Genomic DNA, 72089 nt, shown 5'->3' with positions numbered 1-72089 from the left:
TCAAGTGCCTTTATCTTTGTGCTTGAGTGCTTCGGTGTGAGAGAAGTATAAAACGATATATATGCTATGGTAAGATGTCTTGGATATGATATCGGACCCACTCTCCCTAACGTATCCTGAGTCCGTCACCCACGCATTTTGATCGGGAGCGCATCCAAACCTAACCAGGTTGCGGCCCCATCCTGTTCGACCGCTATAAACCTAGATAACAGGGGAGTATGGCTTGGTTGGTTGATGTGAGCTCTAGCCGCCTCCCTCAAACTCTAACTGATCCTAAGGGCGTCTCTACAGGGTGAAGACCGTTGTCATCACCATCGCCACCAGCAGCTCCTGCACGGTCAACAACATCTTCATCAACACGACTAACGACCTCACGTCGGGGATGCTCTAAACAGATCATCTTCACTGACGCAACCACACCCTTCATCTTCGTTTAATGGCATCACCGAACAACGGTATGCCCACACACTTCCGCTCTAATGATGGGTGTCTATTTCTAGGGCTATTGTCATGCAAATGATCTAACAAGATGATAGTGCTGATAATTGTGGCGCCAATGGAGGGGGCCGATCATGATGATGGTTTTGGTGGTGCTGGTGATGGTAGGTCCATCTGAGAGAACAGAGGAGGAGCAGCTGTGCAGTTGCTATTTCCAGGCAAAGAAGAAGGCTGAGGCACTTAAGGACAATCCGAATTATTCATTTCTACTCTGAGATGATGCTGACTTATTTGAGTATATATGATTGTTGTAATCGACTTATTTGAGTACCTATGATAATTGTAATTGACATATTTGAGTATTTATAAACTATATAATATTTCTAATCACTTATATTTCATTATTATAATCTCCGAGAAAAATAATAATTTCCTATTTTAAAAACACTCACAAAAATTATATGTATCGTGTTTAGTACAATTAAACAATCATAAATACTTATATATCAAAAACACTATACATGTAACAATAGAAGGGTACCATTGATAATTCCAAAAAATCTCTCATTCTTGGATGTGGAGTCACCGTGTAGCCAAACAACTTTACTGATAGCTCAGCTTCATAATAGATCTACTCACAAAACTTAGAGCGAAGCTGTGTGAAACACGCCCTTAGTGTCAAGTTCCGGCTTCGCCTCTGGTTAGTGCCAAATGTGAAATGAGCACATGTTTTAGGGGAGAAAGCTGCTCAAGGCCAATCACGTACCCTGGCTAGTCTATTACTCTAGTTGATCACATTGACAATTATAGCTGCATGGGCATTCGTCAACCAGTGAAGGAATTTTAAAACATGCAGGATTTTGTGAAGCTACCATGATGCGACAACCAGCTGCCAACTTCAGACTTCACGTTGGTATCCATCAATCCACATCGAGCCGTCCAAGTCCGCAAGGTGGACCGCCTGTTCGTGAGACTGTCGGCCGTGGCGTGACGAAACCCGCATGAATCTCGTTCACAAATCACAAGCTCCAAGACGTGCTTGCAGCCGTTGTGGTTGGACGTGTGATGTTTTGCTGCAACTCGGAGACAGTGCATAATTTTCTCAAATTGATCTTAGGACTTTTTCCTGATAGTTGCGAAGACTATTAGGAGCTAAGCCTAGCTTAGTAGTACACTGTCACTACTCAGGCTTGAGTCATCTTTAATTCAAAATTGAATACCTAAATCTTTTTATAGAAAAACAATATAGCTGTACACCCTCACCACTCAGGCTCTCATTTATAATTGAAGACTATCACCAAGAACAGACTGTAGAGTGAAAAGCAGAAACAACACAAAGCGATGTTTTCTGCATCAGAAAAAACTTTGCTGAAAGGTGGTGCCGCAGGAAAACATTCGCAAAACCTGGTGCAGTATGAAAATCGGGGCAAGTTTTGCCTTGTGCAAAATGTGATTGGTTCATTCTCTCCCTTTTTTTCAATACGTTTGAACGACCTGAACCAGGTTGGGTCAGCTGGGAACGAACACTGTCATTAACCAGTAAATATTTCAGTATTTGGCCGACATGCTTCTCCGTTAATGTCTCATGAAGGAATTGAAAAACATGCAGGTTGAACTCGCAATCTATCCATGTTCAGACTCAAGCTGCCACTTTCTCCACAATCAATGCAGGAAGACAGAATTTTTTTTTTCCAACGAAGTAATGGTAATGTATCGCAATCAAGTCTGTGCTTGGAAATTAAGGTGGTGATCGCCTGACCGGTGACCACCCGAGAGCTGTTCTTGGGTCAACCTGCTGTCAAGTTCCAGAATCTGACTGCATCCATGCAGGGGGCCATGAACTCTCAACTAGAATACTGGATCAGACCTAAGCGTCTTAAATGCATCAGGAGAGCCAACCGACGCACCTGATCTTGGTTTAGCTTAGTGTCTTGCTGTTCCTGTATGTGATCTGGACTATGGAAGCTTCTGTGTATGATTGTTCAGAAGATGGAAGCTCTCTTCTCTTGTTTTGTTTTTCCCGTCACCGCTATCACATGTTGTAATTTTGCTTTCGCCACAAGGGCTGTTCGATCTTGTGTCAGAACTAAGAAAAAGTCAGGAGTGCGATTCAAATTTTGGCAATTTTGACGACATTTCTTAGAGAATTTGGTAAGGCTCCATCTTATTAAACAATATTTAACATACATGTGCGCATACACAAGAAAAGAAAATGCTAAGCAAACCAACCCAGAACGCGTTGGTTAAAAAAAGATTGACAATTATAACCTCTCATCTTTCTTTACGTTCCTCAAATACTATTGGAACATCCTTACCTGAAATTGACAATCTGTATGCATGCAGGAAGTGAAGAAGCTATTGGGTAACATATAGGCTATGATAGCATAAAACAAAAATTTCTACCATGTTTAACTAAGAAATAATACGAGTAAGAGATTATAGATCGTTACCATTAGACACGTAATAGAAGAAGAGTTGGAGCAGACCGGTGTAGAAGAAGTAGCCGAACTCAGCATGTTGATCATCTCTTTCATGCTATTTCCTCCTCGAGTAAATGTAGGCGATCGACTCCCTAGTCGGGTGTGTTCTAACATTCTACTTGGAACAAAAGTTGAATCAGCAGTCATCGAGTTCAAGTCGTCAAGCCGATCAACGTCGTAGTTGCAACAGTGCCTCTACGGTATCCACACCTCTTAGGGTGGAACACCAAGCACCAGTGTGCTAGCACCGCACGCATGACTAGAGTTTTAGGAGGTCGGGTGGAGGAGGCGTGGCTATAATTTGGAGTGGCAGAATCGTGTGTGCCCTCACACCACAGGATGTAGCGTATTACTCCAATCGAAGACCCGAACCTGTATACATCGATTGTCCTGTCTCGTGATTAATCCATGCACTCGAAGGTACCTAGTCTATTTACGGACACATTGTCAGAAATTAATCTTCGACAGTTGGCGCACCAGGTAGGGGCCTTCTTCTGCTCTGCAGGATTAATCATGTCTTGGCTCACGTTTACGTCAGATTCTCCAACGATGGCTTCTACGACCACTTCGAGTCGACGGTGGACAGCTTCAAGTCCCCTCTCATCAATTTCGGAGATCATCTTTGGAACCATGGTTTTCCGTTGGGACGGCCAAGGTGGACTAATCCATACCGGTACCCTCGAATCCAGACTAGTGGATGCATATTGTGAGGTGGGACATCTCGAGTGGGATCCTGCGGAGCCTAATGTTCTCCACTGCATAAACACCGACATCGACGAGGGTGACGACGGTGATTCTAACACTAGCCAGAGCAGCCGAACAGATCGATTCATGTATATGGCTAGAAGCAATGACCCCCCATCAATTGACCCAATGGCGATAGATTCAGAGGCTGTAGTCGACCACAGCACGGAAATTCCTAAAGATCTAGCGATAGTTGTTGCCCCCAACGGTACCGGCGTTGAGTTACCACCAGAAACATCCGCAGCTGGAGCCTTGCGTGCACCCGACACGGCCCTTCACTGGCAGACCACGTGAGAATAGATGTCTCCTGGCCTCCCCCGGTGACTTCCGGTGGGAACGCCTTTTCCTGTGACGACTCACGGCTCGAGGGAGAAGCTCCCTCCGAACAGTCACCATGAAGCCTCATCAGCTCTACCACCATCGAGCCTTGGTAACGACGTGTTCAATACTCCGGATGCTAACATACGAGGAGCGCATCTGATCCTTTGATCCCTTCCAAAGTTAGATCCGGTGAATCCGCTAACCCCTATGGTCAATCAAGTCAAGACCCTACTCGATGCAGCTCAGATCCAAGTTGCTCGAGCAAATAATCCCAGCAATTCCAGGCCCCCCAGTCAGTATGGTCCCGGCTCGAGGAGCCACGAGCGGGAATGCTCTCGAGTAGGGAAATCTCAGACAGGAAGCTCAGGTGGTCAAGCCCGAACACGACAATGTGGACCAAACTGTAACTGCCCCGTCCATAGTCGCGGAAATCAGGAAGACCTGAGGAATCGTATTCCTCGCAATTGGCATGATCTACGGATGGTGATCGAAAACCACCGTGAAGAATGTCGTGAAGATGATTGCCGCTACTATGACCGCGGATCTACGGGACGGGATGGTCGACTTGACTCCCCTGCTCGAAGAGGCAGGCGTGAAAGTCCCCCCCCCCCCACCTCCTCCTGATGAGTTTGACGGAGGCTGCGAGGCTTTCATACATGAACTTCGGTCAATTCGATGGCCCGAGAAGTTCAAAGCGGGCCCAATCCAGAAATATGATGGGAAAATCAAAGCCAATGAGTGGTTGCAGATCTACACCACTGTTATTCGAGCAGCCGGTGGTGACAATCGAGTAATGGCCAATTACCTATTAACCGCCCTCGATGGACCTGCAAGGTCCTGGTTGCTAAACTTGCCGCTCAACTCGATTAGTTCATGGGCGGAACTCAAGGCTTAGTTCATAGCCAATTTCCAAGGCATATTCGAGCTACCAGAAATAGAGAACGATCTCCACCAGCTACACCAAGGCGACAGTGAATCTCTTCGAGATTTTATCCGCTGGTTCAGCGACAAGCGTAACATGATCACGGACATCTCTGATGATTCGGTAATCATCGCCTTCAAACGAGGTGTTCAGGACACAGATTTACGTAGAAAGATGGCTACTCAGAAGATTCGTACAGTCAAAGAGCTTTTCGAGTTAGACGACAAGTGCACAAAATAAGCAGAAGTGCAGGTGCACGCTATAAACCTTCAATCTAGCAAGGACAAACCCGAGTCCTCGAAGAGTGGAGGAAAGAAAACCAAACCCGGTGACAAGCGCAAGGGACCCGATACGACTATAGCTGTAGTCGATAGGAACAAATTGCGCAACACCGGGGACAACGAAGGCCTCAGTCGAGGTGACGGGAAGTGGTGTCCCATCCATCAGAGAAACCAGCACGACTTCGATGAGTGCTATGTGTTCAAGAAAAAGCTTGGTGAAAAGATCAAGGTGAACGCTGAGCATGGCAATAAGCAGGCTAAGCCGAATGTTGAGGGCAGTGAGCCCCAGTTCCATGATGCAGACCATAGCTTGATGCACATCTTTGGAGGATCTGCCACGTACGAGTCCAAAAGGTAGTACAAGGCGGTCGAGCAAGAAGTCAACTTGGCCCTAACTGGGCCCACTCAGTATCTCAGATGGTCGGAACAGTCGATCACCTTTGGTCAAACCGATTGATCTAGTCGCAATACCACATCTTGGTCGATACCCGGTTGTGGTTCAGCCGACCATACTCAACGTCAAAGTTTCCATAACTCTGGTTGATGATGGTAGTTCACTCAACCTCATTTTCTCCAAAACCTTGGTCAAGATGGGGATTCAGAGATCATAGCTTCAAACATGAGTTGAGCCTTTCCACGGCATAACTCCTAACTCATCGACCATGCCTCTCGACCGGATCGACCTGCCGGTCACGTTTGGCACGCCCGACAATTTCCGCACAAAAAAGCTAACCTTTCATATCATGGACTTCGAGACGACGTACAATGTGATTCTAGGCCGCCCAATACTGGGCAAGTTCATGGTGGTGGTTCACTATGCTTACCAAATTCTAAAGATCCCGGATCCTAAGGGGGCCATTATAGTTAAAGGGGATCAGCGCGTAGCGCTCAAATGCGACAAGCAAAGCCTGGATATGGTCGAACACTTCGGTCGAGTGGCTATCATCCCCAAGGATGCAAATTCTAAGCGTTAAAGGCACCAAGATGTCATCAAGGCCAAAAACTCCAGGCTCGTAAGTCTTGCTAGCACCTCTGAGTCCGACGACGTCGAAGGCAAGATCAACGATGGCGTCAATGATAAGAAGACCGGTGGTTGCGTTAAGGCAGTGCCCCTCGACCCATCTAAACCATCTAAGACAGTTAAGGTCGGGGCCAATCTTGACCCCAAATAGGAACTCGAGCTCGTCACCTTCCTCTAGGCAAAGCAAGACGTGTTTGCATGGCAATCGTCTGATATGCCCGGAGTCCCCAGGGAGGTGATCGAGCATCGACTAGCTGTTAAAACCGGCGCCGAACCTGTGGTGCAGAAGTAGTGAAGATTTGCGGAAGATAAGAAGCGGGCCATCCAGGAGGAGGTCGATAAACTCCTAAAGGCGGGCTTCATTCGAGAAGTGTGTCATCCTACGTGGCTCGCAAACCCCGTCCTCGTCAAGAAGGCCAATGGAAGATGGAGAATGTGTGTCACCTTCACCAACCTCAACAAAGGTTGCCCTAAGGATCCTTTTCCTCTCTCGCGCATCGACTAGATCGTTGACTCTACAGCAGGCTACGAATTGCTATGTTTTCTAGATGCATATTCAGGGTATCACCAAATTAGCATGGGATTAGAGAATGCAGAGAAAAAAAATTTTACTACTCCCTTCAATGTAGTTATGTAAAGATGCCTTTCGGTTTAAAAGATGCTTGTGCTACATATTAAAGGTGTATTCAAAACTATCTACAACCCCAAATCGGGCGCAATGTAGAGGCATACGTCGATGATGTTGTAGTCAAGTCAGAAACCAGAAATGCATTGGTTAACGATCTCGCGGAACCATTCAACAACCTTAGGAAGTATCGCATGATGCTCAATGCTGAAAAGTGCACATTTAGTGTGCCATCATCCGGCACTCGGCTTCTTGGTGTCAAGTCAAGGCATTGAGGCCAACCCGTGTAAAATTGAGCTCTTGACCAGATGCGGTCACCTCGAACACTGAAGGAGGTTCAGAAACTGACAGGTTGCATCGCTGCTCTTAGTCGGTTCATCTCTAGATTGGATGAGCGACGAATGCCTTTCTTCAGGTTGTTGAAGAAACAAGACCGATTCGAGTGGACTGAGGAAGCGGAATGTGCCTTCCAGGACTTAAAAAGTTACTTATCTTCCACATTGATTCTTACACCACCTAACGAGAAAAAGGAGCTCTTTTTTTATATTCCAGCTACCCCACAAGTCGTAAGCATGGTATTGGCGATCAAATGGGAATGCCTCAAGAAAAAGTCCAAGGTTCAAAAACCTGTTTATTATGTGAGCGAGGTTCTACACGATGCTAAGCTATGATACCCATAAGTACAGAAGCTCATATATGCAGTCTTGATGTCTTCCCAAAAATTACGGCACTACTTCCAAGCGCACAAGATCATGGTCTTAACGATGTATCCGCTGAAGGATATAATACACAATCGGGAAGCTACTGGATGAATTGTGCAATGGGCGGTAGAACTAAATGAGTTCGATGTAAGCTACGCACCACACACAAGCGTGAAATCCGGATTGTTAGCAGATTTCATCGCCGAATGGACAAGTGTTGAGAAAAAAGGCCAAACATGGTCGAAGATCACTGGACGCTCTTTTTTGATGGATCGCTCATGCTCCAGGGCTTGGGGGCTGGCATTGTGCTCAAATCTCCAACAAGCGACAAATTCAGGTACGTTGTTCAGTTAGACTTTAAAGCCTCTAATAACGTTACAGAATATGAAGGACTGGTAAACAGGCTCTGCATAGCTGCATCGCTTGGGATCAAATGACTTCTTATGAAAGGGGACTCACAGCTAGTCGTAAACCAAGTTCAAAAGGAGTACCAGTGCTTAGACGACAACATGGCGGCTTACTTACTCAAGGTGCGAAAGCTCGAGCAAAAGTTTGAAAGGCTAGAAGTGACGCACATCAGAAGGAGTGATAACTCTGGTGCGGATAAACTTGCTAGACGCGCTTGTTCTCAAGCACGGGTACCCATAGTAGTCTTCGTTGAGAAACTCCTTAAACCATCTATCCTGACAGTTCGGCGAACGGATGCTGCCCAACCCAATCAGCAGTCTGGTCAGGTCAACGAGGCAGAACCCAAAGACATAGATGCTGCACTACTCGAACGCAACCCGACTTGGAGGACTTTGTACCAAGCCTATCTCGAGGGTCGAGACATCCATAATGATGATGCGTCTACAAAAAAAATTGCTCGTAAATCCAAGCTCTACATTTTGGTAGACGGGAAGCTCTACCGAAAGGGGAGTAACAGAATCTTGATGAAGTGCATCACTTAGGAAGAGGGCAATAAAATATTGCTCAATATCCATGGAGGCACGTGTGGTAATCATGCGTCTTCTCGCACCTTGGTTGGAAAAATTTTCCGCCAGGGATTCGTTTGGCCGACTGCCCTTCAGGATGCTTCCGAGCTGGTCAAAAAGTGCGAAAGCTGCCAATTTTTTGGAAAGTAGACCACTCAACCAGCCCAAGTTCTTCAAACAATCCCTCTTTCTTGGCCTTTCTCTATCTGGGGCTTGGATATCCTTGGACCATTCCCAATGACCCAAGGTGGTTACAAGTTCCTATTTGTGGCTATCGACACGTTCACCAAGTGGATAGAGGCGGAACCCGTAGGAAAAATAACCGCAGAAGCGGCCAAGAAATTCATGAGGAGCATAATTACTCGATTCGGTATTTTGCATCGGATAATTACGGATAATGGTAGCCAGTTCAGAAGTGAACCTTTATTGCGTTCTGCGAAGAATTCGACATTAAGACTTGTTTCACCTCAGTAGCTCACCCGTAGAGTAATGGTCAAGTTGAGCGTGCTAATGGTATAGTCTTGCAGGGTATCAAAACTTGGGTCTTCGACAGGCTAAAGGCTTACTCAAAACACTGGGTAAAAGAGCTTCCCTTGGTACTATAGGTCGTTCGTACATCGACTAATAGGGCCACCAGTGAAACTCATTTCTTCTTGGTTTATGGAGCGGAAGCGGTGCTCCCAACTGAGTTGTAGTTCAGATCACCTCGAGTGGAAAATTACTCTGAAGAAGGGCAGGAGCACTTATGAGCGGATGACATAAATCTACTCGAGGAGTACTGAGATCGAGGGTCTATTCAAGCGGCCAAGTATCAGCACGTGTTGTGTACATATCAAGGCCAGAAATTCAACCCAGACAACTCGCTGCTAGGGATCTCGTCCTACAAAATGTGCAGAAATAGGCCCAGCGCCACAAGTTATCGCCTAAGTGGGAAGGATCTTACATAGTAGTCGAGGTCACTCGACCTGGGTCGGTAAGGCTGTCTACTCCAAATAGTGAGATACTCGAGCACTCGTGGAACATCGACCAACTTCGAAAGTTTTATTCATAGAAAAGATAGGTTACAGATAAGTCAATTACATTCGATTTGGGTGGGTACTCATTCAATAGTTTTTCTCGTTCACGCTAATCCGTGTGGTTAGTGCAAAATTGACAGAAAGGATTAGCTTAGGTCTTTCAAAAAAACCTTATTCGCCCTTGAACGAGTCAAGGAACCTTTTATACTCCTCCCTCGGGCGGCAGCTGATCACCCCAAGAATCGGCCGCTGACCAGCATAAGGGCCAGGAAAAGTGGTCGAGGCGAAGGCCCTGGTGGAGCTGATGACTGACGCCGGTGATACCGAGTGGTCTTTTGCCTGGTGCGAGGGCGATCTGACAGTTGTTGACGGAGAAGACGATCGCGCCTCTCTAGCCGGTGATGACCTGAAGGCTCCACCGCCGAAGACCTCAATGGCGGCTTGGTCGATGATCTGGTCGAGATCACCACCATCCTCAATCCTCCCCCGTGCGGAGCGCTGCACCGTCTGGCTTGAAGTGTAGGCCTTGATGTAGTGGCAAACACGCTGAATGGGGGGATGACGATTATCTGCAGTGGGTGCTTCTTCCCTTTTTTTCTTAGGCATACCACTCGAGTCCTCGTCGTCGGAGGAAACGATGATGACTTCAGGAGGGACCATGGCGAGAGGCCTAGGGGAAAGGACTTCTAGGATTAGTTCACGAGGAGGAGATTGAGTGGAGGCCATGGCTTCAAGCTCTACAAATTCTAGAAGGCAATGGACAAAGGAACAAAAGGGAGCGATATGAAAGACAGACAGCTTCAAGTCCCCTCTATTTATAGCGGGGGAAACGGGTCTTACTATATAAACATAGTCGTCAGGATCTGAAATGATGGCGTCGCCTTGGGTGCGTAGCACGTTCGGTGAAGTTAAGACATCTTTATGGTTTGTCTCATCTCTACAAAGAGGGATGGGCGGTCATTATGGTGCGTCAAATCAAGATTGCTGTGAAAACGAGCACAAACGAGAGTGGGTTTTTAATGCCGATCTGCCCAACGGGTTTGAGCTCACTCGATATTCACATCGCAGTTAAACAATAGTACTTGGGGGCTTGCACTCTCGAGTATTCAGTCGAGGATGGTGTGTCGATGCATATGCTCTACTCTCTGTCTTGATTGCTACAACAAACAGAGAGTCAGGGGCTACATCGCATACCTTCGATGTTGAAACTTTACTCTTTGTTTGACTATATTATCGACCAACGGTACAGGTTTTTTCTTTTTTACTCTCCGATCGAGTAATTTCTTCCTCAACCATAGAGTCAGGGGCTACATCATAATACCATGTTTTTTGCAAAATTTTATCTGACTTTGTGTCGATCACATTGAATAGAACCAACAGAGACATGTGTTGGGCCGATGACGGACGATTATACTGTAGGAGGCATAACGGCACAGAGATTGTCAGACATCTCATGCCTAACGGCCAAAAAGGTTCTAAAGTCCTAGTCTACCTCGCGTGTTCTCTCTATCGAGTTCATGTTTATGTACTGATTGAACGCGCAAGTTGATAAAAGTTCGCAGAAAATCCAATATGCTCTAAGCTCTGCATTAGTCTTTTTCCTTACTATTACGGTCTTCTCGAGTACTCGAGGGCTGCGCATCTAATGACCTGTCTAGCTATGATTTCAGGTATCACAGATATACCATGGATCGATCTCGAGAATAATGATAGCACACTCTGATCGGTTTTTGCATCTATTCGTGCTAAACTCTATTTCATAGACAAGGAAATAGTAGTGGTAGCATATTAGACAAGCAAAATATCAGCAGCGCCTCCAATACAATTGTCATACAAGAAGAAGCCTATTACATATTTAAGGAAAAAGTTTCTGTGATATCCATTTACAAGAACGCCACTTGAAATTTCCTTCAAGGGACTTTACAATTCTGGACACTCCGTTGTAGGAAACTTCAAGCACGTTATAATCGTCTCGGTCATAAGCTGAGTTCATCCGCCGGAAGCTCAGAATTTGATTAGGATTGGTAATCCTGGGTACTAGAGAGACGACTTCAGACGTCAGGCCCAGCAGGATTGTTCTTTCCTTCGACCACGGGACAGCTTCCCATTCTAGCGGCTGCCATATGTTATCACCAAATGTGTGAAGGGAAATCGACGTTAGTGCACTGTGCTCGGATGGATCATCAATCTGCTCTCCAACTTTCAAGAAAAATGCATAAGCGTTGACCAGAAGTAGTCGAGAACCTCTTAGACTAGGTTGCCAGATCTTGAACTCAAGGGTTGATTGTTCTAATGATGCTACCGCGCTTGATGGATCTCCTGAAGCCACTCTATACAAGAAATCCGCAATACACCACCAAAACTTAATACTGGAAACTCGGAACCATCGCAATGGCCTGTCAACAAGGTATACGTGCACTCCCTCTGTCATCTGAAGGTGAAAGCAAGGCATCCTCGGGACAATGATGATGAACAATTTTCGTTCCTCCGCACTGCGCATCCTTCTAGACTGACCCAAAATGCATCGTACAAAAGTGGAGGAAGGTCAAAAAACCATCCTGTTACCGGGTTGATCGCCCTACCTTTGACTTGACGCCCTCGTTCGATGACGATTAGGAGCCTGTTTGAAGCCCCGATTATCTCCCAACTGTCGTCGACCAAGCCTCGGAAACGAAGGTCGATAACTGCTTCTCTCCCTAGACGATGCACCTCCACCAAGCCGTCCTCATGTATGAACGGCCCTTTCAAGATCCATGGAGAAAATTCCGCCGTTCTATACACTTCTTGCCACGCGGTGCAGACACATCGAAAGAAGGTGGAATCCTCTAGATGAAACAGCTTGTTGGAGATGATGTCAAGCACTCCCAAGGGAAGAGCTGCTCAATCAAAAGTCTCTGCCATGAGAATTAAAGGGAAAAGATGAAGTTCTCCGAGTAGAATACGAACAATGGTGGACGAGATCGAAGGGCACGGTTGCAATGGATGTCACAAGAGTAGGACGATAGAGTTTTCTACTCAGATAAATAGGCACTACCTCAAGGTATGACACGAAAGACGTTTCCGCTTCAGAAAAGGACGATTTACCGGCTCTTCGACAAAACGCCCGTTTTTACCATGCTTCGGTATGATGACGACGTGCGAATCTCTGCACGCCCTTATTCCCGTATTAAATGCACCTACACCAGTCGTTTCAAATTTTGAAAGGTTTTTTTAACTCTACTCGGAGTTAGGTGTCGATCAATTGAGTTCTTTAATCTTTTCCCTCAAGCCTCGAGTGCGGTTAGCCGCAGGGCGCTCGACCCGACTGAGCTTCCACTCGATACTCAAGGAAGGACCCGCCTATGCTCGATTCCTTCGACCATGAGATTGATTCACTTTACTCAACCAAGCTTAAACTTGACGGTACTCGAGTGAGCACTTATGGAAACCTCTCCTCCTAAGTAGAGTTATGGGGCTACTGTCGAATATCTAACTATGGGGTATATGCGCATAAGGAATATATCATATACGAATAGGATATGTACAACACATATTAAGAAGTTTTAGATATCACGAAACTGAATCAGCGGTACCTGATACACCTGGAATCACGGAAGTACATATTAGGAAGGTTTTGATTAGTTACCTAACTCGATATGGTTAGTACTCAAAACATATCCATCTTCTTGGATGTCAAGGAAGACAACTCCCAATCGACCATGGATGGACAGGAGTCGATACTCCCACCCTTATATATGGCGAAAAGGCTGAAGGGTGGGGAGAGGGAGAGAGGAGACACGAGAACAACACATAAGGGAAACATAGGAAGAGAGAACTCGAGGCAAGCATCAAGACCCTAGCAGAGAAGGTACTCGGCGACCTTAGCTTTAGGTTATATCAGATCTGATATACTCTCTGTAATAGATTTAGCCCCAATGCTTGTACTCGAGATCATCAATATACGGCAGCAATACCCACACAGGACGTAGGATATTACTTCAATCGGAGGCCCGAACCTGTATACATCGATTGTCCCATCTCGTGATTAATCCCTGCACTCGAAGGTACCCAATCTATTTACTGACACATTGTCAGGAATTAATCTTCAACAGAATGTTTAGAAAAAAACTAGACCATAGGAAAAAGACGTCTCACTGGTTTTGTCTTAAGAGAGTAGAGCATTGAACCCTTATGGTGGTTTGAGATAGTGTTTTAAGAAACCATGTCAATGTTCAATGTGATCTTGTAATGTGAGTGGAGCGAGAGTAGGTATGGATGGGAAGCACGTGGATGTATAATTATTGATTCTGCTAGTACCAACGTGATAATGAAATTAAGATGGCCAAATATTGGAGCTAAGGAATGAGCCTCAAGTCGAATCAAGGCATCAAGCTCCTCCTTCGTGTTGGTTTTCACATAATAGTGTGGATATGGTCAAGTTCAGAGAAAAGATAATTGGATTCAGATTTGAAAAATGTGTCATGATTTGCTGCTCTGAATATCTTCACCACCATTGGAAACAAAGAAACCTATTCACCACCATTGATATAAAAACTATAGTACTTATATTGAAAACAAAGAAACATGTTCAGAGAGAATGTGTGGTTGACTAGACTACTGATTTTTTTCTAGAACGTGCCATGTGCATGTTTCATCGAGGAAAAGAATAGAAAGTGGCATTACATGATGCCAAAAGCCGAGTGCCTTGGCGAAAAATGACCCAACGCCCTGAGGAATCTATCGAGGCGCAACCTTGTTGAGCCGGTCCCATACTCGTAGGCAGTAAAGGAGCACAGGAATGGTCAGGCGCAATGATGGAGGACGCTCTGCACCATTCGAGAACGAGCAGTTCTTGGGTGCACTACGTTAAAGAACCCCAACGTATTTGCATGGGAATTCCGATACAATACAAGCAAACATGGAGGCAATCAAGTCCAATTCTTGTTGCTCGTAGCGGATTGGTGTGATCTAGCATTTGCTCAAATTTGTGCATAGCCTTAGACCCGTGGCCCCTTCAAAGCAATGTCAGATTGACTAGAACATAGACAGGTCCTTCTTGATCAGTGATAGGAACATGACAACATCATCCGCATAAAAGTGCAGCCTGGTGGGGGGATGGAGCGAGGGCTGATAGGCGTGAACAGCTACATCGCCTCAGCTTTTGTGATCGTCGCATTATGGCAATCCGTGATCATGAGGAACAACATAGGTGAGAGGTGGAGCGTCAGGTGGTCTGCTATTAGCATGGATAGGTGCTTGTTTTGTCGGAAATGTCATTTTTTTCTATCACTTTTGCTTTGAATGTGGATTTCACCTCTATCTTTAATGGAGATAATTGATTTTTGATGAATGTCTATGGACCTTGTTCTGGCCCTTAGAGAGATGAGTTTCTCAACTGTCTGAATGACCTTAATATAGATGAAGAAGAGAATTGGCTAATTATTGGTGACTTTAATTTCTATAGATCTTTAGAATATTGAAACAAGCCACGAGGAAATCTAAATGACATTGAAGTCTTTAATGAAGTAATTGGCAACCAGGGCTTTCTAGAAATTCTGCTAAAGGACAAGTAATTCACATACAGAAACATGCAACAAGATCCCCTCCTAAAATAACTTGACTGGTGCTTCACTTGCACAAACTGGATTGTGGACTTCCCAAACACCCTTCTTCTTCCTCTATCCAAGCCTATCTCAGGCCACATTCATTGCTTTGTTCAAATTGGTACAAGCATCTCAATAGCCCAAATCTTCAGGTTTGAAAGCTTCTGGGCTGAGCAACAAGGCTTTATAGATGTAGTGAGTGTTGCCTGGCATACCTCCATTAGAGAAAGTGACAGCGCAAAAAGAGTGTCAGTTAAGTTCAAAATTCTTAGAAGAGTGCTTAAGAGATGGAGTAAAAATCTCTCGCAGCTAAATGCCCTGATCAGCATGTGTAATGAGGCCCTTCAATTCTTGGACAACATCGAAGAACTTAGAGCTCTTTTCACTCAAGAGAAGAACTTCAGAGTCATTCTTAAGAAACAAATATTAAACTTGCTTCACTACAAGAAAGAATACTGGAAAAAAAGGTGTACCATTAGATGGGTAAAGTTTGGAGATGAAAGCACCAAGTTCTTTCATGCTGTAGCTACTGAAAGATTAAGGAAAAATACCATCTCGTTTCTTGAATCTTAGGAAGGAGGACTGATCAGCAACCATGATGAGAAGGCTGCACTGCTTTATGGTACCTTCAAGACCATAATGGGCTTCTCTGGAAGTCCTAGAATGTGGTTTGAACTTGATAGATTTGTCCAAACTTTTGACCATCTGGTGAGCCATTTTGATCCTTTCTTCAGACAAGAAATTGATATGGTTGTCAAAGACATGCCTTTGAATAAATCACCAACCCAAATGGCTTTAATGGTCTGTTCTTCAATAAATGCTAGTCTATCATCAAAACTGATTTTTACTCTCTTTGTGAAGATTTTTATCACGGTTCTTTAGACCTCCAAGCGATCAACAACTCCTTCATCACCCTGATTCCTAAAAACAATAACCCAGTGGCTGTTAAGGACTACAAACCAATTTCTCTCCTAAACATCAGTCTCAAACTAATCACAAAGCCTCTGGCCAATAGATTGTAGAGGATGATCAATCCTATTATTCATAGGAACCAATATGGTTTTATCAAATCAAGAACAATCCAAGATTATCTTGCATGGGCTTATGAATATTTGTATTAGTGCCATCATTTGAAGAAAGAATTGGTGATCTTGAAGTTAGACTTTTAAAATGCTTTTGACACAGTAGAACACAATGCTATTCTCCTCATGCTCACCCAGCTTGGTTTCAGTCAGAGGTGGATTGGATGGATGGACGCCACCTTAGGTACCGCTTCTTCAGCTATCCTGCTGAATGGCATCCTAAGAAAAAATTTTAGATGCAGAAGAGGAGTTAGACAAGGAGACCCCCTCTCTCCCCTTCTTTTTGTGCTTGCAACTGATCTTTACAATGCATTATCAATAAGGCTCATATGAATGGCATCTTATCTATGCCATTTCAAACATCAGAGGACCAAGACTTTTCAATCATCCAATATGCTGATGAGACCTTATTGTTCTTGAATGGCTCTCAAAGGAACTTTTTGGTTTGAAAGCAATTCTGAATTCTTTCTCTGTTTCTATTGGCCTTAAAAGTTAATTTTGACAAATTTTGCTTAATTCCTATCAACATGGATGATGAAAAGGCTACTCTTTGGCTATTCTATTGGGAAGTTTCTTTTCACTTATCTACGTCTGCCTTTAGTCACCACTCGACCTAAAATTGAGGATCATACACCTCTTATGAACAATGTGAAAAGAAGGTTATTTGTTGTCTCAAACTTTCTTACAATGGCAGGAAGGTTGGAAATAGTTAACTCGGTGTTGTCTGCCTTGCCCACTTATGCTATGTGCACTGTAAAGCTAACTTCTGGGGTTATTTAGAGTATTGCTAGAGCTAGAACGTAATGCTTATGGCGTGGCTCGGATTTAAATGCCTCCAAGAAGCCCATGGTGGCATGGGAGAAAGTTTGCAGTCCAAAAAGGAATGGGGGCTTGGGGGTGATCAATCTTCAATTTTAGAATGAAGCCCTTCTGTTGAAGAAGCTCCACAAATTTAGAACAAACATGACCTTCCCTAGGTGCACTTAATCTGGAACTCTTATTATGGTACCAACCATCTAGTGCCCCCATGTCTTCAACAACACATGCTCTTTTTGGTGAAGAGACATTCTCAAGTTTGTGGACCATTTTCGAGGCATATCACTTTGTCAGATTAGTAAGGGTCACACTATTTTGCCTTGGAATGATCTTTGGGAAGGTTCCTTACTTAAAGATCAGTTGCCTAGGCTTTTCTCCTTTTCCAAAAACAAAAATATCATAGTGGCTACTTTCAAGAAGAAATATGCATTCCAAGACCTCACAGTGTTACATGTAAAATTAAATGACATTCAAAGTTGTTCTGGTATGGCTGATGAATGGCATTACATATGGGGCTCTAGTACCTACACAGCAAAGAAGTTCTACAACCTCCCTTTCAGAAATATTTAGCCACCTCCTCCTCTACGATGGATCTAGAAATCCAAATGTAGCAAGAAGCTTAAAGTTTTTGCATGGCTGCTCCTAATGGACATACTTAATACAAGAAACATCCATAAAAGGAAGGGAAGAGATTGAAGATTGAAAGAAATAATTATAACTGTATTCTATGTTCTAATAGCACTGAAGAAATATCTTTTCATCTCTTCTTCTCTTGCCCTTATGCTATCAGCTGCTATTACTTCATTCAGATATATTAGGATCAAAATCTCCTCTTCACAATGATACATAAGGCTGCATTGAACTTACATAAGCCCTTCTTTATTGACATCTTCATAATAGTCGCTTGGAGTATCTGCAAGCAGAGAAATAATTTTATTTTTAGAGGCATTAATCCAACCTTCCTTAACTGAAAAAATTGCTTTGTTTCTACAGTTTCCTTACAGCTGCATAGGGTTTCTAAACCTTAGAGGACGCTGGTTTCCTCTTGGCTCTCCTCGCTTGTATAGCTCTTCTTCCTCTTCCTCTAAGTCTTGGCCTCCTTTTACATAACTTGTTCCTCTTTCTTCCTTTTATTTTATAATATATTTACTATAGTGGGGGTTTCCTTTACTATTTTCCTTTAAAAAAAATATTGTGAGAAAGGATCACCTTAACGAAGACCCCGACTGTAGCAAATTATATTGCATTGCGACCTGTTCATAAGCACTCTAGTACTCGCTGAAGATAGGGATAAAAGAAATCCAATTCGTCCAAAATTTGGGGGAAGCCGAGGAACTACGTAAACTCGATAAGGAATAGCCAAGAGACTGAGTTGAAGGCCTTAGCAATGTCCACTTTCAGCAGGAGGCGGGAGATTTCTCGTGAAAAATATTTTCATAATATAGTAATTTTTAACTTTTGATTACTATTTTCACGTAGAAAGTAGCAGTCAAAGTTGCATAAAAAAGACTTTCGATACCAAATTGTAATATATTTACGAACATAGTGAGTAACGATTTAATAGAAAGAACAGGATGTCCCTACAGCTGCAAGCCAACGATAAGCATGCTTTTGGATACAGCTGCAGAGACTCATTTCTCCACCAGCATACTCCACCTGGATGAAGCATTAATCACCGGTTTCGGTCATGCCCTTGATACTGACAATGAAAGCACTCTTTCTTGAAGCTCCGATGGTTGGAAGCAGACTTGGTTAGTCAAGCCTACTCACCTACCACATAATCATATGAATGAACAAACTAATTCCTACCCTGCGAAGATCGGGCCGACAATGCAAACAGTCTCTTTCAAGCACAGTTTTCACCTTAGAAGCCATTATGAGATACAATTGAGGAAAAACATGTTTACACACATTCTCATTACCTAACATCTGTTACAACTTCCAACGGTATATCTGTTGTTCATCACAGTCTTGCCATCATCATCCTAATCATTGACCAACCACAGCACATTAACACCACCCTGTTCCTGCACTACAGATAGGTTGCTCATAGCTGATAAGAAACTAATGGGTTGTTTGGTTTGAGGAGTGAAATGGCGATGAATCATCCGATCATAACTCCGAACCTATTCCATTACCACCTCATCATTCACCAGCATGCTTAGTTTATATATGAGGGATAGGGTCATCCCACTAAAATTCAACCAAACACCCCCATAAAATTATAATGCTGTGTTCTTTTATCATATAGTTGTTGTGGATGCATCCACAGAAATGACTTAATTCATTCACTAACGGAGAAGGTGATCAGATGTACGCTTTCGGCGGGTAGGTCTCCACGCTGTCCACCCACGGGTTGCATCCGCCGCGGTCGCCGTTGCCGTCGGCGCGCACTGGCGGCACGTCGTGGAGCGCGCGCCAGACTGCGCTGTTACACTTGAACCCGGAGCCGAAGCCGATCTGCCACACGCGGTGGCCGCGCCGGATGCGGCCCTTGGCCTCTGCGTAGGCGAGCTCGTACCAGAGCGAGCTGCTGCTGGTGTTTCCGAACCGGTGCAGGGTGCACTTGCTAGGCTCCATGTCGGCGTCGCCGAGGCCCAGACTGCGCTGCACTTCCCCCAGCACGGCGCGTCCGCCGGCGTGCACGCAGAAGTGCTCGAACGCGCGCCGGAAGTCTGGGATGTACGGCCTGGTGCCTCGGGCGCGGAGCACGCGCCGGACCACCAGAGACTTCAGGAACTTGAGCTGCTCCGATAGCGGGAGCACGAGCGGGCCCATGGTGGTGATGTTCGTCTTCAGCGCGTCGCCGGCGACGGCCATGAGCTCGCGCGCCAGAGACACGCCGACCTTGCCGCGGTTATCCTCGCGCTGGTACACGCAACCGAAGCACTCGTCGGCCGCGCCCTTGTGGGTACGCACCGTGTGCAGGAGCTGGTACTTGGCGCGCCCGGCATCGGCGCGGCGGTTGGACAGCATTGCCGCGGCGCCGCCCATGCGGAAGATGCAGTTAGGCAACAGCATGGAGCGGTCGTTGCCGAAGTACCAGTTGAGCGTGATGTTCTCGGTGCTGACCACGACGGCGTAGCACCCGGGGTTCGCCTGCAGCATGTCCCTGGCGAGGTCGACGGCGATGAGCCCCGCGCTGCAGCCCATGCCGCCGAGGTTGAACGACTTAACGTCCTCGCGCATCTTGTAGCGGTGCACGACCATGGACGCCAGCGACGGCGTCGGGTTGAAGAGGCTGCAGTTCACGATGAGCACGCGCACGTCGCGGCGCGGGTCGATCCCCGTGGCGGCGAACAGCGCATCTAGGCAGCCGAACATGACGGCCTCGGCTTCTGCGCGCGCCTCCCCCATGGACAGCCGCGGCGGCTGAGCCTGGATGCCCGGCGGAAGGTACGTCCGGTCGCCGAGCCCGGAGCTCTTCGTGATCTTGGTCTGGAACTCGAGCGCCTCGGCGTCGAAGAAGCCTGTGCTCTCGTTCATGTCCAGAATGTTAGAACCGGCGGCTCGCCGGACCTAGGATTCCACCGCCACCGGCGTTGCCCGGAGCGCGGTCACCAGGAGCTGGAACGCGAGAGCTTGTAACTGAACACGCGAGAAGACACACTTTTTCCACTGCAATACACAGCTTCTATTGATGCACTGATTCAATACTTAACTGGCCTTGATCCGCATTCCCCGCCACGACTCGCTGCTGCACGGTGTGCCGTTTTACTCGGTCACCCGCGCGACATGCACGGTGAGCGCGCCATGGCGGAGATAGGCCTTAGGACGCGGTCATGACGCAGCGCATGCATATCTCTACGCTGCCCACAATTCTACGCGCTAACTAAACATGCTATTACATGATTGTAACAAACATCTAATGCACCTACATGAGTACAATGATACTGTCACGATTACAAGTATGAACATCAACAATTCACCCCCTTAATCGTGACTTAGCTTGCTGACACCCAGCTGCTGTCGCATCTCCACGAATTTGATCCTTCCCAAGGGCTTTGTCAGGATGTCTGCTAGCTGCCTGTCAGTGCTTACATGCTCTACCTCAGCAATGCCATTCACAACACACTCTCTTATGTAATGGTATCGAGTGTCTATGTGTTTGGTTCTTTCATGATACACTGGATTTTTGCACAGCTCGAGTGCCGACTTGCTGTCCATTAGAAGCCTGAATTTCTGCAGTTTCTGACTAATCAGATCTGCAATGAGCCTACTCAACCACACCCCTTGGCAAGCTGCTGATGCTGCTGCAATATACTCAGCCTCACAGCTGGACAGTGACACAACTCGTTGTTTCTGTGAAGTCCATGTCACCACATTGCCATTCAGGAAGAACACAACTCCAGATGTGCTCTTTCTCTTCTCCAGGTCACCTGCATGATCACTGTCAGAGTAACCCAACAGTTTCAGGTTTTCAGTAGGTTTGTTCAGGTACTTGCATCCATATTCAGAAGTTCCTGCTATGTATCTGACAATCCTCTTTATAGCAGCCCAATGTTCATTGGTAGGGGACTCCATGAATCTACTAACCATGCCCACAGAATAGGCTATGTCAGGTCTAGTATTCACCAAATACCTCAGACTACCAACTATGCTTCTGTACCTGGTTATGTCTCTTGCCATATCAGGTCTGCCAGGTAGGAGTTTGCTATTCTGATCCATGGGGGTGTCTACTGGATTACAACCAGTCATGCCACATTGCTCTACAATTTTCTCAGCATATGCTCTCTGGCAAATAGTGATTTCACCAGGTTTCTGTTTGACTTCCATTCCCAAGTAGTAGCTCAACAATCCCAAGTCACTCATACTGAAAGTTCTGCTCATCTGCTGCTTGAACTCTGAGATTTTTTCACTGTCAGGCCCACAGATGACAAGATCATCTACATACACTCCAAGCAGTAGCAGTGAGCTGCCACTGCCTCTTTTGTAGACTGCATGTTCTTCTTCACTTCTGCAGAACCCCAGCTTGACAAGTTCATGATCTAATTTTGCATTCCATGCTCTGGGTGCCTGTTTCAGGCCATACAGAGCCTTTTTCAGCTTCAGCACCTTCCCTGGGAATTTTGGATTTTGAAAACCTGGAGGCTGATGAACATATACTTCCTCCTGTAATTCACCATTCAAGAAAGCAGATTTGACATCCATATGATGCACTTGTCACTTCCCTTGAGCTGCTAGTGCTAGTATCAGCTTCACCGTTTCCAGCCTAGCTACAGGAGCAAATACCTCCTCATAATCCACTCCATACTTTTGAGCATATCCCTTTGCTACAAGCCTTGCTTTATATTTTATTATATTCCCCTCTGGATCTCTTTTCTCCTTAAAAACCCACTTCAAGCCAATTGCCTTGTGACCCTTTGGTAAATCAGTATAATACCAAGTGTTATTTTCTTTGATTGATTTCAGCTCACTATTCATTGCTTCTAACCAGCATTTCTCCTCTAGTGCTTGTTCCACTCCAGATGGCTCATCTGCTGCAAGGAAACATACACCACTGTATTCATAATCTTGAATCTCATCAGTGGACCCAAACAAGTCATCAAGTGTTCTGAATCTTAGAGGTCCTCCAAATGTTTCTTCAGAGTGTGCACTAGGTGGTGTTGCCCATTGTGCAGCTGGCCCTTGATCTGATCCTGGAGCATTCTGGGGACTTGGTGTTGCAAACCCAGGTTGCATATCACCATCTGGCTCAACAGCCCCACCCCCTTGATTCTCTGCAGCTTGCTCTACTACATTTCCAGCTGTTGTTAGATCTTCATCAGTCGACTCATAATTGACAACAAAGGTGTCTGTCAACTGGTGCTCACTGTTTACTACATTGGCCCAATCAAAAGGATGCTTTTCATCAAAAATCACATCTCTGCTGACAACCAGTTTCTTGGTAGCAGGATCAAAAAATCTGTAACCCTTTGTACCAGATTCATATCCTATGAAGGCCATTTTTCTTGATCTGTCAGAGAGCTTGTTTACACCTGGACCAACAATTTTCACATGAGCCAGACAGCCAAAGGTCCTGAGATGATTCACCCTGGGTTTCTTGCCATGCCATGCCTCAAAGGGTGTTATATTGTTCAGGCTTTTTGTAGGCGACCTGTTCAATATATAAACTGCAGTACACACTGCCTCACCCCACAGCTCATATGGAACCTGCATGGTTTTCAACATACACCTAGCCATTTCTATGACAGTTTGGTTTCTTCTCTCTACCACCCCATTCTGCTGAGGAGAATAAGGAGTGGTGGTGTAATGTTTGATTCCACCTTCACTACAGAAAACTGAGAACATATTGGAAGTGAACTCACCACCCCTATCTGTCCTCAGAGCCTTTAACTTGGCATCAGTCTCATTTTCAGCTCTCATTTTTATCTTCTTGAAACAGTCAAGAGCCTGATCTTTTGACTTGAGCATTTCTACCCACATGTATCTGCTATGATCATCCACTACCAACAGGAAATAGGAAGCACCCCCCACTGTTTTTGGAGTGATATGACCACACAAATCAGCATGAACAAGTTCTAGGCATTTTCCTGCTCTGAAGCTTGACACTTTGGGAAAAGGAGCTCTATGTTGTTTGCCAAGAACACAACCATTACAGATTTTCTCTACCCTTGTAACAGTTGGCAACCCTTCTACCATTTGCTTTGCACTAAGATCACTCAAGGCTCTGAAATTTAGGTGCCCATATCTAGCATGCCACAGCCAAGATGCATCATCAGTTTGTGCTAGCAAACACACTGGGGGAACTAGACTCAACTTAGCAAGGTACAGTCTATTGCCACTTCTAGGTGCAGAGATTAACAGAGTCTGTGCCTGATCGAACACTCGCAGCCTCCCATTCTCTCCCAAATACTTGAACCCCTTCTCTTCTAACTGACCCAGGCTGATTATATTACTTTTCAACTGAGGAATGTAGTAGACGTCAGTCAATACCTTATGACCGTGTTGACGGTCCTGGATCACCACGGAGCCCACACCTTGGATCTCGACGCGAGACCCGTCACCAAAACGCACTGAGCCGCGGACACTTGCGTCGAGCTGTGACAGCGCCGACCGTGTGCCCGTCATGTGGTTGCTTGCGCCGGTGTCGAGCACCCACTCGTCGTCAGGGACCTCCACCGGGATCACGTTCTCCGTCATGTGGACGATCTGGTGCGGCGCGTGCACGACGTCGCATGTGGCCAGCATCAGAGCGCCTTGTTCATGGCCAGCAACCGCCACGTTCGCCTCTGGTTGCTGTGCCTCCTTCTTTTTCTCCTTTTTTGGCCGCTTGCAGTCCTCGGCCCAGTGGCCGTAGATGCCACAGTTGCGGCAACGACCTTTGCGCCGCGGCGTGCCCATGGAGGTGAGCTTGACGCCGCCATTGTTGCCGCCCTGAGAGCATGCCGTCGGCGCCTTGTTCTTGGTCTGGCCACCACCGCTGCCTCCGGCGCCTTCCTTGTTTGGCGCACCGCGAAGCCGGTGTTTGTTTCTCTCCAGCCAAGCCTCCTCTGCCAACAGCAATCGACCGGCTTTGTCAGTCACCTGTTCGACTCCGACATTGAGCCGCTCCTCCGCCGCACGCAGCCGGCCGACCAACTCCTCCACGGTGAGCGCCTTCATATCACAGAACATTTCGATCGAGATAACAACACTGGCAAAACGAGAAGGTACCACCCGTAAGAATTTCTTGACGACGCGGGTGTCCTCCATCGTCTCGCCCAGCGCGCGGAGGTTGCCGACGAGGTTGTTGACGCGCATGCCGAAGTCGTCGATCGACTCGCCCTCTTTGAATTTGATGTTCTCAAACTCCTGCATCAGCTTCTGGGCGTTGACGTCCTTCACTCGATCCGCACCGAGACGCATGGTCTTCACCACCTCCCATGCCTCCTTCATCGTCTGGCGCCCCCCCAGCGTCTGCCACATGTCTTCCGGGACCGAGCGCATGAGTGCGCTCAGAGCCTGGCGATCATGGGCGCGCTTAGGATTGGTGCCTGGCTCGATCACGTACCAAATCTCCATGGCTTCGTAGTTGCACTGCATCAACATGGCCCACTGGGTGTAGTTCGATCGCGTCAACATGGGCCACATCAACGAGTTCTCCTTCACGCCCGCCGAACTCGAGCTCGCCGGCGAGTCACTCATGGCGGATGGCGATTGTCGTCGCGGGATGATGTGCTTCTTCCTCGCTGGCTCTCGTGGTGGGCTCACTGACCCACTATAGAACATCCACCAGGCTCTGATACCAGAGTGTTAGAACCGGCGGCTCGCCGGACCTAGGATTCCACCGCCACCGGCGTTGCCCGGAGCGCGGTCACCAGGAGCTGGAACGCGAGAGCTTGTAACTGAACACGCGAGAAGACACACTTTTTCCACTGCAATACACAGCTTCTATTGATGCACTGATTCAATACTTAACTGGCCTTGATCCGCATTCCCCGCCACGACTCGCTGCTGCACGGTGTGCCGTTTTACTCGGTCACCCGCGCGACATGCACGGTGAGCGCGCCATGGCGGAGATAGGCCTTAGGACGCGGTCATGACGCAGCGCATGCATATCTCTACGCTGCCCACAATTCTACGCGCTAACTAAACATGCTATTACATGATTGTAACAAACATCTAATGCACCTACATGAGTACAATGATACTGTCACGATTACAAGTATGAACATCAACACAGAAAGCCGTCCTTGGAGATGGCGTGCTCGTTGCTGGGCTTGTAGCACGCGAAGTCCACGAGGTACACCGGCCGGGGCCGCTTGAGATAGTACACGGTGAGCAGCAGCACCGCTGCGCCGAGCCACGCGACACAGGTGAGCAGGTCGAGCGAGTACATCCTGTCTACGCCGACGTTGAGCTCGAGCCGCGCGAACGACCAGGCCGCCGCGGCGAGGAGCGGCGGCGCTAGCGCGAGCAGAACCCAGGACGAGGGCGCGGGGAGGCCGCCGGACCGCAGGCCGAGGCGGACGTACTTGAGGTTGACGCTCCGCGCGAAGTCCGGCAGCCGGCGCCGGATCTTGACCACGAAGCTGCTGGGCTCCGCCGCGGCCTCGGCAAAGTCCACCTCGGCCGTGAGGCGCTCGCGCTCCATGACCGCCGCGGCTTCCATGGAGTCTCCGTCTCCGCTCGGGTCGCGTCGGATTGGACTGACTAGAGCTCGAGTTGTTTGCATGCGCGTGACTGTTGAGTTTTGGTTGGAGTTGGGTAGAATATGGACAAGCGCGGCAAGTCAATTTATAGGCGTTTTATTGGGAGGAAAACGAGAGGAGCAGCTGCCGCGAAAGTAACGAACGCCGCCTTGAAGCTTGGGAGAGCTAGAGCTGCCATTTTAGCGGTCAAAATTCAAGCATCTGATGGAATTTTGCTAAGAAAGCTTCGAATTTCATCGTACTCCTCGAATTGAAGAGCAATTTTGTTCGTTCTTGTCGAGTACTCGAGTCGAATATATTTGGTCAGAGCCACTTCTTGATCTATTTTCTGCTGTGGAGGATATTGTACTCGCTTGATTACGCTCATAAGCTTGTCATGTACGGGTACCAATGACCACATGGAAGCTAGAGGCTCGCGAACTGCTTGGGCTCGACTTGTCGTGGGCTCGACTTGAACTGTTTTTGAGGGACTTCCATGGTCGAACCTCAAGTTGACAGACGTACGTATCTGGCGTGATCTTGCACGACGGTTGATGGGCCTGAAACTGGAAAGAGCAAACAGCTCCAATTCCGTGGTGCACTAACGACTTTCCTGTCTGCCAGGCACCGTGGACGTGCGATCGGAAAGGAACACAACGGTCGGGGTCGGTACACCATGTCAGAAAGCAGCGAGAAGGAGCTTCAAACGTGGCAGCCGCTGATAGGTGGGAGGGTGGGCGATGGTTATTGCACGGACGAGACCGCTGAAACTAGTAGACGCGATTATACACTTATATCATTGTACGCAGCCATACGCTTACACCACGTCTACTAAAGATCAACCAGCAATTAGGAGCTGTTGTATCTAAGCATATGTGTCTATATATTGCCACCTTCAAAAAGCCTTCTGGGCAAGAAAGTCTTCTGCATATCCAACTAATTAAAAACAAAAGATAATATCTGTATGTGTATTTATTAATTTTGAGGGCACATTCTGCACGTCCTTTCACTAAATCAGTACGAGTTATCAGATATAGATTCTAAACCCTATCATATATGATTATGAGTTTTATCTATGCAAAAGAATTTGTGATATCGAGCTTAATACAGATGGTTACAACTCCATCTATAACAAAGCTACATATAGACGAGTCTAAACAAGACATGTATCTGTAATATAGCTACACATAGACATATTTTTTGAAGAACCGTCTATACGTATTAAGGGTTTTTTTCTTCCTGGCTGCCCTTGTGATATGGCACACATCACACTTTATGATATACATAAGAATATTATAGGTATTTACATATCACAAATAAGACCATCACACACACACACACACACACACACACACACACACACACATATATATATATATATATATATATATATATATATATATATATATATATATATATATATATATATATATATATATATATATATATATATATATATATATATATATATATATATATATATATAAGAACACAAATATATAACACATAAGAACGCATTGTCCTATATACACCATCTCAGCACATCACACATTTTTCAGAACATAAACCAACCTTACTATACACAACCCCGAATTGTATCTCACGTGTAGTCTTCAAGAAGGATGAGATGATTGACATAATTAATGATGCCATCTTTAAGAAGGATTAGATGATTGATAACATTGAACGATGCCGTATTCTAGAAGGATGAAATGATTAACATCATCTCATATGCCCGCTTTTTATCACAATATCAACCCAAGCATCATCTTCAATCATCATCTCGCTATCATCCTGATTAAATTAGTCATATCCCGGAACCAAACTGCATTGCTACCTAATCGCCATCCCTTGTTAAGTAAGATATCATAATTCAATAGGTTCACGGTGGCGCCCTTTACAATAGCGAAGAACACATATTTCATATGACCAAAATCGACGCCAAGCATTTGAGCCGTGGAAGCAACCATAGGAACAACCCTATTCTCCCAGCGCTTGATAGCAGTGAACAAAGGTATTCACACAGGTTTTAATAGTTCAGGGGTGAAAGTTAGACATATTTTATAGTACAAAGATGAAGCTACCAGATGTACTAAAGAGTCTAACGGGACAATATAAAGTTTTCCCTTTATAAGTACTCAGGTTCAAGACGTCGCAATTTGGGATGTACTCAACTAAAAGATGGCATGGAACATCACATAGATTGATTTCTTCGAAGACACATGAGCAATCAATCGCTGCGAACAAGACCCCATATGAGCAATCAATCACAGCCCATGGGACTAGTGATTGTTGGACTAATCTCAGTATGGGCCTTGGGGACTCATTCACGTGGCGTGGAAGCAAGGAACCGTGTTCAAGTCAGAAACTTTAGTTCGTATATGGTTCATATACGGGTCAGATGTCATATGTGAGCAGGAGTACATATAGTTAGAGTTTGAGTCGGAATTGATTTAGTTTAGGTTAGCAGTCACTTTGAATGTTGAGTTGTAACCCCTAGATTGTAGTGAGTAAATAGTATCTAAATTTCCTCCGGAGAAGTTTTGATATGCTCCTGTGGCTTGCTTGTTCTTGATAAGTTTGCAGGAATACATTCTCGTTGGGTTCGAGTTATGTGTGTTTGATCTGTCTTTGTATCTCACCGGGTAGAATGCGACTCTTGTGTAGCTACACGAGCACGTACTTGGTTGTCACGTGCTCGAGCGCCCATGTGGTTGAACACCTATGTGATCAAGAGACTACATGGTTGAGCATGCACTACTGGTTGGTCACGTGGTCGAGTGGTAGGGCATAAGTTGGTCATGGTCGGGCATGAACTGATCGCACACGTACTGATCATGGTCAGGCGTGCACATGATCCTAAGGCAAGAGTCAACATCTAGTATTAGAGCCTAGAACAAATCTAGTACTAACTCGTGAAGATGTCAATTGTTCCTCAGGGCAAGGTGGCGCGGGAGAGCAGCGGTGGCCCGTTCCTATACCCACACCTGACGGCGATGAATTATATGAGCTAGGTAATTCGGGTGCGGGCCATGATGGAAGATCAAGGTGTCTGGGATGCAGTCGAGCCGGTGGCTGGAGCGGTCATCGATGAGAAGAAGGACAAGAAGACAAGGTTACATCTTTTCCAAGCGCTTCTGGAGGATCACATGATGCATGTGTCAAGGAAGAAAACTACAAAGGAGGTCTGGGACAATCTCAAGACAAGATTCGTTGGCGTGGATCACGTTAAGAACGCACGGTTGCAGACGTTGAAGGGTGACTTCAACTCCATACGCATGTAGGACGGAGAGACGCTGGACCAGTACGTCGGAAAGCTCAATGCCATGTCTGTGAGGTATGCCAATCTGGGGGAGATGTTCAACGATGCTGCATTAGTTAAGAAGCTGTTCGACACCGTGCCGGATTGAATCTTGAGTGTGATCTTCAGGATCGAGCAGTTCTATGACCTTGATAAGATGCCGTTCAAAGAAGTCGTGGGGCAGCTAAAGGCTTTTGAAGAACATGCTCACCTGCGTGCATCTGGCAGCAACAACATTGGTGACAGCCAGCTTCTGCTCACTCAGGTCGAGTGGTAGGCACGACAGAAGAAGGACGGCAACGACTCCTCATCAGCCAACAAGGGCAAATACCACCCTCCTACAGATAGCAACTGTGGGTACTATGTGATAGGGCACATTAAGTGCTATAATTGCTAGCACTACATGAATGAATGCAAGGCACCAAAGAAGAAGGAGGAAGATAAAGGAGAGACACATCTCACATGTACCGATGACACCGAGCCGGCCTTACTGCTTGTAGTGTCAGAGGAGACGGTACTAGGACTGCAGCAAAGGTGGGATGCCATGTTACTGAATGAGGAGAAGTTTAAGATGTTGCTATGCGACACCATGGAGGTTGGTTCCAGCTCTGAGGTCTGGTAGCTGGACAATGGAGCTAGTAATCACATGATCGGTGACAAAGAGAAGTTCACAGTACTGGACGAAAGTGTCACTAGCAAGGTGAAGTTTGGTGGTGGCTCCACGGGCTTAGGATCTATCCTACTCAGCTGCAAGAACGGCGACCAGTGGCTGTTGCAGGAGGTCTACTACATTCCAAGACTGTGCAGCAACATCATCAACCTAGGACAACTTACTGAGGTTGGACACAAGGTGATCATGAATGTTGTATATCTACGCGTATATGATAGCACTCCTGTGCTATTGCTGATGAAAGTGAGGCGAACTTCAAATTGCCTCTACAAGATCGAGCTGCATCAAGCGACACAGGTGTGTCTCTTAGCCATCCTTGAAGACTCAGCATGGCTATGGCATGCGAGGCTCGGTCACATCAACTTCACTGCTATGAAGCTGCTCGTTGACAAAGAGATGGCGGTAGGAGTGCCGCCGATCACGCACCCAAACCAGCTATATCAATGATGTTTGGTGGCGAAGCAGGTGAGGTAGCCGTTCCCGACAGCGGCAAATTTCAGGGCAGAGAAGCCACTCGAACTACTAGATGCTGACCTCTGCGGGCCGATCACACCTTCAACTCTTGTCAGTAACAGTTACTTTATGTTAATTATTGATAATTACTCACGGAGGATGTGGGTGTACGTGATCAAGTTAAAGGACCAAGCCTGCTCCATGTTCAGAAGGTTCAAGTTGCAGGTCAAGAACACAAGCGGACAACGTGTTAAGACGTTGATAATTGATCGTGGTGGGGAATTTCTCTTCATCGAGTTCACTCAGCTATGTGAGGAGATCAGGATCGAGCAGCATCTCATCGCACCATACACGCCACAGCAAAATGGCATGGTGGAGCGAAGGAACATGACCGTGATGGCGATGGCGAAGTCCCTTCTCAAGAGCATGAACGTGCCTAAAAGATTTTGGGAGGAGGCAGTTTAGCACGTGGTGTACCTCCTGAACCGCTTGCCAATGAAGCGCTAGACGATAGCACTCCGTTCAAGGTCTGAAACGGAAGGAAGTCGCATCTAGCACACCTTCGTGTGTTCAGCTGTACGTCGCGCACGAAAGTGACAACGCCACACTTGAAGAAGCTCGATGATCGAAGCCAGCTGATGATGTATCTCGGTGTCGAGGATGGCTACAAAGCTCATCATCTCTTTGATCCACGACGTAGGAAAATTCATGTAAGTCGTGATGTCAAATTTGAAGAAAACGTGGAGTGGAGTTGGAGTACAGGCACAGGCGGCGGGGATCCATCAGATTTTGCCGTCGAGGTGGAGTTCAGCACCGAGCTGGCAGTGGGCGGTTCTGCACCTCAGACGTGTGGCCCGGTAGGCATGCTAGCGCCCATGACACGAGTTGATCCAGCTCCTTCATCGACTTCGCTGGCCGGCGAGGTGATGCTGGAAGGACCAATCACCAGGGCGCGGGCTACAGCACACACGACGCTAACCGCTCTGACGTCTCCTATTATGTAGACGATGACATCGACCCCTGAATCACTGGCGGATGATTAGGCTACATCGCTGCCGAGTGGCAGCAGCAGAATAGACGAAGGGCCTGTTCGTTATATGCACATCGACGACATCATGAGAGATTCTCGCAGGGTGAACCTTAATGAGGAGGACATGGAAGAAGAGACCATGCTCGTGGAGACGGAGGAGCCATCTTGCTACCACGAGGTTGCTGGATAGCATGTATGGGAGGACGCCATGGCAAAGGAGATCGAGTCCATAGAGAAGAATGACACATGAACTCTCCCAGCATTGTCAGCTGGTCATAAGCCGATTGGACTCAAATGAATTTACAAACTATAGAAGAACACAGTAGGATACGTGATCAAGCACAAGGCGAGGCTGGTTGTGAAAGGATATGTGCAGTGGCAAGGAATCGATTTTGAAGAAGTGTTTGCGCTGGTGGCTAGGCTGGACACTATGCGCATGATCCTTGCTGTTGCAGCCAATCGAGGTTGGCTCGTTCATCACCTGGATGTCAAGTCAACATTCATAAATGGTAAGTTCAAAGAGGAAGTATACGTGGCTCAGCTGGAGGGATTTGCAGTGAAGAACAAAGAGCACCTCGTGCTCAAACTTAGCAAGGCGTTGTATGGACTTCGGTAGGTGCTATGGGCATGGAATATTCGACTTCACAGGAGCTTGAAATAGATTGGTTTCAGCAGATGTTCACAAGAGCAGGCCGTAGACACACGAGGATCAGGTCTTGCAGGTGTGATAGTCAGAGTATATGTTGACGATCTCATTGTGACAGGAGTAAGTTTAGATGAGATCATGGGATTCAAGCAGTAGATGATAAGTGAATTCAAGATGACCGATCTCGGATTGCTCAATTACTATCTCAGGATTGAGGTAGCACAAGAAGATGGGAGAATTACAATAAAGCAAACAGCATATGCAAAGAAGGTCCTTGGTTAATTCGGCATGCTGGATTGTAATCCCACAAAATTCCCCATGTAACAAATGTCTTAGCTGCATAAGGATCCAGATGGGCAGCCGGTGGATACAACTGATTATCGTCACATCATTTGTTGTCTAAGGTATTTGCTCCATACAAGACCCGATCTTTCATTTGTTGTCGGTGGCAAGCATATTTATGAAGAAGCCCACGGTGATGCATTGCAAAGCAGTGAAGCAGATTCTTCGGTATTTGAAGGGTACCGTCCATTATGGGCTTGTGTATATGAGAGGAGGAAGACAAGAAGTAATCACCGGGTATACTGATAGTTATCTGGCCGGTGATATGGATGACAGGAAGAGTACCGGAGGTATGACATTCTATACCAATGATAGCTTGGTGTCATCGAACTCGCAGAAGCAAAAAATGTTATCTATCTTCGTGCGAGGCTGAGTTCATAGTGGCAATGGTGGCGGCATGCCAAGAATTGTGGCTTAGAAGTCTGTTGGGGAAGTTGACAGGAGAAGATACCAAAGCGGTCAAATTGTTTGTTGATAACAAATTAACGATTGCTTTGATGAAGAATCCAGTGTTTCACGACCGCAATAAGCACATTGGCACCATGTTTCATTTCATTCGTGAGTGCGTTGAAGGAGACCAGATTGAGTTTTGAATTCATCTACACGGAGGATCAGCGAACTGATGCTTTGACAAAAGCATTGCTGGCGATGAAGCTGGCGGTCATGTGACAGCTACTAGAAATTTGTGATCTCAGCCCACGTCAGGATTTGGGGGGAGCATATTGGACTAATCCCAGTGTGGACCTCGAGAACTCGTTTCACGCGGCGCGGAAGCAAGGAGCCATATTCAAGTCAGAAACTTTAGTTCGAATATGGTTCGTATATGGGTCGGATATTGTATGTGACCAGGAGTACGTATAGTTAGAGTCCAAGTCGGAATTGATTCAGTTTAGAGTTCGGTTAGTAGTCATTTTAAATATTAAGTTGTAACCCTTGGACTATAGTGAGTAAATATAGTCTAAATTTTCCTCCAAAGAAGTTTTGATCTGCTCCTGAGTCTTGCTTGTTCCCGACATGTTTGCAAGAATACGTTCTCGTCGTGTTTGAGTTACGCGTGTTCGATCCATCTTTGCATCTTGCCAGGGAGGTCACAACTCATGTGTAGCTACACGAGCACGTACTTGGTGGTCATGTACTCCAGCGCGCGCATGGTCGAATGCTTGTGTGGTTGAGAGACTACATGGTAGAGCATGCACTAGTCGCTCACGTACATGGTCGAGTGGTCGGTTATAAGTTGATCATAGTCAGGCACGAACTGATCATACACGTACTGATCGTGGTCATGTGATCCAGAGACAGGAGTCAACACTGATCCTATGCCAGGTACACCGTACGTTAAAATGAAAGATCACGGCACTGCCTATGCATTCCCCGTGCCCTCAGGGTGAGCATTGTGATCATGTCCCACACCGACCTCGTCCACCGCACCATTCATGCCATTATATATCCTCCTCACACATCTCAGCTGCGGCACCTGTACTGACGTTATCATCAACTCCATGAGGATTGAAGTTATACCTTGCGGTGTATTCCACCAGCAGACCCATTGCAGTCACCAGCTCGCTGCCGTTGCTCAGCTGCCCCATTACAGGGCCCGGCAGTATGTTAGGTTGGACCACGTAGAGGAACAGCATGTAGTCGGATAGCTCCATGGCTAGTTTGGCTAGGCGGTCCTCACTTTGGACGTGATCCGTTTCCTAAGGATGCTTTGTCCAAGTCAGTGTCGTTAACGCTCCAGCTGATTTCATCGTATAAGCTGCCCCACGGGTGCCTTATTTGCTAAAGTATCCACCTGCCCCGCGCGTTCCTCTTGCGCCCAAGTTGTCTTCTTGGTATCTCTTGCCACAGCAAATCGCTCATACTGTCTGAAATACCGGTGGTGCTTGAATAATGGAGTTTGTTCCACCAGTTCTCCAACCCCACTTTCTGGGCGATTCTACTCCTCAGTTCGGTCGTGTCACGAGTGCAGAAATCCAGCAAGTTATACTGCCCAATACAGTCCAGCCACCTTCTGCTGCTCGCTGCCCCGACAAGCCGCCCAAGACACAGGACTGCACCATGGATCCGATCCCATTTCCGAGCATGCAAGAACGCGCATGTCCAAGAAGACCCTATTGCCCTGACCAAAGATGTGAGTGACAATTGCATCAACTCTGCTGTAACCATCGATACTCTTCAGTTCCAACAGCAATAAAGTGGCTAGCGGTGAGACAGCACGGATGCAGGAGCCATATCAAGTGCAGATAACTGCTGCCTTTGTGTACAGGATGTCATATATCGAAGGACAGCTGCATCTCAATCAACTCGTAAATGTACCTGCCACCATTGAAGTGTATGCCCTGGGCAATTGCGTCTTGTTCAGATCCCGATGTTATCAAATCATCTGCAAAGAGACTCTTGCAAGCATTGAACATGTAGTGAGCTCCAAGCAGAACCTCCTCTGCATCCAGTTCCGTTGATCTGACACGTCCATCGTAAGGTTGGTGAGCACATCTGTCATCAGACACATCAAGAAAGCTTCTGATGCTGTCTGTATTAGGACACTCGAGCGCCCATGTCCTCGTCCCATACTTTAGAAGACCAGTAACGAATCGGTCTATCCTTGGCGGGAAAAGGATGGAGCCGTTGGAGCCCTCTGGCGAAGCAGCGACCCCGCCCCAACTCAATCCTGTCCCCACAAAAATCCACCAAAATTCAGCAAAATCCCCCACGAATTCCACAGGCCTCCGGCCGATTCAACCCACAGTTCCAACATTCCAGATCCTACCACCCGGGTGTGACGTCCGTTTTTTTTTCGCCGGCCCGGTCCGCTTCTTCCGCTCGCAAAGCCCAGCCCACCTCCTCGCGCTCTCTCACTGACACCCCGGCCCCACCTATTAGTCATCCCCTTCCTCCCGCAACTGCTGCGCGCGCCGTTCGCCCGAATTCGCCAGCGCACGCACACCCTATTCCCGAGCCCACGAACCCCGCAATTGCACGCGCACGCACGCCTACTTATCCGCCTCTGTAGTGCACCACCGCCCCATCCATCTCCCACTTATTTTCGCCGAGAAACCGAGACCGTCATCAGCTTCGCCGAAGCATGAGGACCCCGTTTCGTCGCTTATCGACGCTGTTCCTCCGCTGCACGAGCCTTCCCGCTGAGCGCCGGTAAGTTCCGCCGCCACCCCGCCGTCGACAGCCCTAACTGTTGCATCCCGTGACCAATTGATCATCTTTTCGGCACCGCAGGACCCCGTGGAAACTTCCTCGCCCGCCAATTTCACTCCTCCGCCGCCGTAGCCTAGATCACGTCAAGCTCCGACCTTCGCCACCGCATCTCTCCGTCGCTGACCACCGCAGAGACCTCTCCGGCCGTCGAAAGACCCTCGGTGAGACTCCCCGCCTTCATCTCGTTCGATTGCGCCTTTTCCTGTCGCGTTTGGTAGACCATAGCTCGTTTCCACGCTTCGCTGGCAATGCTCCAGCGACACCCGAGGCGGCACCATCGTCTTAAGGTCGCCGCCGACCATTAAACCTCCCCAATCACATTGAGCCGTCGGATCTCCCACGTGCAGTTAAGATTAGAAGCCCGGATACCCTTTCGGTGACCTGTTAGATCGCGCCACGTGTGCACTTAGTTCTAGTCAGCCATCCAGGCCACGTCAGCGTACCGCGCAGACACTTTTGTCCTACGTGGCATAGCCTCGTCAGCTCCTGAGCCGAGTCAGCAGCCACGTAAGCCGCCACGTCAGCCACCCAAGCTCGGTTAGCAGATGAGGTCAACGTGACACAAGAAATAGGTTTTTCAGTAAAAAATAATTCCCTTTTCTCTAAAATTAGGTAATTTTACATTTAGGCCATCAAACTTTTCTGTTTTCACAACTATGCCACTGCTAGCTCTGTATTTTAGTTTTAGCCCCCCTAAACTTTTATATAATTATAAATAGGTCCCTAGAACTTTCTGTTTTTACAATTTAGCCCTTGTACTTTTTCAGAAAAGCTCCTGTAGATTAAAACCATCACAACTTCTTCATACGCGATCGTAGCAGCGTGTACTATCCATTAGTAACCTTTTTATAGTGCATTGCTACTGTTTTATGTACTGTTCTTAGATATTGTGTTTGTTTATTTACGGTGTGCGCGATTGCTTTAGGAGACGAGCAGTGTGTGAACTTACCAGACGTTCGAGGAATTTGATCAACCCGTATTCGAAGGAAAGTGTCCTTGAGCATCTTGCATCTCTTTTAGGACTTTTATGATAATTGTTTATCATCCTTACATGCTTGACTAATTTGGAATCCCATGGTTAGGGTTATACTAGATTTTGTTTGATTGTTCTTGTCGCCGTTGATGAGTCATGGAAAATGAAGGGTAGATATGCTAGTGCTGTTATGGTTAGGGTAAAGGTTAATCTACACTAATGTTTATGCAATAAGAAATTGGGTATGGTAATCTTGTAGTAACATGGTATAGGGATCCCAACTGGATGGTTAGTTTGAGATGGTGCTGCTCAGCAGGTTTGTGATTGTTCCTGTGTATGATCCTAAGGACCGGTTTGTGAAGCCTGTTACCCGGCATAACAGTGCAACCACGAGGCTTATATGGGTACAGCCTGGCTAAATAATTAGATGTCCTCCATATTCTGTACGCACCAATGGACGGTTTAATGGCACAAGAGTGGGTCTCTGCAGTGGATGAAATCTCTATTAGCGGTGAAACCTTAGTGGGTGCATACGGATTTGGAGGCGCTTTGTAAAGATCTTGTAGTGAGACCCTGGCTCTACACCCCGGAAGTGTAAAGAAAAATGGGACTCACGACTCGTGGGTAAAGTGTGCAAACTCTGCAGAGTGTAAAACTGATCAATCAGTCGTGCTCACAGTTAAGAGCGGGCTTGGACTTCTTCATAATTAGTAGAGATCTTGAATATTTGGTTTTGGGTAGTCAGGTGGTGGAATCCTGATGAGTTTGTAGCCGGATATGGGATATTTGGTGAGCCTGGTAGTTGGATGGAATCCGATGAGTTGTCTCCTTTAATGTTGGAGTCATCACCTAGTAAATAGGTTGCTATATATTTTGAATCCTAGATTAGATTGGCATACTTGCAGTCAGCCCGAGTCAAACTTTTCCTTATCTTAAAGCCTACATGTCATATTTTCCTATACTTGCTGAGTACTCTATGTACTCACGCTTACCTTCTTCCAACTTCTGATGCTGCTCAGAAGGCGAAAGCTACCTTAGTATATTCTTTAAAACATGTGAGTCCTTTTGTAATGGATATTATCGTTGTTTAATGATACTGTTATGTTATCACTGTATATATAGAAACTTGATTTTAACATAAATGTAGAATACATCTGATTTGTTTTCTTTAAAACCGGATCTGACAACGGTGGTTTGCCGGCAGCTGCTTTTTCTCTCCAGGATGCGGAGAAATTCGTCGTAGAGACACCGGATCTCCGGTTAGCAAAGGACAGGGAGAAACCAGATCCGAAGAACCCGAAGATTGATGCGGTCGATTTGAACGCCACATAGAAGTTCTGCAACCAAAGCATCCAAGATCCGGTGGATCCGGGAGACATCAGTGAGGTTCCTGCTGCAAGATTGGTGCTGTCAGGTGTGGCTCCCGTCGCAGACCGCTGGCGCAAGAATATCTGCATCGTACTGGGTGCTTGATTGCAGTGGGTATGGCCAACGGGCCGTCGTCTTGTCCGAGCTGCAGCGGATGGAGTGTGTCACCTTCAACAAACCATCAGTGGGAGGCAGAATAGCTCAGCTCCCCTACCACGTCGAGGAGCATCATCTCGAGCAAATGTATCTTGATTTACTTGTGATGAGTGATTGACATTGTCATTTATTTGGTTTGATGATCTTCGGTTTTGCATGAACTTTGATGTTATTTGAATTGATTTGGGATTTCATTTCAGCATATTGATTATGAATTAATTGGAATTGAAGTTGGAGATATATGTTTGCTTCTCTCATGGCGTACAGGTGATGGATGTAATTTAACGATCGACAGCGGGATGATCGGGGCCAAGTAAAGTGCTTGGTGCCAGACAATCAAGGAGGCCGAGCGAAGTCAAGGGTGATCCTAGCTGAACACATGGAGGACTGAAGCAAAGCATTGAAGGCGGATGGAGACACCGGATATCCAGCTAGCGGAGGACAGGGAGAAACTAGATCCGAAGAAACCGAAGACTGATGCGGTCGATTCGAACGCTACAAAGAAGTTTTGCAACCAAAGCATCCAAGATCCGGTGGTCCAGGAGACATCGATGAGGTCCCTGCTGCAAGATTGGTGATGTCAGGTGTGTCTGTCATCGCAGATCCGTTGGCACAGGAATATCTGCATCGTACTTGGGTGCTTGATTGCATCGGGCATGGCCAACGGGCTGCTGTCTTGTCCGAGCTGCAGCAATGGATCCTAGCTGAACACGTGGAGGACTGAAGCAAAGCATTGAAGGCGGATAGAGACGGCGTGTTGACAAAGTCAAGCGAAAATGATACCAATGCAAGTGACAAGGCGGCCCGAGGGATAAGGACCGGGAGAGACTTGCCGGCGATCAGGATCGCATGACAGAGTACACGCGTCGACATTGAAACGTTTGCTTAAGGTGTAAGCAAGACGGTGAGTCACGCTTTGAGAAGCGTGTAGGCGGTTTCACGGTTTGGCCTCAAAACTGTGGGAGGACTGGAGTAGTATGTGGCACCATCGCGATGCTTGCGTTGAGGCGAAGCTAAGTCGTGAAGATACCGTGGCTGTCTGATGAATGGAGAAGAAAATAGACCAAAATATTCTCGATGATAGGTAGGAGTGTACTACAAGAGAGGGGTATTTTGGAAAAAAGCTAGGAAACTTAGAAGCTAAGTTTTTTTTAACCTATAAATAGAGGGGTAGGGCTATGAGAGAGTTTGAATTAGCCACTTGAGCCTCCTTGTGCCACCCATTTAAGAGCCTTAGAGCTAGGGTTTTAGAGGAGAGAAGGATAAATGCTTATCCTATGTAATAAGTGAGATTTTTGAGAGATAAATCTTTGTAATCCGCCTAAAATAGAGCTAATCTTTTTGAGTAATGAAGTTTATGTTTTTTGCATATGCTTGAATTCCCCTCTTTCTAATTTCCCTCTATTGGTTCCCTTACAAGTTTGCAAGTTTTTCGGTTTTAATTTTCGTTTTGATTTTTAGGCTAAAATTTTAGCACCTTGTGAGGTTATTCTTCTTGTTGCTAGAGGCATAAAAACTCACATATGAGTGTATGCTCATGGGTGTTGAGTACCCTTGCCTCTAGATCATCAACTTGGAGAGATTCTTTACCTGGTGGTCTTTTCTTTGAGCTACAGTTTTTCATGTTTGCAGAGTTATTTTTCTTGATGCTAGTGGCTTAAATACTCACATACTCATGTATTTGAGCGGGTCTTGAGTCCCTTACCACTAAACTATCATCTTGGAGGATAACTTTGTCCGCTGTCCATCTTCTCTGGTTTCTTTGAAAGTTGTGAATTTTTATGCACAAAGACACATTGAATGGTTTTGAATGGAATCTATAGTTCATATTCTATCCGTGGAGTCATATTACCATGTAACTAGTCTTCTTGCTTTGTCTCTCTGATTCTTTTGCTCCTACTTGAGCGTTTTGCGTTACGTTCGGTGAGAAATAGGAAAAAACCATCTATTTCGAAAGAAATTTGTTGATACACTTATTCACTTCCCCTAATCATCATTCTCGTTCCTACACTAGCTACAAGAGTGCTTGCAACAATCATATTTCAAGTTCAGTAGTTAAGCATCACATCACTTCTCACAGCGTTCAAACTGCAGAACAACACGAGCGAAAGGAACCAGAAGCAAACCAAGAGAAAGGAAGCATTCAGTTCACTGGCCAAAAATCAGTCAGCTTCAACATGTCCCCCACTTTCTACACTTACGAGGCTTCACAGGAATCGTCTGCAGCTGCAGAGCTCAGGACTCAAGGAAGGTATGGTGAGATCGTGCAGAATGAAGGCTGGTGTACGGTGAAAGAAAAATTCTGGTGGAGGAAGGAGAAGAGGCAATCTCTCAACACATTTACTCCTCACCAAACAGAAGACTCTAAGCTGAGGAGGAAGCTATATTTAAGGAGGACACAAGGCAAATGTTTCAAATGCCTCGCATGAGATCACCGAGTAGCAGATTGCAGGGATCCAACAAGATGTTGGAAGTGTAGAGGCTTTGGTCACATTGCAAGCCACTGCACAGGAAGCTCCAAACATCCAAAACCAAGAGCAAGCCCTGCGTCACAAGCAGGCCACCAACCCCAGAAACCCCAGTCATATTTACAAGCTCTCAAGCGGAACCTGCCACAATACAATCCCTCGACAGAGTTTCTATCAAGCAAGAGAGGAGTGAGGCCTACTTTCCCTGGTGATCCGGCGGCGCGGCCTGTGCGGGAGTTCTGCACCGTCTTGGCAACAGGGGCCATCAGGACGGAGAGGGATGGCCTGCTCACCAAGGTGGCGGTGTGTTGGCTGGCCGGCAGCAGGCCCACCACCGACCCCCATCATGTGCTCGACGCTCTCAACCATGAGTTTGGCATCAGGGCAGGGGATTGCCAGATAGTAAAAACACCACCTGGAAGATTTCCTGGTGATTTTCTCCTACCTGCAGCACCGAGACGTGGTGGTAAATCGTCATAGGGTACCGTACAGGGGGCGAGACTTCCGTTTTGCAGAATGGACAGAGAGAAGGTATGCCACAACTGCCAACTTTAATTTCCACGTGAAGCTCCGCATTGAAGGAGTGCCCGTACATGCATGGAGAGAGGAACTGGTGGCACAAGTGATCGGATGACAATGTGCGATCTATTTCTCAGAGGAGCATACACGGCGCAGAGAGCGCACTTGAACTTTCGACCTGTGGGCTTGGTGCATAGACCCAAGCAAGATCCCAAAAGAAGTGTGGCTGTCCATTGCTGATCCAGATGTGGAACTGCCTCCAACATCAACTCCTCTACCTCAAGTGAACATCCACCGTGACGAACCAACAGGCATCAAAACCGGCCAGGTGTACAAGCTCCTCCTTCACTTGGGGTTGTTGAAGACCTCACCTTGCTGACAAATGCACCGACCAACCTCGCTGACCCCAACAGGAAGAGGCACAGGGAGCTAACCTGGCACTATGGTGTGCCAGACGCTGGAGAAGAAATTACGTCAGACCCGCCAATGCAAGACTGCAGAAACTCTCAGCACACCAGGCAGGACAGAGACGAAGAGGACGAAGGGGAGCGAAGAAGATGGGAGACGAGACGCCACAGAAGCAGATCAATTTGGTGCTGGGACATGGGTGTTCCTTACAGCAGCACACAGCAGGAGAGGGGGCGCAATGCTCATAGGGACTACGGGCACAGGCGTCACCACATGGGCTCCTCTACAGATAGAAGTCCCAAGGACAGGCACTTGATGGAGGCTGCCGAGGGGAGAGCCTCTGATGGCTCAGCGCGAGACTCCCCTGATTATGGGAAGAGAGCTACAGGCTACAGCAGGAACAGAGCAAAAGGCCCAACTCGATGAACCGGAGAGGAGGATGTCAGAACTGAAACACAAGGAAGACCCAAGCGCAACGGTCCTCTTCCTGCACAAACACGGCACAAATGTAACCCAGGAGCTGTCGTTTCATCTCGACCCAATGCTTCACGAGGCAGCAAGTGACAACCTGTTTGCAGGCCATAACATTTCTTCCCTACAGATTGACGCTGAGATGACTGAACCATTCATTTTGCTGGAGTACCAACCCCTGCCAGAAACACTGCAGTAGCTAGAAAAGGAACACGAAAGCAAAGTGGCGGAGATGGAAACTAGAAGGGAGGTCGAGGAGCCAGCGACCCACACAAGCTTGTCACAACAGATAGGAGATCGAATCACAACTATGGCGACAACTCTGAGGTACATCAAATCGAGCCGTCCATTCAATTTGCTGCTAAACCAGTCAAACCCCCTCTTTTATGTAATGCCCCAAACACAAATGAGCCACCATCAAACACACCAACAAAGCGCAACCAACAGACACCCCAACGCCGCAGCGACCGATTGGCAAAGAAGGCCAAAGAAACACCAGGGAGAGGACCATTGAAGAGGCACAAGAAGTACTGGCAAAGAAATTTGGCGATCTATCACCTAAATAGTCTGATGACATATTCTATGATTACTTGCAGCGTTTCAACAGGCCGCTGACTAAAGGTGCCATAGATGCAATCAGGGCCCTTGTGGAGAAGGGTAACCAGAAGAAGAGCAAGAAGGATTGCGCCGGTAGCAGTGACGGAGGAGACCACCGGGGGTGGGGCTAAACCGGTCAGGAACCGCACAAGTAGTGAAACATTTGAAAATATGCAGCTCATCATGTCCCGAGTCAGGATGTATCTTATGTTAGATGATCTTTCGCTACTTTTTAATAAGAGTCATTGGCCGATGCTTTGTATGTGGCAGTCAGGCCGAGCTTTGGTTAACCAACACCTGCTAGCCAAATTAATCAAGCCTACATGCACAACAACTAGAGGGCGCAGGAGGGCAGCTGCTAATTCAAACCTGATAAAAGTCCAGACTTCTGGTGGAGAGGTTCCTCATCCAGCAAGATCCAGAAATATTATAATTTCCGGATCTACACAACCGGTTTGTGGGCCGACCAGCTCGTTCCTGTGTAACCAAGTTGCTTCTATTAAGTTAATGAAGTCCAGTGGAGTTGACTCACAACCGTATCATGTCACAACGTAACTGTAAAATTTTGTGTTGGAATATCCGCGGTTTGAATGATGTAGCCAAACGCGCAAGCGTAAGAAATATGGTAGCAACTTCAGTAGCTACAATGGTCTGTTTTCAAGAAACAAAAATCCGGTACTGGACGCAACAGCCGGTGCAAGAGACTTTAGGCCACCATTTTACTCAACTACATTTCACTCCCTTTGGTGGGAGCCAGTGGAGGAATTATTCTGGCATGCTCTGAATCTTTCTTCTCACTTGCTCCTGTCCAGGTCACACAGAACAGTCTTAGCAAGCATAACAATGCTAAATGACAATATTACCTGGTCAATAACAGGGGTTTACGGTCCACAAATAGAGGTAGACAAGACTAATTTCCTCCAGGAGCTATCCGATCTAAAAGCATCCATGAAGACCGAGTGACTAGTACTAGGAGATTTCAACCTGATTTATAAGGTGGAGGACAAAAGTAATAACAGGTTGGACCGACAGATGATGGGCAAGTTTAAGAGGACTATAGATGAGCTACAAATCAAGGAAATTAAGCTGAGGGGTAGAAGGTTCACATGGTCAAACGAACAAGAAAACCCCACGCTAACTAGGATTGACAGGTTCTTTTGCTCCACTGAGTGGGACCTCCTCTTCCCAAATGCAGACGTCCATGCCATGGTCACCATGAGATCAGATCACTGCCCGCTTTTTCTGCAAGGTGAGGTCCTGCAGAACACGTACAAAGCATTCCGTTTTGAATCATATTGGACATCAATGCCAGGGCTTAGGGAACTAGTGCAAAGAACATGGGAAAAACAAGTGAATAACTAAGATGCACTGTTGAGAATGCATATCAAATTAAATAGAATGGCAAAAGAAATCAAAATTTGGGCAAGACAAACAATAGGTAATGTTAAACTCAGGTTAGCCATTGCGCAGGAGGTTATCTTCAGGCTAGATGTCGCTCAAGAAATCCGCACACTAACGGAAGATGAGAGAGCTTTCAGAAAATACCTCAAAGACAAAGCGCTAGGCATGGCAACAATTAAAAAGTCTCGGGCAAGACAACATTCAAGGCTGACCTGGATTAGGGAAGCAGATGCGAACACAAAATTCTTCTAGATCCGAACAAACTTGAGAAGGAGGAAGCATTTCATCCAAACGCTACAAACAGCTTCAGGCTTGGCAATCTCGGAGGAACAAAAAGAAAATGAGCTCTACAATCATTTTGTTGGCCAATTGGGAACTGACAAACGGAGGGAACTTGGCATAAATTGGGAAAACCTTGGATACCAACAATTTGACCTTTCTGAGTTGGAGGAGCCATTCGAGGAGCAAGAAATCCAAGAGATGATCAAATCCATGCCAACGGAAAAATCTCCAGGACCAGATGGTTTTATTGGTCTTTTTTACAAGAAGTGCTAGCACATAATAAAAGACGACCTAATTGCAGCCTTACAAGATTTTTACTGGTTGAAATCAGCTAAGATGGACCTAGTCAACAATGCAAACATCCTCCTGCTACCAAAGACAACAGAAGCGTTGACAATGGGAGACTATAGACCCATCAACCTTATCAATAGTCTCTCAAAGATCATCACCAAGTTACTAGCAAACAGGCTGGCCCCAAGATTAAGAGAACTAGTGTCCATTAGCCAAAGCGTGTTTATAAAAAAGAGGTGCATACATGACAATTTCCTTTATGTACAAAATGTGGTTAGAGAGTTACAAAGAGGAAAACAACCAGCTCTTTTCATCAAACTCGACATATCAAAGGTGTTTGACTCGGTAAATTGGGCTTATCTCCTAGAGGTCATGCAAGTGCTGGGATTTGGACAGAGGTGGAGAAACCGGATCTCGGCTATCCTCGCAACATCAATGTCCTACTTAATGGTACATTGGAGAGGACTATCAGACATATGTGGGGGCTAAGACAGGGGGATCCCCTGTCACCAATGCTTTTTATCCTATCAATCGACCCCCTTTAGAAAATAATTGAGATAGCAACCCAACGGAACATCCTCAAGCCCCTATTGCCGGGATTAGCAAGACTGAGATTCTCACTTTATGCAGATGACACTACTTTCTTTGCAAACCCTAGCAGGACTGAACTCATAGCCCTTAACGAAATACTGAAGTTCTTTGAAAAGTGCTCAGGACTAGTCACAAACCTAGCCAAAACTGAGATTTTCCCATTCGACGTGAAGCGATTGCAGTGGAACAACTCCGCCAAGAGTTTCCAGGCAAGATCAATGAGTTTCTTGGAAAGTACCTAGGACTACCATTGCACACCCGTAATCTGAGACGGGTAGAAGTCCAACCGCTTCTAGAAAAAATTGGAGGCCGTTTGCCAGGCTGGAAAGGAAAGATGATATCAATTCCAGGAAGAGAGACGCTAGTCTAGACAGTCCTATCATCACAACCAATATACCACCTAACGGTTTTCCCTGCAGGAATAGCTCACCAAAAAGCTTGATCGGATTCACAGAGGTTTCCTTTGGAGAGGAATGAATAAAAAAAAGTGCATGAGGGGACTGCCTTGTAAACTGGACAACGGTTTGCAGACCAAAAGAATTGGGTGGCCTAGGAATATCAGACCTATAGAAATTTGTAAGGGCACTTCGTTTACGGTGGTTGTGGTACAGCTACAAACAAGAAAAAAGACCATGGCTCGGCATGAACATCCCATGCGATCAAACAGACAAGGACCTATTCGATGCCTTCACAATTGTGACTCTAGGCAATGGACTAACAACATTATTCTGGCACTCGAGCTGACTTGGAGGACAGGCACCACAAAACCTAGTGTTGAAACTATATGAGAATCAACAACGAAAAAATGATACAACACAGAGAGCCCTTATTGACCAACGATGGATCCGAAACTTGGGATAGCTCACTACCCATGATGAACTGGTTCAGTTTGTCTGACTTCGGGAGGACATTCAAGGCATTTCACGAAACCCAGAAAGGCCTAACACAATCATATGGAGATGGATGCGAGATGGCGAGTATACCATGAATAGTGCATACATCATACAGTTTCAAGGGAGTGTTAGGTGAACGAGCATGATGCCAATTTGGAAAGCAGCAACTGAACCAAAGTGCAAATTCTTTGCATGCTATTGCAAAACAAGATCCTAACATCAGACAACCTAGCTAAGAGGGGGTGGCCTCACGATCAGACTTGCCAACTTTGCCGGACAACAGATGAAATGTCAAAACATCTAGCCAAAGAATGCACTTTAACAAAGGAGGTGTGGGAGGAACTTACTACATGGATTGGCTTCCAAAACCTCCCAGAACTAGCAGAATTTTCCTCCATTAAGCAATGGTAGCTCAAGGCAAGGAGAAAGGCTGAAAATCAACAACGAAGAGCCCCTTTCCCGTCGCGCCCCTGCCGCCTCCGCCGCTTGCGCTCGTCGATTGGCTACCTCGCCGCCGCCCGACCTCACCGAAGCTTGGGGTAAGTTCGCCGGACTCCCCTCTCTCCCTTCCGCCACTCGTCGGAGCAGCCTGGCTGCCGGAGCCCGATTCGGTTAACTCCTACTGCGCTCCGTCCACCCCGCCGCCGTCGGCCGCCGTTCGCGCCGCCGGACCAAGCCCGGATCAATCTCGGTCGTCTGATCTCCATTCTACGACCAGGATTATAACCCCTTTTGTTTTTGAAGTTTGGTCCATCGTGGACCTGTGGACCGGCCTTCAGGCCCTGGTCCACGGGCTCATGAACCCATCTCACAACCTTTTCTAATAGAAGAATAAATCAATAAATGTTTATTGCGTCATAAATCACATTTCCAGTATAAAAATAATTCGTTCTATTCTCATAATTAAACTAAAATTTACAGTTAAGCCCCTAAAACTTCAAATGATCATAACTTTTTGCTCGTAGCTCCGTTTTAGGTGATTTTTGTGCTCAAACGATCATAGCGCCGCGTAAAATCTGTTTATAGGGTTTTTTTTATCTAGTTTTAGGACTGTTTGGTGTACTGTTATTATGTATAAATGTGTGTTCATGTAGACAATTCAGTTCAAGAGTTCGAGAATTTCCAGGAAGAAGATTTTGAAGGACCTGTGCATCACTTCGACGAAGGCAAGTGTCTTGACCATGTTGTGAACCCAGTTTTTACATAAAGATAGTCTTTATAAAATATGAAGATTGAGGGAATCCACAAAGCAATGGCAGTCCGTGCAAGCTTCGGAGCAGGGATCCGAGACGCAGCAAGGCAGGCACTAGCTCGTGTCTGTGAGCGCCATAGGAGTACTCTGAGGGGGACTTCCTACGACTACTTTCCTCGTCAGGAGCGTGGAAGCTGGGACATCAAGGTGAAGACGACCACGCACGAGCATAGTGGTGTGGCTCGAGAGCAAGTGCTGCTGGCTACGACACTGTATGAGGACCTGGATGAAGCTTTGGATGAGCTTCAGGACACACGCAAGCGCCTTCGTGATGCCAAAGCACTGATCAGGGAGCTATAGAAGAGCCTTAATGGGATGTACAACTCTTCTGACTCAGAGGACCAGTCTGTTCACTCGCCGTCCCCCAAGAGGTCGCGCTGCAGTGATCCTTCTAGCGAGGAGTCTTCGGAGGATGACGACTAGTTAGTTGCTAAACCATCTGCCGGATCTCATGCTTAGGAGACCACCTTGAGCCAGTTTAATAAATCGTCTAGATCGTTTGTGTCATCTATTCTAGTTTATGTGTGGTTGTGTCAATGTTATGAGTTGAATCTTTGCATGATTGTTGATGTAATGTGGATGCTCTTTCTCCACGTTGCATCAGTTATCTTATAATATAATATTAGTTGGGAGTCCTTTGCTCTTGTTCTTTTTGTTTCTGTCACATCTTGTCATCTTTGCTTTTTCCCTCTGTTCTCCGCTCATGCCTTGGCAACCAGCAGATGGTGAACATCAGGAGCAACCCCCGCGCTGACAACAACAATGTCAATGACAACCAGCAACTGCTGCATCCTCCTCCGTCACCTCAGTTCAACTTGGAGCAGATGATGGCCATGCAAACGCAAATTCTTCAGGGACTAGCTCAGACTATGGCAAATATGCAGCAGCCCCCGTGCACATGCAAGCTTCTCCTCCTCCACCACAGAATAGGTTGGGAGAGCTCATGAGAACCAAACCCCCAGTGTTCTCACAGGCTGTGGAACCGATGGATGCCGATGACTAGTTGAAAGCCACGGAGAAGAAAGTCCGGATAGCCCAGTGCAACGACAGGGAAAAAGTCTTGTTTGCTTCACATCAACTTTTCGGACCAGCGGCAGATTGGTGGGACGATTATGTCAACGCCCATGAAGACGCACGAGCCATTACGTGGGTGGAATTTAGGACCAGCTTTCGCATTCACCATATACCAGTTGGGGCAATGAAACTCAAAAAGAAGGAATTCATGAGCTTAAACAAGGAGCTATGTCTGTGAGTGAATATGTGGCTAAGTTCACGCAACTATCAAGGTATGCCCCCGAGGATGTCGATACGGATGAGAAAAAGCAGGAGCACTTTCTAGAGGGTCTAAATGATGGTATCCAATATGCATTGCTTCCCCAAGACTTTGCGAGCTTCCAGGCTATGGTGAATAAAGCTCTGGTGGTGAAACACAAACGCCGCCAGATAGATCATAAGAGGAAAATATCTTCTCAAGGCCAAGGCTCAAGCAGTCACTCTCGACCCCGCTATAATCCACCTCAACAAGGACCGATGTTCCGCCAACAGAATCAGCATCAAAATCAGAATCAGCATCAGAACCAGAACAAGCCACAGATGCAAGTTCAGTGCTCAAACTTCCAAGCCCCTCGTCAGGCCCCACCACCGGCACCTCAGCAGAAGTTTGGCAATCAGGCACCTTCCACTGGAAAAGCATGTTTCGTTTGTGGTGAAGAAGGGCATTATGCCAATAAATGCCCGAAGAAGAAACCCAACAACCCTCCTATGCAGTATGGCAATGGGAATGCTCCAAGGCAAGGTCAGTATCAAGCTCCAGGCCGCAATGGGAACTAGGCACCAGCTCCAACCAATCGGGCTCAATAGAACTACGCACATGGGTGAGTCAACCATGCCACTGTTGAATAAAGATGTCCAAATGGGCCGTGCTTACTGGGCCGGCCCGAGACACGAAACTGTAGGCACGGCCCAGGCACGGCCCGGCCCGAGCCGAGATGGGCCGGGCCGGCATGGCATGAGGCCACGGGCCGTGCCTGGGCCGAGCGCGCGGCACGTCGGGCTGGCACGGGCACGACCCGGCCCACAGCCGGCACGGGCACGGCCCGGCACGGCACGGCCCGGCTCAGGCACGAGTGGCCCAGGAGGCACGGCCCGAGAACGCGGCGGCCCATCACGGCACGGCCGGGCCGGCACGGCACGGCATGGCCCACCGCGGGGGGCACGGCCAGGCCGTCATGTGGGGGCACGATGGGCCGGCGGGGGCACGCAGGGGCACGCGGGTTAACGGGTTAAATGGGCCGGGATATTTTTGAATTTTATAGCCATTTTGTGACCGTTTGAGCTCCAAAAAATTCGAAAAAAATTGCAAAAATCACCATTTTTCACCTATAAATAGAGGAGCACCTTGCCCTTCCATTCCACACCAGCAACACCATTTTCTCTCGTGTTTCCTCCTCTCATTCTTGTCTCAAATTTCCTGAGAATTAGCGATAATTTGGCAAAATTAGTTTGAATTGTTGCAAAAAAAATCCGAGCAATTCCAAAATCGTCATCCTGCTGACTTGCTATCTTGAGTTGAAGAAATCTTGGTGATTTTTTTGTATCGTTGTTGAGTCTTATTTTATTATTAGTTTTATTACTTGATTATTTCTAACTCTGAATATTTGCAATTTTTGTAGTGTCATTCGACATTGATCATGGATGCCGGTGATCATGATACATCCATAGATCATGATTTTTTTCTCCAAGGACTCACAGGGGACTACGGCCCCTTTGATACCAGTGCTGCAAGTGATGATGGACCCGACGGTGAACCTCCGGTTGGTTCACATCCAGATCCAGGTGATGCAGCAGCAGTTCCATCGTCAAGCTCTACAAGTGCGCACACATTAGCAAGCAGTGGGTCTAAAAGATCAAGAGCCAGTACTTCTGAAGTTTGGCAAGACTTTGAAAGGATCTACAAAGAGGAAGATGGGGTAAGTGTCAGGTATGCTAGGTGTTATATTTGTAAAAATGAATTATCTGCAAAGCCCTCGGGTGGAACGGGGCACTTGAAGAGGCACGCCATAAGTTGCAAGCGAAAGAGTGGAGCAGCCATGAAGCAGACGGTGTTACAGTACAACCCCGATGGCTCTGTTCATCATTGGGAGTACGACTCTACCAATGCTCGAAAAGAGCTATGTCGCTTCATTGCAAGAGCGGATCTACCACTCAATATCGGTGAGTCTGCTGCATTTGAAGATTACATTAAGCAAGCTCATAATCCTAGGTTCACGCATGTTTCTAGACAGACAACTAGTAGGGATATGGTAAAATACTACAATGCGTGTCGTAGCAAGCTTAAAGAAATGTTGCAAACATGTACATTTTCAGTTGCTTTGACCTCGGACATATGGGCAGGTAGGGCTAGAGAGGATTATCTTAGTGTGGTTGCTCATTTTGTTAATAATGATTGGGAATTAGAAAAAAGAATAATAGGTTTTCGTTTGATTGACAACGCGCATACCGGTGAAAATATTGCTGAAAAAATATCTCAAGTAGTTGCAGACTTTGGCCTCACGAATAAAATATTTTCTATCACTTTAGATAATGCTGGTGCAAATCCTAGAGCAATGGATATTCTTACTCCGTTGTTTAGTACTTATGCTGAATCTTTCTTGTTACATCAACGTTGTGCTTGTCATATTATTAATCTTATAGTAAAATCCAGTTTGAAGAGGTTGTCGCGATACTTAGAAGATTTTCGTACTGCAATATCTTTTGTGAACTCCTCTAACCAACGAATTGCAGCATATAAACAGTATTGTGTTGCAATGGGTGTGCGTCCACGTAAGTTTGCTCTGGACATGCCGGTGAGATGGAACTCAACTTTCTTGATGCTTAAAAATATTATACCATATAAGAGCACATTTGGTGTGTTTATTCATACACATTACCATCAGCATGGGGGTCAAACTTTACTCACGGAAGCGCATTGGTATGTTGCTGAAAGGATACTGGAGTATCTTGAATTTTTTATGATTCAACTGTGAGTTTATCAGGAGTTTATTATCCAACATCTTGTTTAGTAGTGCATAATATTGTTGAAATTGCTACTCATTTAAACAACTATGAAAATGACAACCTTCTAAGAGATTGTGTAGTTCCTATGAAATCTAAATTCTTAAAGTATTGGAAAGAAATTCCTTTGTTATACGCCTTTGCCTTTATTTTAGATCCTAGAGCTAAAATTGCAGCTTTCTGTAGAGTTCTCACAATTCTAGGTGATGCTCTTGGCCATGATTATTCTAATTATTATACTAATGTTCGTTCTAAGTTATTCGAAGTTTATAGTGAATATGAAACAAAGTATGGCGGAGTTCGCCTGCAACGACCTCCACTAGCACCCACAACAAGTAAGAAGACAACAACGTGGGGAAAAATATTTGGTGCAGGTTCTTCATCAAGAAGTTTAGACTCTTCGTCACGATCGTCTACGGGCACTGGAATTCCAACATCCGGAGGGGAGCTAACTAACTTCATTGACAGTGACGTTATCAGCCACGAACAAGAAAACTTCAACATACTGCAATGGTGGCATGAGCACAAGACGAATTATCCAGTGCTTTCACTGTTAGCGCGAGATTTGTTAACGGTTCCTGTATCTACAGTTTCTTCTGAGGCTGCCTTCAGTCTTACAGGAAGGATAATCGAAGAGAGAAGAACAAATCTGTTAAGTGAGATGGTTGAAATACTCACCATAGTAAAGGATTGGGAACAAGCTGAAGCACGAATGCAACACACTGCAGAAAATACTGAGCTTGAAGAATCATTCCAAAATTTGTATCTAGATGCTGATGAGAACGTGTAATTTCAAATTTTCTGAGCTAGGTTGTACTCTTTTTTCCTTTGCTAGAAAGGTTTTTAATGAGGCAACCTATCAATAAAGCTCATTTTTAGAATTAATCATGTGCCCCTATTATTTCTAAGTTTTTTTTATTTTATTCATGTTTTTTGTTTATTTTTTTAAAATACCCCCCGCGGCCCCACCCCCACCTACCTCTCCTCTCATCATGGCCTATAAATACCATCTACTCCATCTCAAACTCCATGTATTCTCATTGCCCACCCTGCCCACCCATCTCTCTTTTCCTATTTGCTAGCCAAGTAGCCAGTAGTCACTTCACATCAAGAAACCAATTCCATATTTCAATTCATGGATCAAGACGCCGAGAACTCGCGTGCATGGTCATGGGTGTGGCAACATTTTGAAAAGGTCTTCAGAGAAATTAACGGGGAATAGATAAGATTTGCTAAGTGTAATATATGCAGCATAGAAATAGGTGCCAGATCTCCAAATGGAACGGGACACTTGAGGAAGCATATTAAAAATTGCAAGCAAAATTCTGGGGTTTCTAATGAAACCATGTAATTTTCGGAGCATAATCATAGGTTGTACTCTTTTTTCCTTCTAGTAGAAAGGTTTTTAACGAGGCAACCAATCAATAAAGATGTTATGTATTTATTTTCTATATTTTTTATTGTTTTTTGGATTTTTTAGCTATTATTTTTGATTTTTTCCTATTTTTTTGAGTGCTGACGGGCCCAACGTGCCTCCACCATGCCGGCCGGGCCCGTCGTGCCTTCCCGTGCTGACCTGGCCCGTCGTGCCTCCACCGCGCCGGTCGGGCCCGTCGTGCCAAACGGGCCTGCCGTGCCTCCACCGTGCCGAACGGGCCCATCGTGCCAGCCGGGCCCATCGTGCCGATCGTGCTGTGGGCCGGCCCGGCACGGCACGGTGACAGTTGGGCCATGCCGTGGGCCGACGGCTCGGCACGCGGGCCGCACGGCACGGCCCGTAACAGTAAATGGGCCAATCGGGCCGTGGGACGGCCCGATTGGCCCATTTGGACATCTTTACTGTTGAAGAAGTCGAAGAAGCGCAAGATGTGGCGCTTGGTATGTTCCTTATCAACTCAAACCCAGAATCAGTTTTTTTTTATTCAGGAGCATCGCATTCATTCATCACTACAAGATATGTTGTAAAGTATAATCTGCCAATTGTGCTTATGAAGCAGCAAATGATTATTAGCTCTCCTGGAGGAGAGATGAGGGCAAAGTATATATGCTCAAAGCTAAGCCTTTATATAACGAAGGTAGACTACTTAGCCAACCTTGTAGTTCTGGAATCCAGTGGAATTGATGTTATTTTGGGTATGGACTGGCTAGCGAAATACAAGGGAATCATAGACTGCGCCAGAAGGGCAGTTCAACTGACCAACAGAGAAGGCACGCAGGTCAAGTTTGTTGCAACTATACCCTCAGCAGAGGAATGCTCACTAAATGAAATGAAGGGTATTCCTATTGGAGAGATCAATATGGTGAACGAGTTCCCGGACATTTTTCCCGATGATCTTCCAGGTATGCCGCCAGATTGTGAAATAGAATTTGTTATTGAGTTAGTGCTAGGAACTGCACCTATATATAAGAGACCTTATAGAATGGATGCCAATCAGTTGGCAACGCTCAAGGAGAAAATTCAAGAGCTGTTAGACAAAGGGTTTATCTGCCCCAGTTCTTCGCCCTGGGGAGCCCCAGTCATCTTTGTACCAAAGAAAGATGGAACGCAAAGGATGTGCATAGACTATCGAGCTCTCAATGAAGTAACTATCAAGAACAAATATCCACTGCCTCACATTGAGGGTCTGTTTGATCAGTTGAAATGAGCGTGTATCTTCTCCAAGATTGATCTTCAGTCTGGATACCACTAGTTGAAGATTCGGGCTTCGGATATTCCAAGGACCGTGTTCGTCACTCGATATGGCCTTTATGAGTTCACAGTCATGTCTTTTGGCTTGACAAATGCACCAGCATATTTCATGTACCTAATGAATAAGGTCTTCATGGAGTTTCCGGACAAGTTCGTCGTGGTGTTTATTGATGATATCCTGGTCTTCTCCAAGAACGAGGAAGAACATGAGGAACACTTAAGGATGGTATTATAGAAACTCAGAGAGAACTAGCTATATGCCAAATTGAGTAAGTGTGAGTTCTGGTTGACAGAAGTACCTTTCCTTGGTCATATTATTTCATCAGGAGGTGTATCCATGGATCCATCCAAAGTGAGGGATGTTCTAAACTGGAAAACCCTGCAGAACGTTTCGGAGATCCACAGTTTCTTGGGTTTAGCAGGGTATTACCGCCGATTTATAGAAGGTTTCTCCAAATTAGTGAAGCCAATGACAGAACTGCTAGAGAAAGGAGTAGAATTCAAATGGACTACCGCTCGAGAAGCCAGTTTCAACGAGTTGAAGCAAAGGTTAACCTCAGCTTCGGTTCACATGATGCCCGATGCCCAGAAGCCGTTCTCAGTGTATTGTGACACGTCTCGACAAGGGTTTGGGTGTGTACTTATGCTAGGAGGTCATGTGGTGGCATATGCATCTAGGCAGTTGAGGAAACATGAGGAAAATTATCCGACCCATGATTTGGAGTTAGCTGCAGTGGTTCATGCCCTAAAAATTTGGAGACACTACCTCGTTGGCAACCGATGTGAAATATATACGGATCATAAAAGCCTAAAGTATATTTTCACCCAACCAGATCTTAATCTTCGGCAACGTCGATGGTTGGAATTAATCAAAGATTATGATGTGGAAATACATTACCACCCTGGGAAAGCGAATGTTGTAGCAGATGCTCTGAGTGGGAAGGGTTATTGCAATATGGCTATGTTGCGAGGAAGTCAGCCGGAATTATGCAAGGAGTTTGAAAGGTTGAATTTGGGTTTTGTTGCTGACATGGATGCAACGGTAATAGAAATGAAGTCACAATTGGAACAAGACATCCGGAAAGGACAGTGGGAAGATGAGAAAATAAAGGAGATCAAAGAACTCATGAAAATAACTAAAGCACTGGGATTCTCGGAAGATAGTCCAGGAATAGTATGGTTTGAGAAAAGAATCTGTGTGCCCAACCAGAAAGCTTTAAGGGATTTGATCTTGCAAGAAGCACATGATTCTGCATATTCCATCCATCCCGGAAGCACCAAGATGTATCTGGATCTGAAAGAGTATTATTGGTGGTATGGTATGAAAAGAGATGTCGCAGAATATGTAGCTTTGTGTGACACCTGTCAGAGTAATGGCAGAACATCAAAGGCCAACAGGATTATTGTAACCCTTGAAAGTTCCAGAGTGGAAGTGGGAAGAAATCGGTATGGATTTCATTGTCTGTTTACCCCGTACTCAAGCAGGCTACGATTCTATCTGGGTAGTGGTGGATCGCTTAACAAAAGTTACGCATTTTATCCTAGTCAAGACAACATATTCAAGTGCAAAACTTACCGAGCTGTATATGTCAAGGATTGTGTGCCTACATGGTGTACCCAAAAAGATCGTGTCAGATAGAGGTACCCAATTTACCTCTCGCTTCTGGCAGAAGCTACATGAATCCTTGGACACTAAACTGAACTTCAGTTCTGCATATAACCCCCAAACCGATGGACAGACAGAGAGGACCAACCAAGTGTTGGAAGATATGTTAAGAGCCTGCACCTTGAAGTATAAGCAGAGTTGGGATAAAAGCTTACTATATGCAGAGTTTTCTTACAATAACAGCTACCAAGCCAGCCTCAAAATGTCTCCATTTGAAACTTTGTATGGTAGAAAGTGCAGAACTCCGTTGTACTGGAACGAAACTGGACAAAGCCAAGTGTTTGGACCAGAAGTTCTTAGAAGAGCAGAAGAGCAGATTCAGACCATACGGGAAAACTTGAGGACTGCACAGTCCCGACAAAAGAGTTATGCGGATAATTGACGGAGAGAATTGATCTTTGAAGTAGGAGATATGGTGTATTTGAAAGTCTCACCTGTTAGAGGTTTTCGCAGGTTCAAGGTTAAAGGAAAATTGGCACCCAGGTACATTGGACCATTCAAGATAGTTGCCAGACGTGGAGAGGTAGCATATCAGCTGGAATTACCGCCTGCACTAGCCGACGTGCATGACGTATTTCATATATCTCAACTAAAGAAATGTTTAAGAGTGCCCGAGGAACAGTTGTCCTTAGAAGAAATGGACCCAAAAGAAGCTCTGACGTATGCAGAATATCCTATTAGAGATCTAGACACTGTAGAGCGAACAACAAGAAGAAAGGCTATTAGAATGTGCAAGGTTCAATGGAGTCATCACTCAGAACATGAGGCAACCTGGGAGCGAGAAGATGATCTGAAGGCAGAATTTCTGTAGTTGTTCGAAGATCAACCCGAATCTCGAGGGCGAGATTCATCCTAAGGGGTGTAGGTTTGTAACACCCAAAAATTTAATTTTTGCAATAATTTAAAATTTTGCTAGAAATTTAATCAGGTGTTGCAACTTAGTTCAATAGGAAATTAATTTCTAAATTTAACCTTGCCTAGGATAAATGTTTGAATGCATTCATGCCATTGTAGATGCAATAAGGTTTTTTGGGTGGAAAAAGTTTCCAAAATTTCGCTAGGATTCGCCGCTTTAAAACCTCTTTTGAAAATGTGTTGAAATTCTATTGGAAAAGGCTTTGAAAATTAAGAAAATGCTTTTGGGCCGAAATTCTTTTTCCCGGCCCAGCTCACCCCTCCCCTTCCCTTCTTTCCCCACCCGCATGGGCCGGCTATCTTCCTCCAATACGGCCCAAGTCAGCTAAGCCGCTCCTCCCTCTCTCTCTCACCACCCCGTGGGCCCCGCTCAGCCTGAGCCAGCTCCCCGCCGAGCCGATCCCCCTCCCCCGCCTTGTCTGACCACCAGGTGGGCCCCTTTAGCCAAGCCGGCTGAGCCGAGCCGAGCCGATGGCTCCCCTTCTCCCACCTCCGTTCTTATGTATGAATGTGTGTTCATGTAGACGATTCAGTCCAAGGGTTCGAGAATTTCCAGAAAGAAGATTTTGAAGGACCTGTGCATCACTTCGTCGAAGGCAAGTGTCTTGACCATGTTGTGAACCCAGTTTTTACATAAAGATAGTCTTTATCAAATATGCATGCTGTTTTGTGGGTAGTATAGCAAACACTAGTGTTAGTTGTAGATGTTTTATCCTTAAAATAACATCATGTTTATGCTTAGCCATGCTTTTAGATGAACATATAGCATGTAGGTGATGAATCATGAGTTATGAACTAAAAGTTGATATAGGAAGTATGACATGAAAACTGATGTTGTTAAGGGAGTTAACAGCAAGGATATTTGGGGTTTTGGGCAAGAAAGGGGTTATTCTCGGCATGGTTGGTTGATTGGAGATGTTTGCTAATGTACCCTTATGGGGTTGTTGGCGGTCTTGCCTAGACCATTTTAAGGACCGGTTCGTGGAGCGACCATCCATGGCAACAGAACAACCACGAGACCAATATAGTACGGCTTGGTCTAGTAATTAGATGTTCTCCCAGTGCTGTATGAGCCAATTGGATGTGTAGATAAGGAAGGGTTACTTCCCGATTCTACCCGGCACAAGAGAGGGCTTCTGGGGTGGAGGGTTACTCCACTTATGTACGGCGATGAAACCTTAGTGGGCAAGTGCATATTGGGAGACTCTTTGAAAAAACCTCGTAGTGATCTCTTGGCGCACACCCCGAAAGTGTGTAAGGTACTGGCAAGTACCGGCAAAAGAAAAGATCACGACTCGTGGGTAAAGTGTACAAACTCTGCAGAGTGTCAAACTGAATATTCAGCCGTGCTCACGGTTATGAGCAGCATGGACCCTCACATGATTAGTCGGGTGGATGACTTATATGGTTGAGAATTGGTTGAATTCTCGGAGGTTAAAGAAAATCTTTTGTACATCTTTTCCTTTTTAAAATAAAATTGCTTTTCCATAGTTCAGGGATAAAAATTGGCTTTTATGCAAATAAAACCCTAGAGAATAGGAAATCTTAGTTCAAACCACCATGTCAGTTTTTCCCCCCACCCTTGTTGAGTATTGGAAATACTCACGCTTGCTGTTTCAGAAGGTGAGATTTTTGAAGATTTCCCTGAAGATGATGCCGAGTTCTAGGCTTGTGGAGCTTCCGGTCGACTGCCTGTTGGCATGGAGCTGCGCTGTGTTTTGTTCCGCTGTGGTGTATTTTCTTTTAGACCTGTGTGTGGTCATTTTGTAATAAATAACATTGTAATATGAAGCACTGTGTCTGTTATGAACTAATGATGTTGCTATATGCATGAATAAAGTGATCCTGGCATACATATAGTTTACACTTGATTTTAATCTTAAAATCGGGAGTGACAAAATGAGAATAGTCAAAGATTGCCAGATCCACCTATCAATGATTTGGTGGCAGTTATGGCATAGTAGACCCACCTGCTAGCAGCTCTAGCTGAAGGACTCGATCAACCCTATCAGCAACTCCTAACAAGATGGCTGAGTTCGTGAGAATCAAGTCGCCTACCTTTGCAGTATCTGATAATCCTATGGATGCAGATGACTAGCTGAGAAGCATACAGAGGAAGTTAGATGCTATTGATCGTGTGGGAAGAGACAGAATACTCCTGGCATCCCATCTGCTAAGTGGTACAGCCTTGGCTTGGTGGGAGAACTACTGTGAGACTGCAGATAATGCTGCAGCGATCACTAAGGATGAGTTTGTTGAAGAGTTCCAACGGTATCATATTCCGGAAGGAACTTTGGAGCTTAAGGCAAGATGAGTTCAGAAGGCTGAAGCAAGGTAATATGAGTTTGAATGAGTACATCAGCAAGTTTGTCGAGCTATCACGTTATGCACCATAAGAAGTTTCCACCAACAAGAAGAAGCAAAATAGATTCAAGAATGGGTTGGAAAGCAACTTGAAGGCACAACTGACTCCTCATATCTATCCAGACTTCAACACTCTGATGAACATGACTATCCTAATAGAAGAAGCCAGAACAAAACTGTACAAGGATAAGAAGCACAAGTTTGCAGTTCAGAAGGCTCAGCAACTAGAAAGGTCCTAGAGGTTCAAGCGTCCTGCTTACTCTAGCCAGAAGGCACAGTCAACTCTGCAGTACATGACTCCAGCGTCTTCTTCACATCAGCCCAATCCTTCCTACTGTAGCCAGAGCAACATCAGAACACAGTAGAACAGTCGTAGTCAAATGATCAACATAAACAAGGCATGCTTCAACTATGGTGACATCAGACATTTCATCACCAACTGCCCTCGCAAAGCCAAGCAAGCAGCGTTAGTTCAGTCCAACATAGTGAATAGACCCCGACCCGCAATGTCTAGAGCCAGCCAAGGAGCCCTTCATGCTCCTAACCAGTAAGCAAGGTCCCAGCAGTCCTTCGGAAGAGCGCGCATCAACCACATTCACACGCAGGAAGCCTATGGTACACCAGGAGTTTTGCTTGGTGAGTTTTTAGTTGAATCATTTCTTGCAACAATATTGTTTGATTTTGGAGCACCGCGCTCGTTCATATCATCAAGTTTTTTGAAGAAGCATGATATACCTACAATATTGCTTAAAAACCCTATAGTAACAAGATCGTCCGGAGTAGACATTATGTGTCACCTGGGATGCTCTTGGGTAAGGATCACTCTAAGTGGGGTAGTATTCCAACCAAACCTAGTGGTGCTAAAGTCCAAAAGGATAGATGTAATCCTTGTAATAGACTGGTTACTCAGCATAATGTCACCATAACCTATGTAGCTAGGACAGTGACCCTAACCAATCATGAAGGGACACAAGTAACTTGTCATACACTTAGGTGTAAGCCAGCCCCCATAGTATACAACTTGGAGGCTAAAACCCTTGAGGAGGTACCTGTAGTGGAGGAATACCTAATTGTTTTTTCGGATGAGTTACCTGGTATGCCACCAGAAAGGGATATTGAGTTCATCATCAATCTCATCCCTGGAACAACATCCATAGCTAAGAGACCATATCGTATGGCAGCCGGAGAGCTAGCTGAGCTAAAGGAATGGTTGAGGGAGCTTTAGCAGAAAGGATACATTAGACCCAAGTTCATCACCCTAGGGATCACCAGTTCTATTTGTCAAGAAGAAAGATGGAAGCATGAGAATGTGTATGGATTATAGATCTCTGAATGAGGTTAACATCAAGAACAAGTATTCTTTGTTGAGGATTGATGACCTCTTTGATCTAGTTGGAAGGAGCTAAGTTCTTCTCTAAGATCGACTTAAGATCAAGTTACTACCAGTTGAAGATAAGAGAAGAAGATGTGACAGAAACAACTTTTGTGACACGTTATGGACAATATGAGTTTACAATATTGTCCTTTGGTTTAACCAATGCACCAGCATACTTTATGAACCTCATGAATAAGGTGTTCATAAAAGAATTAGATCAGTTTTTCATAGTCTTCATTTACCACATATTGATCTATTTTAAAGATGCCTAGGAGCATGAGCAGCATTTGAGAATAATCCTAGAAAAGCTCAGAGCCCATAAGTTGTATGCAAAGTTCAGTAAATATGAGTTTTGACTAGAAAATGTTGTCTTCCTTGGTCATATCCTGACAGTAGAAGGAGTAGCAGTTGATCTTGAGAAGGTTGAAATAGTCATCAACTGGCCACAACCAATCAATGTGTCCGAGATCAGAAGCTTTCTTAGATTAGCGGGTTAAAATCGCCGATTCATTGAAGGGATCTCCAAGATGGAAAGACCAATGACAGAGTTGCTCAAGAAAGAAAAGAAGTTTGAATGGACACAATCATGTGAGAAGAGTTTTCAGGAGTTAAAGAATAAGCTGATAATTGCCCCAGTGCTTGTCTTACCTAACATTCAGTAGGACTTTGTGGTGTACTATGATGCATCGAGACAAGACCTTGGTTGTGTTTTAATGCAAGATGGCAGGGTAGTAGCATATGCTTCACGACAGCTCAAGACCCATGAGTAGAACTACCCGACCCATGACTTGAAGTTAGTAGTAGCTGTGCATGCCCTCAAGATTTGGAGGCACTACCTAATTGGCAACAAATGTGAAATCTATACAGACCACAAGAGTCTGAAGTACATCTTCACCCAACCAGACTTGAACTTAAGGCAAAGAAGATGGTTGGAGTTGAGAAGGATTATGACATGGTAATCCTTTATCATCCTAGCAAAGAAAATGTTGTGAGAGATGCCTTAAGCTGAAAAGCATAATGCCATCACTTAGAAGCCCAAAGTGCCTCACTACAGTTATAGATGCAAAGACTGAACCTACAGATAGTACCTCACTAAAGATAGCACCTCAAGTTTACCTCTATAGCTTGAGTATACAACCCACTCTAGATGAACAAGTCGAGCAAGCCCAGCTCAAGGATCAAGAGTTGATGAGGATTCGTAAGCACACCGGTGAAGTAAGGTTCCAAACTTTAGAGTTGATGAAAAAGGGATCTTATGGCATAAAGATATGCTTTGTGTGTTCCCCAAGAAGGGAATTTCTGGGAAGTAATCCTAGATGAAGCTCGTAACTCAGCATACTCTATTCACCTAGGTGCCACAACGATATACATGGACCTAAAAAGGAAGTACTGGTGGAATGGAATGAAGGCAGATATAGCCAAATTTGTTACCCAGTGCGGCACCTGCCAGAGAGTTAAAGTAGAGCGCCAAAAACCTACCAGTTTACTTCAACCCTCACCTATTCCTATGTGGAAATAGGACGAAGTAGGCATGAACTTTATAGTCGGGTTCTCAAAGACAAGAAGGGAAATAACTCAGTATGGGTAATAGTCGACCACCTCACCAAGGTGGCTCACTTCATACCAGTAAGAACCAATTATGATGGGGATAAGTTAGCTCAGTTGTACATCAACAACATAGTGAAGCTCAATGGAGTCCCTAGCAGAATTGACTTTGACAGAGGTACCCAGTTTACCTCAAGATCTTGGAAGAGTCTGCACACAGCTCTAGGAATTAAGCTGGACTTTAGCACTGCTTATCACCCTTAGACTGATGGCCAAACTGAAAGAGTTAATCAGATCCTTGAAAACATGTTGAGAGTTTGTTCCCTAACCTATGGAAATGATTGGGAGGCAAGTTTAGCCTATGCAGAGTTCTTGTATAACAACATTTATCGAGTCATTTTGAAGATGTCTCCTTTTGAAGCTTTTTATGGCAGAAAGTGCAGAACACCTTTAATGTGGTCAGAAGTTGAAGAATGTACCTTGCTTAGACAAGCCCTCATCAAAGAAGCTAAGGACCGTGTTGTAGAAATAAGGGAAAAGTTAAGAGCAGCTCAATCCTGCCAGAAAAGCTTCGCAGACAAAAGTAGAAGAGATTTGGACTTCAAAGTTGGAGAGTTTGTATGTGTTATGGTCTCATCAATACGAGGAACCTAGACGTTTCGAGTCCATGGAAAGTTGGCTCCTCGGTATAGTTTTGGGAAAAGTTGGTGCAGTAGCCTACATGATACAATTACCACAAGAGTTGGCAGTTGTTCACAATATTGTCCATGTCTCCTAGCTGAAGAATTGCTTAAGAGTGCTAGAAGAGCATATCGTAGTGGAAGCCCTGGACTTACAGGATGATCTTTGGTATCAAGAAGTTCTAATAAAGATCTTGGATGTTGTTTCCTGTTAGGCCAAAGGATCGATAGTTCGCATGTGTCATGTGCAGTGGAGCAGGCATACTGAAGTGGAAGCTACATGGGAATGAGAAGATCCTTTGAGAAAAGAGTTCCCCTTTCTATTCGAGGAGGCTCCTAAATCTCGAGGGCGAGATTCTTTCTAAGTGGGGTAGGTTTGTGACATCCCAGTTTTTAGCCAAAAACCAAATTTCAAAATCTTTTCAAAAATTAGTTCAAAACTATCTCAAATTTATTTTCAAATCAATTTCCAAAAGCTTAAATCTTTTCCTCCTCCTTGGGCTCACTCTTTCCCTTTCCCTCATTCAGCCCGTCCCATTTCTCCTTTTCTTTTTCTTTTCCTAGCCTGGCTAACTTTTCTTTCTCTTGACCGCTCTCTTTCTGGGCCGCTCCCCTCTACCTTTCTCTCCTCCTCTCCCACGTCATGCGCTAGCCTAGACCGCTAGCCCCTTCTTCCTCCTCTTGCGCTCATGCATGTGCTCGCGCTTGCGCATGAAGCACGCAAGGCATTCGTACTCATCGTGCCCCACTCACTTGCCGCCCTCACCACTTGGTCTCCTCTGCCCCTCCCAGCTCTACCGGTCACTACAAGCTATACCAGCGACGATCGTGCAGGGTAAGGCCGACTGCCGGTCACCTCCAACCACCGCCATGACACCCTCTCTTTGGCTCTCTCTCCTACTCCCGCCATACCTGCTTGCGCGTGTATGAAGCCATAGTGGCCATTAACGTCGGCAACCCGTATTCACGCTACCTGAGCCACGCTATACCTCGCCGTCCTCGCCGCTCCATCTCTACACCGATGATGTCCCCCCTCCTACACCTATAAAAGCCCACACCCGAGCAGGACCCTCTTAAGAACTTCAATGAAGAAAAGTCTCAATCTATTTCCCTTCGATTATACTGAACCCAGTTTTATCACCACGACCCATAGCGGTTGTCTTCACCGATATAATGCATGAAGTATTATGTGTTGACATATTTTAAACTGTTGATCTAGTTATGAACTAATGTAGATTAGCCAGCCTTTCTATGATCGACTTGTACACGCTCTTAGCAAACCTAGGACTTTCATCTCGGCTACTTATGCTTAGACGATTCCCTTGCTACTAGTATGCTTAGGATGCTAATCTTTAATTGTATTTCATACTTAATCATGTTTAGGTTTTCAAAATGTGTAAAACTTGGTGCTTGGTGTGTGAGTTGTGGGATGGGAAATACCTTATTTGATAATGACAACAACCGAGATCAGGTTAGAGCTGGGGCAAATCAGGGTTCTGTTGTGAACGTTAGGAGTTGAAGTGCTGCATGTGTGGCAGGCTTCATGAGGAGTGCTGCCTGTGTGGAGATGTTTGTCATGGCTCGCTTAAGGACCGAGTTGATGTGACATCTTACCTAGTCTTTACAGTACATCCACTCGACCCTGTATGGGCAGGGCTTAGCCTAAACCCCGCCAGCTAGTCTACTATTGTCTGGAGTCAGGTGTGCAGTGGGAGGCCATGGAGCAGGTGTAGGTGGTGCAGGCTTGGCAACCCGGTTGGAGGCCCAGTTTAAGGTCATGAAACCCTGGTTAGCTAATATTGGTAGCTAGTGAGATGATGGTGTGGTGGGTAATGGCTTTGTTGAGTCGCACTGCCACGACAGTGGTATGTTACCAAACTCAGCTTGTGGGTAATGTGTATTAATCTGTAGAGGTTAAACTATTTGAATATCTGTGTCTACAGTCATAGACGAACTATGGTTCGATCACATCAACTAGCTTAGGATGTGTGCGTTTTCTTGTTGTGTGAGTGGGTAAGGTGTGCCCGTTTTTGGAAAGTTAGGTCCGGCCATGTGCCATGGGTTGTCATGGACGGGGTGTTGGACAACAATAATGTTTCATAAAAATTTACAACTTATTCCTTGTCTATCCATATGCATGTATTTATACCCTTACCATAGGGCAAGGGTTGAGGCTTGCTGAGTACTCTTGTACTCACCCTTGCTTGTGCTTTCAAAGGATGATCCGGACATCACTGAGGTAAACAGTGAGGCAGACGAGTTGGCTCGGTCGCATTCGCACCCAAGTTGCTTGTGGAGTGGCGTGTCCCTCATGCTGTCCCTATTGTGTACTTTGATATCGTGGACCTTGTTGTTTATGTATTATTGTTTAGTGCTCTATGTTTTATTAGGTTGGTAGAGTTTAATCACCGCTCCTCGTGTTGTATGACTATAATATCATCTTTTGTAAGATTTTTATTTACCAACGACTGATCCAGAGACTAGTATAATAATGATTTTAAGCACCGGGGATAACCCGGGACACTTAAAGTGGGTAGTGCGCCTTTGTTTTGGAAAGTGCAGACCTTGAGTCTTGAGTTGGCGAGGACATGATGTCTAGCAACTGTAAAATTTAGGAACTTGTTTGATAGATTATATCCCCCCAATGGGTCAACAACTCCATAATTTTAAACTTAAATCTACTTTCTCTCAACTCCTTTGAAAAATCTTTGCAAATTGAATCCTACATAAAAAATTTGCTTTCCACACAACCTAAAAACTCCATGGCTCTATCCTTATGTACTCACTTGAAATTAAGTTGAAGATCCTGAGTAAGACTATGTCGATGGTGATGAAGAGTAGAAGACTGTTTCGTCCATACCTAAGTTGCTTGCAGGGCTTGAGATCTACCTATTAAGTCTCTGCTGTAGCATAAGGTTTTATAATTCAAATATAATATTCAAAGTCTGTCTATAATATCCATTTCTATTGAAATTGTGCATATTAGCTACTAATCTATGAACTAATATTGATTGCACAGGGAGATCCAAATGTGGGGTCCGGCATAGCTACAACAGCGCAAAGAGACGGCGGTTGGCACAAGCAACGGCATGGGCGGCGTTGTGTGCACAGCGGCAGTGAGGACAGGAGCAGATAAGCACTATTCTTCCTTTCTTTTTTTTCTTCTTTTTTTATTTTTCGGAGGCTGTTACAGTAGATCATATGCAAGCTTGATTGCACATACATATGCATATAGAAAGGAAGGGGGAAGGCCATCTAACTGGGGTTAGGTTTTGAGTGAATTTTAGCCCTGTATATCGTGCTATAGATTTCATCGAACAATGCATACACATGAAAGTAGCAACTCCAAATTCCGCCACTTTGGGCAAAGGTAGGATGGAAGCCCGAGCGCTATGTGTTCATTCATATGGGTACCCCACACTGGCTAGGCTTTAGAGTTATATAGACAATACACCACTACTACAAAGAGGGTCATAGCTCTTATGTGATAAAACAGATGATTTAAAAAACATGTCTGCAATAAAAATACTGCAGAAGTCTGAAAAAATCCCAGCAAAAATTTGATCTAATTAAATCTAGCCACAGCAAAGATCCCAGCAAGTGTCTTATTAAATCTTGCCACACAAGTGTGCGGGCGCTTACGTTAGTATCCTTAATTAAGTTGCATTTCAATAAGAAGAAATATAGACTGCACACACAAGTTCAACCATGAAAAATGATTTAAGCCGAGTGCTGGCTTGATCGAGTTCCTCTACATTGCAGAAAACACTTTGCGAATATAGGCCCCGTTGGAAGGTAGGATTTTTAAAGGAATTTCAATTTTTCATAAGCAAAGATCTCGCAGGAATCACATAAAACTACCGCATTCCAAATGGGCCTTATTGCTTTTGACACAAAAGGAGAGCATCGGAGAAAAGATGGCGAGAGCCCTCGGCTAGGTCGAGCTCGACCCCTTCCCACTTGCCCCTGCCTCTACACCTGCACCTTGTTTCGCGCCTCCACCTTGCGGTATCTCTTCTTTCAAGCTCACCCTGGCCGCACCAGCGCCTTGGCCTTTGCCTTGGGGCCCCAACGTAACCGTCCTGACCTCGCGGTCGCCGTGAGGGCGCTTGCCGACGGTGACCTCCAGCATGCCGGACTTGAGCTCGGCCGTAACGCTATCGCCATCGTACTCCTTGGTCATTAGCAGCCGGATGTGGAACGCACCCACGCCGTGTGCGTCCACGGGTGTCTGATCGGTGCCGGCAAGGCTGCTCCTCCGCTTGATCTCGAGCATGTCATCGCTGGCATTGACCTCGATGTCGTCCTCCGACAGCCCCGGTACCTGGAACCACAGCGTGACGCGGCCCGCCTCCTCCTTGATGTCCCACCGCTCCTTGCCGTCCGGCGGCAGCACGGGGCACAGCAGAGCTGCAATGCGTGACGTAAGTACACATCGCTGACATATTAGCTACAATCGTAATAAGTGATCGTCCAGCAAATGGAATGAAGTGTAGTCACCGGTGGGGGGAATGCTGAATGCTGCCAGCCGTTCATTCGCCGGGAGCGCACAGGTCACGGCAAGCGGCCTCCGCCCGCACTTGACTGCGGCAGAAGGTCGGTATGCCACCGACGGCCCCCAAGAACAGCGGGCTGGCACACCAGAAGAAGCCGGCAGCACCGGCGATCGGCTCGCCGCAGTTGTGTAAGAGGCCAGAACCGACGACATTCTCACCACTACTCTCGAAATAGAGAGACTTCAACGCATATCAGTTCTGGTCTAGTTTGTGGCTGTTTTATAGTACTACTCCCACATGGATTAATGGAAACGTTTATATAGATCGAGAGAGGATTGGGTGGCAAAAATGTTGATGGTGGTTTCGGCACCTTTGCTTGGTCGGGTTGGGAAGGAATAAAGCAGGAAGCCCGGCAGGATGCTGCTTTAATTTGGTACGTAAAGCGTGGATACTTCTGCTCAGTGGATGGATACCAATCTTGCAGTGTAGTGGTACGACGTGCTGTGGAGCAGTGGAGGTGCTCATTTTCTGGACATAACTTTCCTTTCTTCTTTTGCTTTCCATTTCAAAATACAAGGAGCGAATTGCCACGGTGCTATCTTGACTATTGGACTATGACCGATAATTTCTCTTATAGTATATTGCTAACAAAATAAGAATTATGATCATAGTTAATATTTTCAAATACAAATCTTATTACCTTTTGTAGTTTGTTCTCTTCGCTATTTACCCTTTGTAGTCTTCACTTCTATTCGGTGGCCTATACAGAAATGTATATGTGTCTATATGCCTATCTATATATATTTATTCTAGTTCTAATTGGGTCTAGCTTCGGCGGAGGCCTTAGGGAGATTGCTCGCCTTTCGGCCTATCGTTGTTGGCCACATGTCCCGAGTTGCCGCTTGACCATTCCTACGACACCGCTTTGCCACATTTGTCCTGCTCCTGTACTGGTCTTTACTAGATGCCACCGTTGCTCCTACAGGTCCGTTTGGTTACCCATGACTTTGCTTCCTCAAATTAGAGAATCCCTTGGGAGAAAATCCATGGTTTCTCATATCTCATGTTTGGACACTTGTACAACATGCCAACATGACCGTCAAATATGCCACATATGTTACGCGCATAACCATTAATACACAATTTTAGGGCTTAGATGATATTGAGGATGCAAGATGGACGGCTGGACGGCACTAATAGTGATTTTTTAGTGTCGATTTAGATGATACTGAGGATGAAGATGGACGGCTGGACGCTTGGACGCTACTGATAGTGACCTTTTAGTGTCAATTTGTATCACAACTGGCACTGATAATGAAGAGACTATTAGTGTCAGTTCGTGACACAAATCGACATCGATAGTTTATGACAACTGATTTTCTGAAATTTATAACTTTTATATACAGTGTGGGATGAAGATAAACTTTATATGAAAATTATAGCTTTTGATGAGATGTATAACTTTGTAGTTGATAACTTTTTCATTTGAAGTAATTTAGATACCGAAATAATCATGACAAACTTTCAGCAGGAAGGGTCAAAAGAAAAATATCTCGTAGTGCTATCAGCAATGAGAGATAGGTGAGATCATAAGGAATATACGCGTGAGGGAGGAGGTCGCAGCTTTGAATCCAACGAAACACACATGCACGAAAAAACACGGCGACGACGTGTGCGTGTGGGGTAGCTCGGGCCTCGGTCACGAGCTGGTTGCAAAAAAAAAAAAAAATTTGCTTCAGAACATCGATTTTTTGAACTGATTATCAGTGCCGGTTCCAAGTACCAAGTAATCAGTGCCGGTTCCAAGTGCCAAGTAATTAGTGCCGGTTCAAGAACCGTCACTCATAACGATTTTGAACCGACACTGATAACATGTTATGTGGTAGTGCATCCATATGTGCTAATAGAGTGGAGAATATAATTATATTTAAATTAGTATCTCTTTACCTCCACTTAATAAGATGGACTAAAGAGTTGCACACCCCTTTAATTTGCATAGTGAGTAAACTGAGTCGGAGGGTGCTGACATCATTGTTGAACATGACAAGGTGGTCACAAGCATTGGTCATCGACTTCGATTCGTGGCAACCCCAACAACCATGGGCAATGGCAGAGGAGGTTTCATGAGTTATTACCAGCATTGAGTCGAAGAAAAGCCTAAACCCTGAAAATTCGTACTACTACTCCGAATATTGTCTTTGTGACATCCTGGACCAATTTGAATTAGGTCTATAGTGGCCTGCGTGTCTGCATGAGAGGTCGAGAGTTTTGTCCTATCTTATACTTGCTTAGGATGAGAAACACCAACATATAGAATCAGCTGAGTCCATACCACTATCTCTAGATTAATCTTTATATACGAAGTGGGACAAAAACATAAGCGGATTACTATGAGTACATGGTTTACATAGTGCGTGGATTGGCGTTACAAGTCCCGGAAAACGCTGAGGATGCAGGCCATGCTGTAGTACTGTAAGACATCTATATCCAAATAATACCATTTCCTGTCTTTTATTGTTCTTTGCAGCAGTTAACAACACTTTCTAAGTCATGTGACATGTCCATTTTTGCCCCGGTTGCACCAGAAACGTGTCAAATCGAATTTTATCGAGTTCATTCGGAAACTGGGACAATCCGCCAAGGGCAGAGCGAATGCTCACTTATTCAGGCGAAATTTTGACATGCTCATTTATTGAAGCAGACAAATCCAGTAAATTTAACATATACTCTCTCCATTCAGAAATAGTAGCGTATTTTTTTTAGCTTGGTCTTTGAAGTTAAATTTTAACTAAAATTTTATCATAAAATATATTATTTATAGCTACATAACCTATATAGTGTGAAATCATTCTGAATTACGGATCTAGTTATATAACTTTTATAGACTAAATATTCTTATAATTTGATTAAATATTAATCAGCGTACATAAAGTTTAATTTTTTTAAAAAAAAAATGCGTATACTATTTTTGAATGGAAGGAATATGATGTATAGATCTGTACATGATTTATACAAATATATATGATAGATAGATTTGCATTGTGTGAAGAACCTAAAATGCTCATTTTATTGATTCGGTATCCGGAAAGACAAATCGTGCGCACATAAGGAATAAAGCAGGAAGCCGGGCAGGATGCTGCTTTAATTTGGTACGTAAAGCGTGGATACTTCTGGTCAGGTGGATGGGTACCAATCTTGCAGTGTAGTGGTACGACGTGCTGTGGAGCAGTGGAGGTGCTCATTTTCTGGACATAAGTTTCCTTTCTTCTTTTGCTTTCCATTTCAAAATACAAGGAGCGAATTGCCTCGGTGCTATCTTGAGTATTGGACTATGACAGATAATTTCTCCTACAGTATATTGCTAACAAAATAAAAATTATGATCATAGTTAATATTTTTCAAATACAAATCTAATTATCTTTTATAGTCTGTTGTAGTCTTCTCTTTTGTTCGGGTGGCCTATACAGAAATGTATATGTGTCTATGTGCATATATATATATATATTTATTCTAGTTCTAATCGGGCCTAGCTTCGGCGGAGGTCTCAGGAGATTGCTCGCCTTTCCACCTATCGTTGTTGGGCACATGTCCCGAGTTGCCGCTTGATCGTTCCCACATCATCGCTTTGCCCCATCTGTCCGGCACTAGTCTTTATTAGATGCCACCGTTGCTCCTACAGATCTGTTTGGTTACCCTATCCTCTAGCCGGGCTTGTATTGAATCAGACTCATCTAAATTAGGCTATATGTATGCAGTAATATTTTATTTGGTTGTTTGTATTTGTTTAACTTGATTAAGAAGATATGTTGTTTGGTATCCATATGGAGATATATCTTATTTGATAAAAATTGACAAATAAGTGTTATTATGATATTTATTTTGTGTAACTATACGCTTATATTACTTAATATACCCTATTAAGCCTTAATATTTATTAATATATATTAATATCATTTAGTATGCAATAATCTCATACTAATGACATTATTAGTTGGTCATCGGTCTGCATCTAGCTAGCTTGGCTCTGAGAAACATTTAAAATCTATGTTTCTGTACAACCAGGCTGAGAGATCAGACCCCTTTTGCATCTCACGAGCCAATCTCAGGAAGCCATATAGGCAACAAAACACATATTGTCCATATCCCACGGATCAGGTTAAGTCATATACAGATAACCATACTTACTCATAGTATCTTGGAGAAATCCCGGCACATATCCTCTGACTTGTAGAAGCTAAGGCACATGTGAACAGTGTTTTTGTGTGGAATTCTTTTAACAGCAACTAGCAGCTAGGCACGGTAGCATAAGCGCTATTCATGAGAATATTGTGCTAGTTTTACTACACCATGGATACTATAGTAATACTGTACCATACTGTATCGCTGAATCTATATCGTCAATTTTCAATCAATCGGTTCACATGGTAGCAAAGTTATGGATACTGTTCACCCGGGACTTTGCTTCCTCAAATTAGAGAATCCCTTGGGAGAAAATCCAAGGTTTGTCATACATCTTGTTTGGACACTTACACAACATGTCAACATGATCGTCAAATCTGTCAGATATGTTATACGCATAACCATTAATACACACAATTTTAGGGGATATTGAGGATGCAAGATTGTTGGCTGGACGGCTTGAGATAGGTAAAGAGTGAAGTTATCTAGGGTTTGCAGATAACAAAGTCATTGCAGTAGGAACCACTTTTTGCAGTAAGACATCTAGATCCAAATAATACCATTTCCTGTCCTTTTATTGTTCTTTGCAGCAGTTAACAACACTTTCTAAGTCATGTGACATGTCCATTTTTGCCCCGGTTGCACCAGAAACGTGTCAAATCGAATTTTATCGAGTTCATTCGGAAACT

The 72089-nt window shown here is 45.5% G+C and overlaps 2 protein-coding genes across 2 annotated transcripts; both read right to left on the bottom strand.

Annotated features, from left to right (window-relative positions):
• Positions 1–19220: 19220 nt before the first annotated feature.
• Positions 19221–26188, bottom strand: LOC133906916 (3-ketoacyl-CoA synthase 1-like). The gene is made up of 2 exons (XM_062348877.1): positions 25665–26188; positions 19221–20512 (listed from the first exon to the last, which is right to left on the bottom strand). Exons 1-2 carry the CDS (start codon positions 26158–26160, stop codon positions 19311–19313), a joined length of 1698 nt encoding a protein of 565 aa, XP_062204861.1. The 5' UTR covers positions 26161–26188; the 3' UTR covers positions 19221–19310.
• Positions 26189–66414: 40226 nt separating this feature from the next.
• LOC133907583 (heat shock protein 21, chloroplastic-like) lies at positions 66415–67565 on the bottom strand. The gene is made up of 2 exons (XM_062349654.1): positions 67226–67565; positions 66415–67135 (listed from the first exon to the last, which is right to left on the bottom strand). The coding sequence occupies exons 1-2, from the start codon at positions 67431–67433 to the stop codon at positions 66660–66662; spliced, it is 684 nt and encodes a 227-aa protein (XP_062205638.1). The 5' UTR covers positions 67434–67565; the 3' UTR covers positions 66415–66659.
• Positions 67566–72089: the final 4524 nt, after the last annotated feature.

The sequence above is a fragment of the Phragmites australis genome, chromosome 24, assembly GCF_958298935.1.
Source record: "Phragmites australis chromosome 24, lpPhrAust1.1, whole genome shotgun sequence".
Classification (NCBI taxonomy): Eukaryota; Viridiplantae; Streptophyta; class Magnoliopsida; order Poales; family Poaceae; genus Phragmites; species Phragmites australis.
Note: the sequence above shows the minus strand (reverse complement) of the source record. Positions and strands in the feature narration are given on the sequence as shown.

What these genes read in the sequence shown, in the direction of transcription:
- LOC133907583 (XM_062349654.1), bottom strand. Translation starts at nt 67,433, where the DNA reads ATGTCGTCGGTTCTGGCCTCTTACACAACTGCGGCGAGCCGATCGCCG. An exon ending in ATTCAGCATTCCCCCCACCG is followed by an intron (nt 67,136 to 67,225) that starts GTGACTACACTT and finishes CACGCATTGCAG; the next exon opens with CTCTGCTGTGCCCCGTGCTG.
- LOC133906916 (XM_062348877.1), bottom strand. Translation starts at nt 26,160, where the DNA reads ATGCAAACAACTCGAGCTCTAGTCAGTCCAATCCGACGCGACCCGAGC. An exon ending in CTCCAAGGACGGCTTTCTGT is followed by an intron (nt 20,513 to 25,664) that starts GTTGATGTTCAT and finishes AGGTCCGGCGAG; the next exon opens with CCGCCGGTTCTAACATTCTG.